Consider the following 67,814-nt stretch of genomic DNA (forward strand, 5'->3'; position numbering starts at 1 on the left):
GACGTCCTCGCGGCCTTTGCTCTTGACCCCTGGCATGTCCCCTGGAAGCCCCCACAAGGACCACAGGGCATTTCCGTCCCCAGAGGAAGCGCAGGCCAGACGCCACCACCTCTCTTCTGTCTGCTCACCTGAGCAGGTGAGCAGGGCCGCGTGGCCTCTGTCGGCCTGTGTGGACAAGGCCAGAGAAGGAGGTGGCCACACAGGGAGGTGCAGGGCCTCGGGGCCCAGGAGGGGGCTGCTCTCGGACCCTCAGGACACCGCAGCCGGCTCCAATGCCCACCTGGGGGTCCCCCCGCCCCACCGTGGGCCCCTCCTGGCCTTAGCCCTGCTCAGCCCCTCCCGGCCTCCCCAGGGCCCTGCACTCGTGCTGCTTCCCTAGCAAGACGGGGCGTCCCAAAACCACCCCCGCTCCTATTGTCCTGCGCACAGTGGGAGCACCCCTCCAAGGGTGCCAGGGACGCTGCGGTTCCATGGGGGGCTCGGCACCCGGGCCCTCCCTCTGAGCCCCGACAGCTCACTCCTCGGTAGAGACTCGCTTACAAGAACCGTATCAGGAACACAACAGGCTCTAGAAATACCCCAGGCAGGCAGGATTTGCCAGTAACATCTGTAAGTTCTGTCCGGCGGAAGTTATAAATACTAAATAATGTTCATTCAGAGCCATTTGTCATTTGGGGACAGGCACGTCCTTTGTGGGGACAAGGGATGTTTTTCCAGATTCTGTAATTTATTGCTCTTTGCAGTTAAATCCAGCTACAGGCAACAAAAGAAAAGTAAAAAAAGCAGAGTCTCTCCTGGAGCCACTGCGAGCTGGAGGCCTGGGAAGATCAGGCTGAGCCAGGACCACCTCTGTCCCGGCCACCAGGCCCGTGGGAGGCCTCTGCCTTCGTCCCCAACCTGCCCCTGACTCAGGCAGCAGGACCACCGTGTGCCCCTGCGACCTCAGTCCTCCTCCATGTCCCCACACAGCCGAGGCCAGTCGTGGGTCTGCTCCTAGGAGGGCCCAGCTCCTGCCTTGGCCCAGCCCCCAGCCACCCGGCCTGGGCATCCCTGTCTGGGTGACCATGGCAGCATCCCTGCCTCCCGATTCCACTCCAACATCAGCCCGCGTCCCTCCCTGCCAACACCCTGCAGCCCTCCAGGCTCTGCCCACTGCTATCCCTTGATGGCCCCCACGGGCCCAGCCGGCTCCACGGGGCCCGTCCTGGGTCTTTGTGGCCCTCAGCACCCCTCCCAGAGCTGGGCCCCTGCTCACAGCTCCTCAGTCTTTTGTGTCACTGCTAGTTCGTGACTGTCACTGAGTCCAGACTCCAGGAGGATGGGTCCCACGTGGGCCATGTTTGTCACCAAAGCCCAGGGCCTCACAGGGCCTGGCATACAGCAGGTGCCCAATAGAGCACCAGAGCACCACTGGGAGTCAAGACCATGCCCTCCCACTGGGGGCATCTTCATAGACAGCTGCAAAAGGCAAGTCCCAGCCATGGGTGGTTGGGGGTGGCCAGGAACCCTCAGGGTGGGCTGGCCTGAGGGCTGGTGGGTGACCGGTTGTCCCCACTTATCACAGAGAAGAAAGGTGAAAGGTCACAGCTCCTCTAAGAGCAGTGAAAGCAATAAAGGAATCCCCATCCCCACCCCGCTGGGGAGTCTTAACCCGGCCACACCCAGACCTGCCCCACCCTGGCTGCCAGGCCTTCCTGTCTCCCACCACGTCCTGCCCAGCTGCCTCCCCCAACGCTGGCCCTGCTCGGAGGAGGGCCTTGGCCTTGGAGAAGGGTCCCCCCACCCCTGGCTCCCGTCCCTCCCAAGGGCCCTCCATCATGGACCAGAGCGGAGAGCCCGGCTCAGGGACGCAGTGGGCGCCCTGAGCAGATGATCTGGGTGCGGATTCTCGTCCTGCCCTGCAGCGGTGGTTCTGTGACCTCAGGCAGGGCCCTGACCCTCTCTGAGCCTCAGTTCCCGTGTTCAAAAAGTGGAAAGTGAGAGGTCAGCTCCCCCAGGGCAGTAGCAGGGCCACGGTCGACGAAGCCCCCACCCCTGGGCACAGCAAGACCCGGGAAGAAGCTACAGCCAGGGCCTATGCACGGCAGTGGCCACTCGGGATGGGGTCCCTGCCATCCCCGCTAAACACCTCACACCCACCCAGCCTGGGGAACGACCCTGAGAGTGGCCCCTGGCCGTGCCCTGGAGACCCAGGCCCGCTGGCAGGCCGAGCCTCAGAGGGGATGGTTAGGAACTGCCGGTGGTCAGGAAGGGGCAGCAGGTCCCAGAGCCTGGGCAGGGAGCTGGGGGTTAATGGCCTCGGGGACATCTGCCACGCAGGGAGCTTTCCGGAAAAAAGAGAAACAGCCATAAACTGAAGTGCAGTTCTGCTGGGGGTGGGGTTCAGGCTACCCCAGGGGCAGGAGTCAGCGCTGGGCTGCTGGGCTCAGGCAGGGGTTTCCAGAGGGGACACTGAGCCTGGACACCTGCTCTCTGCTCCGGCAGAGGTGGGGCCCCTCACCCCTCTTGGGGGGTCCTTTCCTAATTCTCCCAGCAGAAGTCTGCATGGCCGCATGTGCCCAGCCCGGTGGTGGTCCCGGAATCCTCTGGGGGCCTGAGGGGCCCCCAGAGCGCAGGCACCTCTCTAAGGACAGACTCGGAAGCTCTTTGCATCGTGGGCTCAGGGCTGCCCGGCCTCAAAGCCTGAGGCTCTGCTAGTTTCCTGGAGTTTCTGGAATATTAAGAAATGAAAGATGTAAACATGGGGTTAGCGTGAAGCACAGCACAAATCCACCCTTGGTCGGACATTTGTCCGGCCCTGCATGGCCTGTGCGGGGGCACACAGGTGACAGGGACACAGCCCTGCACCCGGAGTGCCACCCCAGGGCAGGCGGGCTCCGAAGAGGGAGCAGACGACCCAGCAGCCCGCCTGCCACAGTGGCCAGGGCTGCGATGGTGCCCAGGGCTGTGTGGGAGGCCCCCAAAGGCGAATCCGACGTGGGAGGGGACAGCCCCAGGGTCAGACTTCTTCCCAGCTCAAGGGAGCGTCATATCTGCTGTCCGCCTTAGGGCGAAGCCACCCAGATTCAAGGGAGCAAGCAAGGAACCCCTTTGGGTGGGAGGAGGGGCAAAGGATGCAGGCACAGCTGCCCTGGGGCCGCAGTGGCCCAAGGATCCTGGGCGCCATCGCATGCATGTGCCAGGCATGCATGGGACTAAGGCCTGGCCGGGCCTACCTCGGGGGCGGATGCGAAGCTCTCTGCTTCACACGCACAACCCAGCGGCTCTGAGCATGGACCTGCAACTCGAAGCTGCCCCTCCCCAGAGAACACCCTTGGCCAAGGGGTCAGGACCCCTGGCCCAGGAATGCCTAAGGGACTCTGCCCCACCCAGGGGCTGCCACAGCCAATGACTGGCAGACAGGACAGGAGGGACCCCCTTGTCGGTGGGCGAGGCCGCCTGAGGGGCGAGTCTCGTGCTCTGGAGCTGCCCTGGGACCCCCTCCCGGCCCAGCCCCTCCTGCGTCCCACCCGCTGTTTCCCTGCGAACGCCTCCCAGTGCATCCCCGGCACAGAGATCTCCATCTCAGCCTCTGCTCCCCGAGGGTTGCCTGGAGCTGGAACGAAGCCGGTGGCACTTTGATACGCAGCCCTGGGACACTCACACACCCCGGCAGGGCCTCTCCACCCCCCACTGGAGTTGCCCGCCCAGGCGAGAGGACTTTGCCCTGCTAATGGCACCAAAGCCCACAGCCCAGACAGCCACAGGGGCCTGGATCCTTTCAAACAAAGGGCACGAACCTCACAACCGTCGCTCTCCTGAGCTGCCCCTGGTGAGACGGCCAACAGCGATGGCATCCCCGAGCACCCAGAGCGCGGCCCAGAGACCTGCCCAGAGACCTGCCCACTCCTGGCCGGCGGGACGGGGCCGGGAAGGGAGAGGCTGAGAGACGCAGGAGCGGCCCCGCTATCCACACGCAGCTCGCTGGGCCCTATCACGTGGTTTCTGCCATCAGAAACAAATGCCCTTGTCATTTGTCCACCTGCAAAAATGGAACATGACTTCACATGTGCCAGTGGCCACGTTAAGGAAAAAGAAAGAGACTGTCTTAGTAATCTATATTAACCAAGTGCATCCAAAATGTCACCATTTCACACGTTACCGGCATAAAAAGTGACAAGTGAGGTCCTTCAAGTCCCTCTGTTTGGACAGGGTCTTCACGGTCCCGTGTGTGTCGCACACGGGCCCCACAGCCCAGCGGGCAGCGGCGAGTGTGACTCAGGGCCCCTGAGCTGGAGGGGACCCAGCTCCACGGGGCTCCTACTCCTCATGCTCACGCCCGGCCCAGGACAGAGTGGGCCGCAGTGGGACGACTGTGCGCGTTGGCTGAGGAGATGAGGCCACGTGGACACAAGTGCTGTGACCTCAGCTCGTGGGGGGCCGTGGCTGCACGGTGAGGCGGGGGCAGAGCGCTGGGTGCGAAGGGAAGAGCTGCCCTGTGCCCCCCAGGCAGAGAGGGGGAGGGGAGAGCCTGGGGCCCAGCCCTCCGCCCCTTCCCTGAAACTCAAAGGCAGGAGGTAGGACGGGGCCTTGCTCTCCATCCCAAACCCCGGCCAGCCAGGCCCTAAAGATGCAGGGCTGAGCCAGCATTTGGAGAAGTTGGGGCCCCCCAGAGATCCCGGGCCCACAGGCAGCCCCCCGATTCAGAGACGGATGGGGTGGGGTTTCCACGCAGCCTTCCAGCGACCCCCAGAACGTTCCGCCCCCGTGTCTGCTGCCGGGCAGAGGTGTCTGCGGATGCCCCGGCAAGGAGGGGGCCGTGGGCCCGCGGCCGGCGGGAGGACTCACGTTTTCCAAGGAGAATGCTGGAGAGGAGGGCCTGGCCCTCCCCTGGGCCTGCTGCTCTCCGCAGCAGCCAGCAGTGAACGCAGGGGCAGGGAAAAGGAGGCCGGGTCCCTGGAGGCCCCGGCCGGGAGCCAGCCGGCCAGCTCAAGGTGCCCCCGGCTCCCCACTTCCTGTGAAGCCGGTGACCCCATAGAGTGGACCTCGAGGGCTCCTCGGCCTGTTCTAGCCACTCGGACCCCACCCCAGCCCCACTGAGCTGAGCAAGGGGGTGGGGCGGGCGAGCGTGGAGGTGATAGCTGAACACTCGCGAGAATACGCGAGCCGGGTGCAGGTGCCCAGCGCTCTGGGGGGGGCTCTTCTCCAACCGGGCGACCCCCCAGGGGCACAGCCAGGCTGGTGCTGGCCTCCGGGGCCTCCAACCGGGGTGAGAGCTCGACATGGAGCACACACCTATGGCTACCACGGTCCTCGAGAAGAGCGGGTGCAGGCGGTCGGGGGGGGGGGACCCCCGACGCCCACGCTGGTTCACGTCGCAGCTCTGCACAGCCTGGCTGTGTGGCCTTGAGCAGGTCGCCAAACTCTGTGCTTCCATTCGGGTAAAACGGCGCTGGGGTGTGCTGGGGCCCCGTTTACAACGAATGAGAAGGGAGGAGTTGGCCCGGCTTCCCGCAGCCCTGCGTGCTACTGCCGAGAGCCGGAGCCCCCGGGCTGCCAGCCGGGGCTGGTGGCAGAGCCTGGGCGGGGCGCTCCGTGTGGGGAGTCGAACCGGGGAGGCTGGGGCTGGGACCGGCTTTCGCCATCATCGTCCTGCTCAGAACGAGAACGTGCTCGTGTTACTCGGGTGGTTAACAGTCCATTTATGAACACAGAGCAGCAACCCTGGCACCGGCCGCAGCCCGGACCCCTGGCACGTGCAGTGTGCAGCATACAGTGCTCCTGTGAGAATCTGACACGCCCTGATCTGACGGGCGGGGCTCGGCCGGTGGTGCAGGTGACGGGGAGCAGCTGCAAATGCAGGTGAAGCTTCGCCTGCTCACCACCTACGGCCTGCCGTGCGGCCCAGCTCCCAGCAGGCCGTGGACCGGTACCTGTCTGCAGATTTAGCCTCTCTGGGCCTCAGGGTGCTCACCTGTAAAATGGGTTTGGCAAGAGTGCTGGCCCTGAGGGGCAGCTAAGACGGCTCAGAGAGACCTCTTGGGACGTGGCCCTCGGGAATAGACTGGGGGGCCGCGTTGGCCTCCCGAAGGCTGCGGCTTCTCCTCCAGTGAAGCTGGAGCCACGGGGGACCGGGGGAACGAGGGCCCAGGGCTCCCTCCCACAGGACCCCTCGCTGCAGTGCTGGAACGGGCTGCAAGGAGGCAGGGCTCAGACAAGCTCCTCGTGCAGGAGGCAGGTGACAGCCCCCCTGGATTCAAGGGGATCCCCCTTACCGACCCCAAGAAATTCATCAGGGTGCTCAGCACGCAGTGGGTGCTCTTTGAGGCAAAAACACAGTGTTGGGGACCTGCCAGACAGCCGCAAGTGTGGCGACAGGACACCTGGGTGCAGCCCCACACGCACAAGTCCCTGCCCCTCAGGCGGGGTCCACAGAAGGAGGAATCGGCGGCTGCCACCTGGGCTGCAAGAGAGGGTGACGGGGCTGAGGAAGGGCCACCTCTCAAGGCCTGCCCCTCCCCACCCTGGCCAGGCCTGGTGTGTTTCCATGGAATCCTGGCAACACCCCTCGCCCAGAGGGGGCAGGTCCTCATGGCCCCCCATTCCCCCACCCCTGGGCCGGTCTCTGACCGGAGTGCCAAGGGTCGCCCCGTCCCAGCTCCTCCTGCCAGGCTCTTCCCAGCTCTCCGAGGCCCTACCCACAGCCGCGTCCCAAAGGCCCGTCCTGGTGTGGGGCGCCGGCCTGACCCCGGCCCTCTGCACCTCGGTCCCCCTCAACCTGCGGGAATGCGTCGACCTCCATCTGCCTCCCTGCCCCGGCAGGGTCTTGGGCACAGCCGCCTCCCAGCCCCCAGCCCAAGACACCCGGTGAGGACCTCCGGGAAGAGCCGGTGCAGAGGCGGGCCGGGCCACAGGGACAGGATGTGCACTCAGGTGCCCAGCACCCCCGGAGCGCCCACCTTCCGAGGGACAGCGGCTCGGCCCCCGCTCTCTGGCGCCAGCTGTGGCTCTGAGGCGGGCAGCTGGCGAGGCGCCCGGCAGCTCACTGGCACTCGGACCAGCAGCCCCCCAGCATCCATCACCCCCAAGGGCTGGGCAGCGTCTCCCAGCCTGCGCCCCCGAGCCCTCCGGAGCCCGCAGCCACTGGAGGGGACCCTGCCACCCCCGCCACCGCCAACCGGACCCCGTGGGCCTCCCTGCCACCCACCTGGAGCCCGAGACCACGTAGGGAGGAGGACGGTCTCTCTCCCGTCCTCTTCCCAAAGAAGAGCTCGTCTCCTGCCTTTGATCTTCCGTAAGTGCCGCGGCTTCTGCTCCGTGTTGGCCATGACATTGACAATTGTTTATTAGTTCTAAAATAGCTGAAATTCATGTCAAACATTCCGCATGTTAGAAAAATGTTTATGAAGTGTTATCACCGTTTATGTAACTGTGCGTGTTTGGGAAAGCAACATGGGCTGTCACGGACCACACAGGCCTAGGCCTGGGCAGCACCCCCAGCGAGGGAGGGTGTCCCGGAGCCAGGCCAGCCTAGATGGCCAACCCCAGCCCCACAGTCTTCCTCTCACCACCTCGGCTACCTGAGACCCGCTGGAGCCCAGGTTACAGGGAGGCAAGTCCCCCACCTCCCATCTAAACCAAAAGGCCACAGGGAGGGGTCCCCATCTTCCCTGCAGGGGGCACCATGGAAGCTTCAGAGGGGACCCTGCCCTGGGGTGTCCCCAGGCCCCAGTCTTGGGGTAAAAATGCTGCCTTGGTTGTCTCGTCTCCCGGGATTGGAAATGTACACGAATGACCCCTCTGGTGGTTTTTATTTGCAGGTGCGCCCGGCCCCCCCAGCTCCAGAGGGGGTGTTTCCCCGTGGACTCACTGCTGCCAGGCTCACCCACCAGGTCCCAGGCACAGCCCTCGGGGCCACAAGTCAGGCTGGTCTCTGCCCTCCCAGGTTTCACTTTTCCGCAGGACAGAAAGGTATCAACGGCCTCTCGCTGTCATTTGAAAGGCGCCTTCCGCACAAAGGCCAAGGGTGCACAGGGACCCAGGCTCACTGCTCGCGGGTTCCAGGACCAGGCAGGAGAGAGGTGCAGAGGGGACGGCAGGTGCCAAGGCCCCAGGCAGAGGACAGCACTGATGGCCAGAGTGGCAGGAGGAAAAGGGCCTGGGGCCAAAAGGCTTCGGGGGCCGGCAGATGGGGACGAGGTGTGACGTGAGGCCTCTCCAGGCTGCCGGGGCCCCGGGGCCAGCACAGACGACTTGGCCTGAGGGTTGGGGTCTCTGCACCAATGCCGGGCTTCAGTCACTGGCGGGTTCAGACCCTGCCACTTCCCGCTCTGCCACCCGGGACTGCTGGCTTCAACAATCTGAGCCTCTGTTTTCTTTTTCTTTTTATTTTTTTGAGACAGAGTCTCACTCTGTTGCCCAGGCTAGAGTGCCATGGCGTCAGCCTAGCTCACAGCAACCTCAAACTCCTGGGCTCAAGCAATCCTGCTGCCTCAGCCTCCTGAGTAGCTGGGACTACAGGCATGCGCCACCATGCCCGGCTAATTTTTTCTATATACTTTAGTTGGCCAATTAATTTGTTTCTATTTTTAGGTAGAGACGGGGTCTCGCTCTTGCTCAGGCTGCTTTCGAACTCCTGACCTTGAGTGATCCGCCCGCCTCGGCCTCCCAGAGTGCTAGGATTGCAGGCGTGGGCCACCGCGCCCGGCCTGTTCTCTGATCTCTAGATTGGGGCCGATACCCACAACCATGGCTGCGACGGAAGGGATGACAACACCAAGTGCCGAAGGAAGGGATGCGGAGCAGCAGCGCAGGGCAGCGGCCTGCGGGAGGCGGACGGGCGGTTTCTCTCGGAGCTGGACAGACGCTCGGCCCCCGGCCTGACCACCCGCCCCCGGGTGTCTGCCCAGCAATGGAAGCCACGTCCCGCAGAGCCCGCACGCGGACACCCACGGCAGCTGCGCTCCTGGTCGCCAGAAAGGGGAGCAAGGTGAACGCGCATCGGCAGGCGAATGGACAGGAAGCCGGGCTGCGTCCGCGCAGGGAAACCGCCCCGCCGGGACAGGATCCGGCCCCTGACGCACGACCGCAGGGGTGGTCTCGGCCACCGTGTTCTGACGGGAAGCCGGGCCCGCGGGGCTCCGTTCCGTGTGGCTCCGTCCTTGTGGAATCTTAGAAGAGAATCACTCTCCAGGGCCAGAGAGCGGAGCACTGAGTGTGTCTGGGGCCCAGGGGGCGAAGCGCCGGGACAGGCGCGGGAGCCCGTGTTGGCGGGAACGCCCTGCGTGGAGACCTGGGGCCGAGGGGGCGAAGCGCCGGGACAGGCGCGGGAGCCCGTGTTGGCGGGAACGCCCTGCGTGGAGACCTGGGGCCGAGGGGGCGAAACGCCGGGACAGGCGCGGGAGCCCGTGTTGGCGGGAACGCCCTGCGTGGAGACCTGGGGCCCAGGGGGCGAAGCGCCGGGACAGGCGCGGGAGCCCGTGTTGGCGGGAACGCCCTGCGTGGAGACCTGGGGCCCAGGGGGCGAAGCGCCGGGACAGGCGCGGGAGCCCGTGTTGGCGGGAACGCCCTGCGTGGAGACCTGGGGCCGAGGGGGCGAAACGCCGGGACAGGCGAGGGAGCCCGTGTTGGCGGGAACGCCCTGCGTGGAGACCTGGGGCCGAGGGGGCGAAGCGCCGGGACAGGCGCGGGAGCCCGTGTTGGCGGGAACGTCCTGCGTGGAGACCTGGGGCCCAGGGGGCGAAGCGCCGGGACAGGCGCAGGAGCCCGTGTTGGCGGGAACGCCCTGCGTGGAGACCTGGGGCCGAGGGGGCGAAGCGCCGGGACAGGCGCGGGAGCCCGTGTTGGCGGGAACGTCCTGCGTGGAGACCTGGGGCCGAGGGGGCGAAGCGCCGGGACAGGCGCGGGAGCCCGTGTTGGCGGGAACGCCCTGCGTGGAGACCTGGGGCCCAGGGGGCGAAGCGCCGGGACAGGCGCGGGAGCCCGTGTTGGCGGGAACGCCCTGCGTGGAGACCTGGGGCCGAGGGGGCGAAACGCCGGGACAGGCGCGGGAGCCCGTGTTGGCGGGAACGCCCTGCGTGGAGACCTGGGGCCGAGGGGGCGAAGCGCCGGGACAGGCGCGGGAGCCCGTGTTGGCGGGAACGCCCTGCGTGGAGACCTGGGGCCGAGGGGGCAAAGCGCCGGGACAGGCGCGGGAGCCCGTGTTGGCGGGAACGCCCTGCGTGGAGACCTGGGGCCGAGGGGGCAAACGCCGGGACAGGCGCGGGAGCCCGTGTTGGCGGGAACGCCCTGCGTGGAGACCTGGGGCCGAGGGGGCGAAGCGCCGGGACAGGCGCGGGAGCGCGTGTTGGCGGGAACGCCCTGCGTGGAGACCTGGGGCCCAGGGGGCGAAGCGCCGGGACAGGCGCGGGAGCCCGTGTTGGCGGGAACGCCCTGCGTGGAGACCTGGGGCCGAGGGGGCGAAACGCCGGGACAGGCGCGCGGGAGCCCGTGTTGGCGGGAACGCCCTGCGTGGAGACCTGGGGCCGAGGGGGCGAAGCGCCGGGACAGGCGCGCGGGAGCCCGTGTTGGCGGGAACGCCCTGCGTGGAGACCTGGGGCCCAGGGGGCGAAGCGCCGGGACAGGCGCGGGAGCCCATGTTGGCGGGAACGCCCTGCGTGGAGACCTGGGGCCGAGGGGGCGAAGCGCCGGGACAGGCGCAGGAGCCCGTGTTGGCGGGAACGTCCTGCGTGGAGACCTGGGGCCGAGGGGGCAAACGCCGGGACAGGCGCGGGAGCCCGTGTTGGCGGGAACGCCCTGCGTGGAGACCTGGGGCCGAGGGGGCGAAACGCCGGGACAGGCGCGCGGGAGCCCGTGTTGGCGGGAACGCCCTGCGTGGAGACCTGGGGCCGAGGGGGCGAAGCGCCGGGACAGGCGCGGGAGCCCGTGTTGGCGGGAACGCCCTGCGTGGAGACCTGGGGCCGAGGGGGCAAAGCGCCGGGACAGGCGCGGGAGCCCGTGTTGGCGGGAACGCCCTGCGTGGAGACCTGGGGCCCAGGGGGCGAAGCGCCGGGACAGGCGCGGGAGCCCGTGTTGGCGGGAACGCCCTGCGTGGAGACCTGGGGCCCAGGGGGCGAAGCGCCGGGACAGGCGCGGGAGCCCGTGTTGGCGGGAACGCCCTGCGTGGAGACCTGGGGCCGAGGGGGCGAAACGCCGGGACAGGCGCGCGGGAGCCCGTGTTGGCGGGAACGCCCTGCGTGGAGACCTGGGGCCGAGGGGGCGAAGCGCCGGGACAGGCGCGGGAGCCCGTGTTGGCGGGAACGCCCTGCGTGGAGACCTGGGGCCGAGGGGGCGAAACGCCGGGACAGGCGCGCGGGAGCCCGTGTTGGCGGGAACGCCCTGCGTGGAGACCTGGGGCCGAGGGGGCGAAGCGCCGGGACAGGCGCGGGAGCCCGTGTTGGCGGGAACGCCCTGCGTGGAGACCTGGGGCCGAGGGGGCGAAGCGCCGGGACAGGCGCGGGAGCCCGTGTTGGCGGGAACGCCCTGCGTGGAGACCTGGGGCCGAGGGGGCGAAGCGCCGGGACAGGCGCGGGAGCCCGTGTTGGCGGGAACGCCCTGCGTGGAGACCTGGGGCCCAGGGGGCGAAGCGCCGGGACAGGCGCGGGAGCCCGTGTTGGCGGGAACGCCCTGCGTGGAGACCTGTGCCCAGGGGGCGAAGCGCCGGGACAGGCGCGGGAGCCCGTGTTGGCGGGAACGTCCTGCGTGGAGACCTGGGGCCGAGGGGGCGAAGCGCCGGGACAGGCGCGGGAGCCCGTGTTGGCGGGAACGTCCTGCGTGGAGACCTGGGGCCGAGGGGGCGAAGCGCCGGGACAGGCGCGGGAGCCCGTGTTGGCGGGAACGCCCTGCGTGGAGACCTGGGGCCGCCGGCCGCCTGCGTTCGTCAGAACTCATCGAACGGGACGCTCAGGGTGTCACGTGTGCTGTGACGTGGATCGTTCAGCCCAGTCCCTACCGCCAGGTAAATGTCAAAAAGGTTATTACCGACAGGGCGCGGTGGCTCACGCCTGCGACCCTAGCACTCTGGGAGGCCGAGGCGGGAGGATCACTCAAGGTCAGGGGCTCCAGACCAGCCTGAGCAAGAGCGAGACCCCGTAATCGAGACCCTGTCTCTACTATAAATAGAAAGAAATTAATTGGTGCAGGCCTGTAGTCCCAGCTACTCGGGAGGCCGAGGCAGGAGGATTGCCTGAGTCCAGGAGTTTGAGGTTGCTGTGAGCTAGGCTGACGCCACGGCACTCACTCTAGCCAGGGCAACGGAGTGAGACTCTGTCTCAACAAATAAATAAACAAATAAGTAAATAAATAAATAGAGGCTATTACTGTCCAACAGGAACGCCTATGGCGGGAGAAAATATGCCTTACACCCTGAGCAAAATACCCAACAGGATCAACAGCAGCTGTTTGAACTGATACTTGGGCCTGAAAATTCACAGCAGCCGTATTCACGACAACCCGAACTTGGGGTCGTTTTGGTGCCGTCCCACAGTGCCTGTGACATCAGCAGACAGTGAAAGACTCTGACACGCGCTGAATGAGGACCAGCCTGGGACGCCATGCCGTGAAAGGCCACACAAAGGCCACGTGTTGTATGATAGCAGCTACATGAAACGTCTGGATACGGAGACAAAAGCAGACCAGGGGGTCGCCAGGGCTGAGGGAGGGGAGGGAGGAGGGGCGGTCCCTGGGCATGGGGTCTCCCTGTGGGGTGCTGAGGACGTTCTGGAACTAGATAGGGGCGGTGGCTGGACAGCACGGTGCATGCCGCTGGATTGGGGAGCCCACCTCCATAAGAGAACTCACAACCTGAGCGAAGTTTTGGCAGACCCCAGCCCCAGTGTGCCCGTGTCCCCGGGCTGCACGCAGGGCGGCCCCGCCCCGGCCGGAGAGCTGCAGGGGCGCACCCCCTGCACCCCACGCAGACCCTGTGCTGGCCGAGCCCGGCGACCTCCAGCCAGAGGAGAAAAGCGATTCGCCCAGAAAACCCTGTCCAGCAGAGCCGTCAGCCGCTGCCTGGGGCAGCTGCCAGGGGGAAGACCCTCGAGTTCCTGGGCGGGGAGCCTCAGCGCCGCGGGCGGTCACGCGGCCTCGGCCACCCCGGGCGCCCGCAGTGCCTGCCCCTGCAGGCCGCCCAAGCTGACGGTGAGATAACATGCAAGCCTGCGGTGAAGTGAATGCCTAACCTGCATCGCCACCGGCAAGGAGCACGGGCGGCCGCAGAGTCTCCTTCTGCAGAGAGCGCGGGCGAAACCGAGTCCTCCCGCGGCCCTGTCCACACTCGCCGTCTCGTGCCCTGATCCAGGCGGGCCGGGCTCCTTCCCACTGTGCCCCCCACCCTGCGCAGGGCACCCTGCTCCGGCCCTCCCTCCCGCGCCCTGCGACTGTTTGGACAACCCCAACACCGTCCTGTGTCTCCGCTTCCCAAACCCTCCGGGGAGGAAGCTTCTCGCTGAGCCCAGGGTTCACGGAGAGGCTGCGCATCCTCGACGCCCCTCCCCCGCCGCGTCCCCTCCCCCGCCGCGTCCCCTGGGGGCTGAGACTGCCGACAGACGACAGGCTCGGTGGGCTCCCTTCCCACGTCCTCGTTATTTAACTTTTTTCAGGCCATAAAATTCTGACTTTTAATATTTTCAACTCTCGTTTCTCATAAAACAACAATATTAGTATTTCTGTAAAGACACGCAGACCATTAATGCATCTTTATGATGTGTGTGGGATCCGCGGCGCATGGGCCTGCGCTGCCGCGCCAGCTCCCGGCCACCAGGCCTCGGTTACGACATCTCGGTCTGACGTGCTGTCCCGTGTGCTGCGGGCCGGGCGGCAGACAGCCCAGTTAGTCCCGGGATCGCTCCCGTCACCAACACCTCCTCGCCCCGCCCGCCGCCCCCACGGCATCGCGGATGGAGTTACCCTGACCCACAGCCCCCATTACCCGCTCCCTAAACCCGCAGCTCCGGGAAGCCGAAGCCATTCTGTGCCGGCGCGCCGAGCTGGGAGCACGGTCACACAGAGCTGGGAGCACGGTCACACAGAGCTGGGAGCACGGTCACACAGAGCTGAGAGCACGGCCACCTTGGAGCTGGGAGCACTGCCACACACAGCTGGGAGCACGGTCACACAGAGCTGGGAGCACGGCCACCTTGGAGCTGGGAGCACTGCCACACACAGCTGGGAGCACAGTCACACAGAGCTGGGAGCACAGCCACCTTGGAGCTGGGAGCACTGCCACACACAGCTGGGAGCACGGCCACCTTGGAGCTGGGAGCACGGCCACCTTGGAGCTGGGAGCACGGTCACCTCGGAGCTGGGAGCACTGCCACACACAGCTGGGAGCACGGCCACCACAGAGCTGGGAGCATGGTCACACACAGCTGGGAGCACTGCCACACACAGCTGGGAGCACTGCCACACACAGCTGGGAGCACGGCCACCACAGAGCTGGGAGCACTGCCACACACAGCTGGGAGCACTGCCACACACAGCTGGGAGCATGGCCACCATGGCTCCAGCCAGGGGCCAAGTGAGCAGAAAAACAAGTCTTCTGTTTCCCGGAGCCAGGCGAGGAGCCCCAGAACTGCTGGCGGGCTCGAGGTGACAGTCGCTGCCCGATGACCAAGGTGCTGTGCGTCCAGGGGTGACACAGCCTCTGCCACCCTGCGCCACTCAGCCCCCCTGCCTCCCCTGCCCCACGGGGGCCGACACTGAGCCCGAAATGGCAACGGATCCCAGCGCCTCGGGAGAGCTGAGCGGCCGCCACGTTCAGCCCGCTTCCTGCAGGAGGCAGGTGCCAGGAGTCCCCGTGTCCCAGGCAGGAAGCTGAGGCCAGCCTGGCGGGCAGAGCAGCCCACGGCACCCCATGATGCACCCCAGCCCTTCCCTCTGCCCCGCTGTCGGGCCCCACCCCACAGGTGCCAGCGCGGGAGCCCGGCCCTCCCAGGCAGTCCCTGGTGCTGCCCACAAGGCTGGCGACCCCCCCCCCCCACAGCCCCTGATTTTCATTTTTTTTTTGTTTTTAATTTTTTCCCCAGCATATTATGGAGGTACAAATGTTAAGGCTATGTATATTGCCCTTGCTCCCCTGATTTCAGTTATTTTTAACAACGGTGTCGGCGCTCACGGTTCAACAGGGAAGTGGCTCTGCCAGCCGGTGGGGAGAGTGCCCTCCCCACCCCCCGCCGCCCCGCAGCTCCCACCAACCAGGGGCCCTTTGGGCTCCAGGGCCCTTTCGGCTTGGCCTTCGAACCTCCAGGCTTCTCGAGTTTTCTGGCGAAGATACGACCTCTTGGGCAGCACAGCCAGAGATGAGGCGGCTCTTTCACACACCCCACAGCCCTGCTGCGCCCGCCAGCCCTTCCTCCCAAATGTTCCAGAACAACACGCAGCGTGTATGCGGTTGTGACTGTAAACGCTCTTTGGGGCGAGCTCAGAGCTCAGAGCTTGCAACGTGCTCAAAGCTTCTCCCTTTTTCGCACAACTTTGGTTTTTTTTGTTTTTTGTGTGTGTTTTTTTTTTGAGACAGAGTCTTACTCTGTTGCCCAGGCTAGAGTGAGTGCCGTGGAGTCAGCCTGGCTCACAGCAACCTCAGACTCCTGGGCTCAGGCAATCCTGCCTCAGCCTCCAGAGTAGCTGGGACTACAGGCATGCGCCACCATGCCCGGCTAATTTTTTCTACATATTTTTAGTTGGTCAATTGTTTCTATTTTTAGTGGAGACGGGGTCTCGCTCTTGCTCAGGCTGGTTTCAAACTCCTGACCTTGAGCAATCCGCCCGCCTCGGCCTCCCAGAGTGCTGGGATGTCAGGCGTGAGCCACGGCGCCCCGCCCTCGCACAACTTTTTGAACGTCCTTGAGTTAATGGTTGTCTTTTTGTTATTATTCTATCTTCTCATCGGTAAATAGTCCCAAATTGCTTGCAACTGTCCAGTTCATTCTTCTCAGTTCATTCGAGTCCTTCCTGGAGACCTCCCCAGGGCCACCTGCCGGCCCCCATGTGTGGCACCATCTCTGGCGTCCTGGAGGGACCCGCCGGAGCGCAGCCCTGGCTCTCTTGGCCGGTGCCTCCCCTGCTGGTGCACGCACTCCACCGCCCACCTGCACAGGCCACGCACCTGAGACTGGACTCCATGCTGGCGCCTGGCGGGCACCTGCTGGCGGCGTCCTCGAGGCCGAGGTCGTTGGTCTTGAGAGCATGAAGACTGCGGCAGGCTGAGCCTCTGGCCTGGGATCATCTTCTTTCTTTCTGGAAGATTCCCGGACCACCTCCTGACTCCAGGTGTGTCATGAGATGCTCAGATGTGGGGCTTTGTCTATGTCACCACTCTGGGCCCTCAGCGCACTTTCCCTGTGGACACATGTGCCCTTCAGTTTGGAGAACTTTTCTTATATTATTTCTTTCTTTCCTTTTTTTTTTTTTTTTTTTTTGAGACAGGGTTCTTCCTCACTCTGTTCCCCAGGCTGGAGCTCAGTAGTGCAATCACAGCTCCCTGCAGCCTCAAACTCCTGGGCTCCGGTGATCCTCCTGCCTTGGCCTCCCAAAGCACTTGGATTACAGGTGTGAGCCACCGTGCCCAGCCGGGGACATTTTCTTATATTATTTTCCCGTAGCAGAAAAAACCCACTGGCATTGGAATCCCTCGGGGTCCTCCCTTCTCTCCATTCATTTAAGAAACGTGCATGTCGCACCCACCACCTGCCGGGTGCGGGATCCCCCTACACACGTGTCCGCAGCCCCACCGTTCCCAGCAGCCAACGGGTGGGAACGACCAAGTGCCCGTCGCCGACGCGTGGGTAAAAAGCAACGTGGTCCATCCAGGAGAGAGGGGCTGGTGCCACCGCTGAGCCGTGACGGAGCTGGGGGACATCGCGCTCAGAGAAAGCGGCCAGACACCAACGGCCACACCGCCAACTCTGTTTTTCCGGAGCATCAAGAACAGGAAGATGCAAAGAGACAGCAAGCAGTGGTGGCCAGGCAAAGGGCAGTGACTGCAGCTAATAAATGGCACGGGGTTTTCTCCGGGGCGATGAGAATGTTCTGGAATCCAGTCGCAGGGACAGCTGCACAGACCCGTGAATGTGCACGGTGCCACTGACTGCTGAGACGGGGAGAGCGCGGAGGCGGGTGGCTGCTCAGAGAAAGATCCGGCAAGAAATGGGCTCCCCAGAAACAGAGGTCACCCTGGGGAGGGGACAGGAGGTGACAATAAAAGGAGACTTTGGCCTTATCTGCAATGTTTACAGCTTTGCGAGGGGGTTACCCTTGTCGTTCTTGTGTTATCAAAAAGTAATTTTTAGAATGGAGTGCCTAGTGTGCAGGCCACTCAGAGGGAAGACGGGCCGCACTTCATCTTCCCCCGCCAGGTGGGCCCCAGTCCCCTCCGCCGGCCCAGCGGCCTTCCCGGAAGCCGGGCCCTGTGGCAACAGCATCTGCCTCCAGGACGCCCCTAGCCCGACCACCAGGAGCCTGTCTGCAGGGACAATGGCTCGGAGGGGGCCCGGACACCCCAGAGGGCAGCCCGCTCCCTGCAGGCCCCTTCTGCAGGGCCATATTAATAGGTGACCCATTTATCTGGGGCCGGGGCCTGCCGGCCTGGCCTGGAGCTGAGCCCCCACCGGCCCTTATCTGCCACCAGCCGCACAAACACCAGCAGAAGGCCTGGCTCTTAAAGGCGGTTTACAGCCAGGCGCCTGGCGGCTTTGAACCTTATCTCCCTCCAGCTCGGATGAAAGCCCAGAGCTGCCTCACCCTTCAGGGGCAATTTGCCCCCCTGGCCCAGAAAGCAGGCGCTCGGGGCCAGCCATGGGAGCCCTCTCGGTCCCCTCCCTGGGCTCTGCAGCCTCAGCCCCTCAGTAGGGGGTAGCAGCCACTTTGTGCTGGGCGCTGCCCTGAGGCTCGGCAGTGCCGGTGAGGGCCACCGGGGAAACTGAGGCCCACTCGTCCTCTAGCTGGGGGGCCACTGAGACCCAGACCCTGAGGCCCGGCCATATCCACCCCATCGAGCACCGAGGTTCTGCTGTGTCTCGCCCTGCCGCTGCCGGGGAGCCGGGTCACCCACCCATCATGCCCCCAGCACCTGGCGCAGCGGGAGGACCGGGCGAGGGAAGGCCCATGCGGGACCCTGTTTCATCTTCACATCCACATGCAAGGAGGGCCGCAGAGGCGTAAACTGAGGCTCAGGGAGCCCAGGACAGAGCCTGGTGGACAGTCTGCAGTGGCTCTTGGATGGCTGCACGGACGAGTGAAGAGTGACCCCCAGCCACGCTCACCTCCTGCACCGCCATCCTGGGCCCTTCTCCTCCTGCACCGGCCGTCCCGGGCCCTTCTCCTCCTGCACCCGCCGTCCGGGCACAGCACCAGGAGGCCTGACAATGCTTGCCGAGCCTTCAGCAAAGGAAGTCACTGGCCTGAGGGTGCCACCACACCCTGGGGGACCCAGCCCCAGGCACAGCCTGCCCTGGCGTCCACCCACCCAGGCCTCCAGCCCTGGTAAGTGTGGCTCTTGCTGGCCCCTCTGCCATGGCACGTGGACACCCCCAGGCATCTTGAGGGCCCCAGAGCTCTGCCGTGCACCCCCTGCCGCGTGGGACTGTTTGCGGCTGTTGCCAGCATGCTGGGTGTCCCTGTTGGACCCAAAAGTTGCCCTGCCTTCTTGGGCAGGTCTTGGCGATGGCTGGTGAGAGGACTGGGGAAATTGAGGCCTGAGCCAGTGTTACACAGTGGGTCGGAGCCAGCTGAGCCCAGGACCCAGGGCTAACGACACCCAGCCCGGTGCACAGGGGGAGACAAGGCTCCCCATGTGGCGGGGGGGTGGGAAGGAGCCACATCAGCACTCTCCCCCACCCCCTACCCCCCACCCCTGCCTTCTCTGACCTTCAGCCCCACCCCACGGGTTCTCCCTGCTCCACCCCTTTCCCTGCCCTCGCCAAACCTCACCTCCCCTGCCTGGTCTTCCTTGACCATCACCTGCCCGGCACCCCACCCAAGGCAGCCTCAGACTGTTACTGACGGCTCCTGACCCCGCGCTGGCACCAGCCCTGTGCCCTGGCACCAGGGCAACCGGCTCTCCTGTCTATGGCCCCCAGCCCTAAGTATAAGTTACTGAGGAAGGGACCTTGGGAGTGCTCTCTCGGCCGGCACACAGTGGGCGCTCAGCAGATAGGGTCTGCACCCTGCATCCCCAGATCTGCACACAGTGGGTGCTCAGCAGATAGGGTCTGCACCCTGCATCCCCAGCTCTGCACACAGTGGGTGCTCAGCAGATAGGGTCTGCACCCTGCATCCCCAGCTCTGCACACATTGGGCACTCAGCAGATAGGGTCTGCACCCTGCATCCCCAGATCTGCACACAGTGGGTGCTCAGCAGATAGGGTCTGCACCCTGCATCCCCAGCTCTGCACATAGTGGGTGCTCAGCAGATAGGGTCTGCACCCTGCATCCCCAGCTCTGCACACAGTGGGTGCTCAGCAGATAGGGTCTGCACCCTGCATCCCCAGCTCTGCACACAGTGGGTGCTCAGCAGATAGGGTCTGCACCCTGCATCCCCAGCTCTGCACACGGTGGGCTCTCAGCAGATAGGGTCTGCACCCTGCATCCCCAGCTCTGCACACAGTGGGCTCTCAGCAGATAGGGTCTGCACCCTGCATGCCCAGCTCTGCACACGGTGGGCTCTCAGCAGATAGGGTCTGCACCCTGCATTCCCAGCTCTGCACACGGTGGGCTCTCAGCAGATAGGGTCTGCACCCTGCATGCCCAGCTCTGCACACGGTGGGCTCTCAGCAGATAGGGTCTGCACCCTGCATGCCCAGCTCTGCACACGGTGGGCTCTCAGCAGATAGGGTCTGCACCCTGCATGCCCAGCTCTGCACACGGTGGGCTCTCAGCAGATAGGGTCTGCACCCTGCATCCCCAGCTCTGCACACAGTGGGCGCTCAGCAGATAGGGTCTGCACCCTGCATGCCCAGCTCTGCACACGGTGGGCTCTCAGCAGATAGGGTCTGCACCCTGCATCCCCAGATCTGCACACAGTGGGCGCTCAGCAGATAGGGTCTGCACCCTGCATCCCCAGCTCTGCACACGGTGGGCTCTCAGCAGATAGGGTCTGCACCCTGCATGCCCAGCTCTGCACACAGTGGGCTCTCAGCAGATAGGGTCTGCACCCTGCATCCCCAGCTCTGCACACAGTGGGCGCTCAGCAGATAGGGTCTGCACCCTGCATCCCCAGCTCTGCACACGGTGGGCTCTCAGCAGATAGGGTCTGCACCCTTCATCCCCAGCTCTGCACACGGTGGGCACTCAGCAGATAGGGTCTGCACCCTGCATCCCCAGCTCTGCACACAGTGGGCTCTCAGCAGATAGGGTCTGCACCCTGCATTCCCAGCTCTGCACACTGCATTCCCAGCTCTGCACACAGTGGGCTCTCGGCAGATAGGGTCTGCACCCTGCATCCCCACTTCTGCACACAGTGGGCGCTCAGCAGATAGGGTCTGCACCCTGCATCCCCAGCTCTGCACACAGTGGGTGCTCAGCAGATAGGGTCTGCACCCTGCATCCCCAGCTCTGCACACGGTGGGCTCTCAGCAGATAGGGTCTGCACCCTGCATCCCCAGCTCTGCACACGGTGGGCTCTCAGCAGATAGGGTCTGCACCCTGCATCCCCAGCTCTGCACACGGTGGGCTCTCAGCAGATAGGGTCTGCACCCTGCATCCCCAGCTCTGCACACAGTGGGCTCTCAGCAGATAGGGTCTGCACACTGCATTCCCAGCTCTGCACACAGTGGGCTCTCGGCAGATAGGGTCTGCACCCTGCATCCCCAGCTCTGCACACAGTGGGTGCTCAGCAGATAGGGTCTGCACCCTGCATCCCCACTTCTGCACACAGTGGGCGCTCAGCAGATAGGGTCTGCACCCTGCATCCCCAGATCTGCACACAGTGGGTGCTCAGCAGATAGGGTCTGCACCCTGCATCCCCACTTCTGCACACAGTGGGCGCTCAGCAGATAGGGTCTGCACCCTGCATCACCAGCTCTGCGCACAGTGGGTGCCCAGGAAACAGCCACCCAATGAACACAGCTGAGGAGGACTAGGGCTGCGGCATTTTCCATCTGCCTGCACCCACTGGTCCTACAGCAGAGAGGGGAGGTCCCCAATCCCACCCTGCCAGATCTCATGAGCCCAGCAAGGCCACGCGGCCTGCAATCCACCATGTGACCACTCTGAGCTAAGTTTTCACCTTTCCAGCCAGTGAGCCTGGCCCTAGAGGAAGGGGCAGGTGCAGCCCTGCACCCGCTGTGCCCACACAGGGGAGCCGCCTGATCCTGGCGGGGCAGGGGCTCTAGGGCTTCCCGGTTGCACCTCCCTCCTCCCACCCAGAGAAACCTCTCCTGGCAGTGCCAGGGCCCGGTTGGGCCCAGCTCGTGGGCGGCGCCTTCTCCCTGTGACCCCGGGCAGATGGGTGAGGGTCTCCCTGGGCCTCTTTCCCGAGGGCCCTGACCCCATCCCTGAGGCGCAGCCCTCATGACCTCATCACCTCCTGACGTCATCCCCTCGGGGGAGGTTTCAACATGGGAACGGGGGAGGGGGCACCCACATTCAGTCCATAGTGAAAATAAGCACACGTGTGCACACACATACGCACACACGGCAGTGCAGACACCCCTCACCAAGGGCCCGGCCAAGGGGGGCACGCAGGCCATGCACAGGCCTCGACCAAGCGCCTGGGGTGGCTGCAGCCCACCCCTGAGAGCTGAGCCCTGGCAGTCATGGTGAGCCAGAGATGACCCAGCCCTCACCTCAGCCCAGGGCCAGGCCACCAGCAGGGAGCAGGAAGTCCGTCCTCTGACCTCACCTGGGCTGCTGGCCGGGATCCTGGGTCCTCCTCCTCTGGGCCCTGCTGTGCCCGGTCCACTCGGGTGCCCGCGGCGGGGATAGTGGCCCCGTAGAGCCAGGAGCACCTGTGCAGAGTCGAGACAGGCTGAGGCGAGGACGGCGGCAGTGAGGCAGGGAGGGGAGAGGGGGCCTGGGGCAGAGATTGCGGCGTGGGTTGGGGAGGACCGGGGAGCGTGGAGTGGTCACGCGTGGTGTTGCTGTCCAGATGACAAATGTGTAAAACTACAGTGCCCAACTATTCCAGCCACCCTGGGCCGGGCCAGCCCCAGCTCACTGTCACCCGGGCCCTACCTGGCTGGGGACACCCATCCTGCCCCGAGCCCCAGAGCTGCCCACTCACCTGGACCCCGCAGACCCAGGCAGACAGGGCAGACCTGGGCCCAGCCCCTGCCCGCCCCAGCACAAGCAGAAGGCCTGCTTCCCCCCTGGGGGGGCCGGGCGGGGCCACTTCCAGCAGCTGTTCCCAGAAGTCCCCTGCGCTCTGGCAGGGGCAGCCCTTATTCTTATTGCCCCAACCGACAGGCAAGGAGACCGAGGCCACCAAGGGGAACTTGCCCTGCCCAAGGTCACCCTCAAGCAGGGTGTGAGCAGAGAAGGGGCTGCTCTGGGCCAGAGAGCTCCTCCTCCCTGCCCCCGGGGCAAGACCAGCAAGACCACCCCGACCCCCGACTGCCCCTCTGCCCTCCCCGACCCAGGCCCCCGTGTCCAGGGCCCCAGAGCAGCTTGTCCTTGTTTGGCGCTTGGCTCCCGCCCGCAGCAGCCCGCCACAAGGTAATCGCGGGAAACAATCCCATCTCTATGTGGCTGCTGACGGACCGGTCGGGCCACTCTCGTGAGATGGCAGAACCCGCTGGGCCGCTCCGGGCAGTCTCTGCCTCCTTTCCGCTCCTGGCTGGGAGAATCGAAAACCTGTCAAGCGGGTTTGGCCAAAATCATGTCTTGTTGCCTGTGCAAGTTCACACACTGCTCGCCTCTGTCTGGGAGAGCGCTGGGGGCTCCGTGCTGAGGTCGGCCGGCGCGGCGGGCCAGGGGCTGAGTGAGTACCCGGGATGCGGGGCCGGGCAGCTGGGGCAGCTGGGGGTGTGGGGGGTACCCACCGTGGAGGCTGGAGGCCCGGCCAGGCCCCCTGCGAGGGGAGGCGGGGCAGGCGGGCGGCACACCCTCCCCCGTGGGGCGCATTCAGGTGCCTGGTCCTGGGGACCACACGTGTAGAAGGGCTCGGTGGGCTTCCTGGGCTGGGGGCCAGGAAGGTGTGGTTGGCTCAGGGACCCAGGGCACCAGGAATGGGCTGATGGCCACACACTCAGCCTGGACCTGCCCCGGCCCTGGCCCCAGCCCTGGCCTCGGCCCTTGGGAGGTGGCAGCAGGTACAGCCGGGAAGTGAGGGGTGGCACATGGGTGGGCACACGCTGCAGCTCGGTGCCTGTGGGAGGTGGTGACAAAGAAGGGCCCTGCTCACCGCCCCCCCCCAGCCAGGCTCAGGGAGGCAGCCCGAGGGTGGCAGCAGCGGCAGGAGGCCGGGAGGGCGGGAGCGGCCCATCCTTGAGGAGTCAGGTTGCAGGGCTGCTGTTACCTGAGCTGCAAAGTGACACCTGCCTTGCTCCTCCATGCCTGTGTGCAGGAACACGGTGGGGGGAGGCACACATGCATGGGGTACATGAGTGTAAGTGTGCACAGGCACACGCATGTGCAGCTGTCCCTGGGCACAGCCAGTGAGGAACAGCTGACGCCGTGCCCTGGGCGCCTGTTTGCCGGAATGTGCACAGATGTGTGTTTCTCCATGTTGGGATATTGTCCCTGTCTGCGTGTGTGGATGTGGGTGTCACATGTGTCCTCACGTCTGTTGTGGGTCTGTGTGTCTGGCAGATGTCAGAAACTGCCCTGGCAGACAGCTCTGTGGACCTGGCTCACCACCCCTGAGCTGGCCCAAGGTCACCAGGAGGCCTGTCTGTGCCTGGCTGCATCCCTTGCACGATTGTGATCGTGGACAGGTGACATCTCTGAGTCTCGGCTCCTTCAGCTACAAAACAGAGGTTTCCAGGCCACGCCAGGGGAGCCTATGGGCCGTGCATTGCGCTGGTGAGCCACTGCCCACCCAGCTCCTCTCAGGTGCCCGGCACGGGGGGGCTGGAGGCAGCTCCACCCCCAGGCTGGCCCCAGGCACCTGTCACAGGGTCTGACATTGGAGCACCCACCAGGTGCCAAGAGTCCTGACAGCCAGGTGGCACAGCCTCCTTCCCGCCTCCAGGAGCCTGGGTCACTGCTCACCACCCATCTGTTATAAGGTTAGGGAAACTGAGGCATGGCCAGACAAGTAACCTGACCAACGTCTCCAGGGGAGAGGCTTTGCCGCTCACTGCAGAGGGTGGGAGGAGGCTCAGCGGCCAGCCAGACCCAGGGTGACACCCTGCTTCCCCCTGCCCGCCTGTGGCCTGACTCGGTGCTCAGATCTGCAGCATGGGAGGACCAGCACCCCTCAGAGGCCCCGTGGGCTCTGACCACGCACGTCTGCAGCGCCGGCAGGCGGGAGGTGCACCACAAACGCTGATGCCACAGCAGTTCGGGGGCTCTGATGGCACCAGCCCCTCTCAGGCTGCAGGAGGCAGGTGGGGGAGGGGCCCCTTGGGGACTGGGTGTTGCGGTGGAGACGGCAAGTCAGGCAGCCGCTCTGAGCTTGGCTTCCACGGCAACACCAGGAGGGTTTCAGCGCCCCTGCAAGCGGGAACAGCCCCGGCCTGGTGCTCGGCACACCCTGGGCACCAGGGCGACAGCAGCCACTGCCACGGCCACTGCTGTGGTGGTCGTCGCTTTTACAGATTGATGGACAGTTGGACGGGTGGACAGAATCAGGGCCCAGCCCAGCACGCCGCCCCGAGGGGCCTGCTGCGGGGCAGGTGGCCTGGGGTGGGGACAGCCAGCCCGAGCAGACGTCCTGGGAGCCCTGAGCCCGGGCAGGCTCCTCGGGGCCAGCGCCCTGGGAAGGGCAGGGAGCTGGGGCCGTGGTCCCCTCCCCTGCGTGTGGGGCCAGACGGTGCCTCCCCTGGGCACAGCCACCAGGACCCCATGGACTGAAGTGAGTCCACAGGGGGCGCCTGCCCCGGCATGTGAGCGCCGTCACTGCTGGGAGCCAGACCTCGCCCTGGCGTGGGAAGGGCCTGCGTCCTCCTGCGGGGGGTCTCTGCAGCAACGGGACGTGGATTTGTCCGGGAGCAAGGGGCTCCCACAGCTCACGCTGCTGGCCCCCTGGGGGTGTGTGCGCGGGGCACAGATGGTGCGGGGTCTCCCTCTGCTATCGCCTGAGCACTTGCCGCCCCGGAGCTCCAGGCCGAGTGTGTGTTGCTGACACGTGTTACCTGTAGGAGCCTCACAGCAACCTGATATAGGTGCGGGGTGTGTTGTTGCTCCCCCAGAGGAGAAAGCAGAGGCTCAGGGAGGTAAAGCAACCTGCGCAAGTTTGCACAGAGCATGAAGATGGGACCAGGAGCCACACGCAGGGTTGTCAACTCAGAGCCCGTTGCTTGAGCCCTGGGCTGACTCTCTGGCCAGCACCTTCACGAACGGGACTCCTGCCCCACCCTAGCCACCCCAGGGGCACAGAGAACCCACCCTAGTGGACTTAAGAATAGCAAACCTCCGCCCCCCAAGTGGCCACACTGGGGAGCCCTGGGAGGCAGGTGGGGAGCCCTAGGGTGGCAGGTGGGGCCCTAGGGTGGCAGGTGGGGCCCTAGGGTGGCAGGTGGGGGCCCTGAGGTGGCAGGTGGGGTCCTGGGGTGGGAGGTGTGGGCCTAGGGTGATAGGTGGGGGCCCTGAGGTGGCAGGTGGGGCCCTGGGGTGGGAGGTGGGGGCCTAGGGTGATAGGTGGGGTCCCTGGGAGGCAGATTGGGGCCTGGAGAACCAAGTGGGGGCCCTGAGGGGCAGGTGGGGCCCTGGGGTGGCAGGTGGGGGCCTGAGGTGACAGGTGGGGGCCCTGAGGGGGCAGGTGGGGACCCTGGAAGGCAGATTGGGGCCTCAAGGGGCAGGTTGGGGCCCCAACAGGCAGGTGGAGACCCTGGGGAGCAGGTAGGGGTCCTGAGGGGCAGGTGGGGCCCTGGGGTGGCAGGTAGAATCCCTGGGAGGCAAGTTGGGGCCTTGAGGGCCAGGTGGGGTCCACAGCATGTGCCCATCCACCCAGCGAGGACACCAGGTGGAAGGTGTCCTCCAGCCTTCAGGCCCCCTGCAGACGGCTCTCCTGGGCCCTGCCCGTCTGGGGGCAGACAGGTGTCAATGTGCAGCATGTCCCCTGCCCTGGTCTTAAGGAGCATCTGGGTGGGCCCAGGTGCTGGAACCAGTGACGCCCTCACAGCGCCAGGCAGCTTTGGGGGCAAGACCCCCACCTCCAGGTTGTGTCCTCAGTGGCAAAACAGGGCAGAGGTCGAGGCCTGGCAGGCTGAGGGAGCATCTGAGAAGGGACAGCCGTGAGACCCTTCTACCTGCCCCTCCCCTGCCCAGATGCACAGGCCAGTGGGGCAGAGCCAGGTGGGCAGACGCTGACCGAGCTGCCCTGCCCTCCCCTGCTCCTCCTGGGGGCTGGGCACCAGCTGGGGCCTTCCAGCCTGGGCACCCTGGGGGAGCGGGGGTCCCTGGACCTGTCTGGGGCCCTGGAGAACAGAGCTCAGATCTCTGCCCACCTACCCGCCCCAGCCCCGTGAAGCCCCCAAGGCTCCCGGGAGACTCAGGCCACCCTCTCCTGTGCACGGCATCCCCAACGTCTCTCCCATCACAGCCCCACTGCAGCCCCCAGGCCGGGGGAACTTCAGAGTTGCCTGCACCCCCAGCACCCCAGCCACCCTTGGCAGGCGCGACACATGCAGACCAGGCCAACGGGGGAGAGCTGGCCTCCCAGCCCTGGCTTGAGGCTGTGGGTGTTTTTCACAGCCCAGTCCGTTTGGCCCAAGCCACCAGCTCTTCCCGAAGGCACCAGGACGGGCAGACCGCGCCCCTCCAACTCCCAACCCTTCCCCAGAACCCCCCCCCCCGACCCTCCTGGGGATCAGGCTGCCCCAGAGGGACAGGAGCCCAGGAGACTGGTTCCGGCCACTGCCTTGGCCACATTGGTTTCCACCACCTGCCCGCCCAGGGACGTCACACCAACCCCACAGCGCTGTCACCCACGTGCAAGTGGCCTTGCCCAGTCCCATCCCCGCCCTGGGCCCCCCCAGGAAAGGAGGGGCTCCCAGCAGGGTGCACCCCTTCCCTCTCAGATCCCGACTCCCACACGCCCTGCCTCGGGGCCTGCCGCACCTGCTGCCCAGAGAGCAGGTCTGGGGTGGGGGCCTTGCGAGGAGCAGCGGGCGAGGCCTGCAGGGGGGTCTGGGGCAGAGGGAGCCACACCATGGTGGCTTCGCCGGGCACGAGACCCGCCTCTCGTGCAGACCAGAGCCTGTGCAGGCCACTCTGGCCCACGGGCACCGCGGGCTCCCTTGGGCGGCTCCTTTACGGGCGTCGGCCCAGCCCACGCAGCGGGCGCCGGGCGGGAAGAGCTGCCCGTCTGGCGGGTCTGGGTGGAATTTCAGGAGCTGCGGCTCGGCCCCTTCCTGGCCCTCCTCGGCCCGACCTGCCACAGCCTGGGCCCACAGAGGACCCCGCTCAGGGTCTCACCTCCCGGGGCCCTCAGCAGGGTGAGGCCAGCACAGCCGGCACGCCAGGGCCACTGGGGGAACCCACCCCAGCCCCCACTTCCCCGGGCAGGTGGCGTGATCTCTTTGAGCCTCAGTTTCCCCATCTGGGGAGTGGGAACCTCAGGGTTTCGTCAAGATTAGATGCTCCATCCTGAAACTGACAGTGTACGCAGAGCTCGGGAAGTGGGGCCGGAATCATCACTGATCCCGGCCGGGTGACCCGCACCCTGGCTCGAGCCCCCCTCCCCTCGGCCTCTAGAATCCAGCGTCGTGGTGGCGAGGGCACCCTCCCCAAGAGCCCTCACCCACCCGACACAGAGCCACCCACCATCACCCCCACTCCCTCGGCAAGCTCTGGGGCCATCTGGGAGCCCAGGTGGGTCTGAGATACAAGTTTGGGGAGCCCCACCCTCTGCCATGGCCCAGCCAGCACTGCCCAGCCGGCCCCCGTGGACACTGCAGTCGCCCCAGGACACAGGCCCTCCCTCTGCCCCTGCCCCACAGCCCCGCTGCCCCTGCCAGGCACGGCTTTGCCCTGTGCTGGACACCTGGCCACAGTGTGAGGGCCTCCCAGCCACCATCCTCACCCCAGGCACCAAGGCTTCTCCTGGGACCAGGGCCTGCCTCCCTGGGTGGGGGTGCCCCTCCCAGCCTCACACCAAAGGCACCCCGACTTCCAGGAGCCCAGAGTGGTGGTGTCTCCTGCACCTGTTGTCCTCACGCATCTGGCTCCTGTCATTTGGCCTTACACTGCACTGGGCGCTGGGCTCTGGGCTGCATGGCACCTGTCCTGCCGGTGGGTATGCGTGCAGCCGTGGGGTCTGGGGGTTCTGGTTTGGGACCATCCTGCGCAGCGCTGCTGCTGAACAGCCTTTGAAAATGCAAAGGAGGTGGGCAGGTGTCTCACACCCAGTGGCCCCAGCACTGTGGGAGGCTGAGATGGGAGGATTGCTTGAGGCCAGGAGTTTGAGACCAGCCTGGGCAAAATAATAAGACCCTGTTGCTACAAAAATTTTTTTTAAAAATTAGCCAAGCATGGCAGTGCGGCACTTGTATTCCCAGCTGCTCAGGAGGCTGAGGCAGGATCGCTTGAGCCCAGGAGTTCAAGGTTGCAGTGAGCCGTGATCACACCACTGCACTCCAGCCTGGGCGACAGAGCCAGAACTTGTCTCAAAAAAGAAAGAAAACATGCAAATGGGATTGTGTCCCCATCCCTGTGTGACCTGCTGGGGCCTGGCAACCGTGAGGCTTTGGGCGTGGTTTGAGCAGACGTGTGCATCTGAATGGAGGGATGGCCGGGCTGCAGCTGTGGAAGTGCTCCCTGGGTGCCGGGGAGGCCAGGGAGGGCCCGGCACAGTGGTCTGTGTGGCACCAGGGTGCAGTGTTCATGGGCATGCATCACACACACACACACACACAGACTGTCCCAGGCAGGACAGAAGGCAGCCTGACCCCGTGGGAGCCACTCCAGCACGGAGGTCAGCCGCGGAGGCCAACGGGCTCACAGAGGCCCAGCTGGGAGCCAATCTTAGTGGGGGGAGGGGCCCCACGGCCCCACAAGCCCAGTCCTCCCAGCCTCCTGCCCGGGCTCTCCCCAGGTCATGGGGAGCTGGGACGGGCCCCAGGGTCCCCAGGCCCAGCCTACAAGGACCCTGCGTCCCCTTAATTCTGGCCTCAGGCTGTGTGGACCAGGTGTCCACAGCTGACCGAGCCCTCCCGGGACCTGTGCACAGGGAAGGCTGGCAGCGGGGGCCCTCTCAACACGGGGTGATTTCCTTGGGCAGACCAAGGCTGCATGTCTGCATGTCCATGTCTGTGTATGTGTCTCTGTGTGCATGTGTGATTGTGCATGTCTGCATGCGTGTTATATGTGTGCATGTGTGTTATATATGTGCATGCATGTCTGTGAATGTGTATTGTATATATCCAAGTGTGGCGGTGTGTGCGTGTGTGATGGTGTGCATGTGTGTTGTGCGTGTACCTGCTGTCTCTGTGCATGTGCACGTGCATGACCTTGGTGAGTAGAATCCCGAAACCTCACACCGCACCATCTCCACCTGCCTGTGAGGTTCCGGGTCCCGCAGCCCAACCTCGGGCAGCCCCCGCAGCACGGAGTGGGTTCTGCCCACACAGGCCACACAGCTCCTGCGCTGGGCTCTGCAGCCCTCGGTTCCTTCCTAAGCCAGCCTCTCCCACGCCCTCCCTTACAGGCCGGAAACAGAGGGCAGCGGGGTCCCCACACCCCAGCAGCGGGGCCATGGAGAGCTTCACGGAGTCGCTGAACAGGCTGAAGGAGACCCACGAGAAGGAGGTCCTGGGTGAGTGGCTGGGGCCAGGCGCCAGCTGGGGGAGTCCACAGCCCCCAGCTCCACTGGTGGCCCCGAGGGCCTGGGCAGGCCAGGGCCCTCCCGCATGCCATGTCCAACTGTCACCACATCCGGGGCCCCCATCCTTCTGGCCCAGGAAGGGGTGTCCTGAGCCGAGGCCCAGAGCTGCACGCTGCCCCCTGCCGCACGCTGCCCTCCACTGGAGGGTCGGCAGACCACGGCTCGGGGTGTGGCCCCAAGGGAGGGCACTCTCCAAGCTTGCCACCCACCCTGCATGGCGCCTGCCATGCCCAGCGGGTCCCTGCGGTGTCTTCCCAGAGGCTTGGCCTGAGCCAGGCAGGAAAGAGACGGCAGCCCTGGCTTGGGGACCCCTCACCCAGGGCAGGGCCCCGGCGCCTCCCAGCAGAGGGTGCCGCTTCCAGGAAGAGGAGCACACGGCTCCTGGGACCCGTCCAGAACACAGGCACAGAGCTGAAATTCTCTCTCCCAGACCTGCCCCAGGCCTCACACTCCCGTCCAGTTCCCCCACAGGGACAGGGCTGCAGCCCCCTCCAACCGCCCACTCCAGGGCCAGGGCCAGCGCCTCCCTGGGCCCTTTCCAAAGAGCACCCACGCCCACCCAGGGCCCAAAAGTCCTGTGGCTGCTTCCTGAGCCACCGAGAAAGGTGGGGCTGCTTGGGCGAGACCCCACGCCTCCCCAGCCCCAGGCTAGCCCGGCCGAGCCGATTTTCAAAGATGTAGCAATGAGAGGTCTGAGGGGTCTGCCCCACAGCCCTCCATTTCGACACCAGCTGCACCCCCAGCCCCTCTCAGCATCTCTGCTCTTCCCATGTGGCTGGTTAGGGTTAGGGTAGTGCCAAGGCCCCCACCAACCTCCCGGCAGATGCCAGAACCAGAGACCCCAGGGGAGGGAGAGACACTGGCCACAGGCCACAGGGTCTCAGGCAGCCCCAGAGACTGGCGGAGGCCGAAGCCAGAGCATGCAGCAGCAAGAGGGGCTCTGGTGGGGGTCACCTGGACAGGTGGGCGGGATCTGGAGAGCCCCCGCATGGCAGCCGGGGCAGGGGATGCTGCCGGCAGAGGGGGCCATGGGGGGCCTGACCTCCTGCCCTCTGCTCGCTCCACCAGGCCTGCAGAACAAGCTTCTGGAACTGAACTCGGAGAGGTGCCGGTGAGTCGGGCCAGGCCGGGCCCAGGGAGAAACAGAGGCCCCTCCCCAGGGGCCACGACTGCTCAGGGCATCCCCCGAGCCCCAGGGCACCAGCACTGCCACCGTCCGCTGGCGTGGGAGGGGACACTGGGCCTTGGCGCAGGGCTGGGGGACGGTCACTCGTGCAAGGCCACAGCGAGCAGGTGTGGAGCCGGGATGGGACCCGGGCGCGCTGGTCTTGAGGGGTGTCCAGTCCTGCACTCGGGCACCTCCGCCCAGGGCCGCAGTCAGAGTGTCGGCAACAGCACCCGCCACGAGGCCTTCAGACGTGGCCACACCCGATCACACGGCGGCCTGTGGCCGGCTCCCGTGTTCCCGTGTCACAGACCGGGCTGTGGCTAAAGAGGCACAGGGACAAGACAGAAGTCACAAAGTGGCACACGCATGACTCATGTTAGGGGCCACCTGTTTCCCGGGCAAGGCCCCACCGTGGGGTGCACAGACAGGACCCGGCCCCAAACCCAGCCTAGGGGGTGCGGGACCTCAGGCTGGGCCTGGGGCTGCACAGTGGGGACAGCGTGCGGCTTCCCAGCCGGAGTGGCCCCCAGCTCGCATGTGCCGCCACAGGGACGCGCAGAGGCTCGAGGAGCTCTTCGCCAAGAACCACCAGCTGCGCGAGCAGCAGAAGGCGCTGAAGGAAAACCTGCGGGTGCTGGAGAACAGGTGGGCGCGGCCGCCGGGCTCCTGGTGGGGAGACGGCAGGGTTCCTTGGAACGAGTTTGGGAAACTCTGGGGTCCACTGCAAGACTTTGCAGAGCCTTAAGTAAATTGCACTTATAAGATTTCTCCTGGCCAGGCGCGGTGGCTCACGCCTGTAACCCTAGAACTCTGGGAGGCTGAGGCAGGTGGATTGCTCGAGGTCAGGAGTGCAAAACCAGCCTGAGCAAGAGTGAGACCCCGTCTCTACCATAAATAGAAAGAAATCAATTGGCCAACTGATATATATAGAAAAAATTATCCAGGCATGGTGGGGCATGCCTGTAGTCCCAGCTACTTGGGAGGCTGAGGCAGGAGGATTGCTTGAGCCCAGGAGTTTGAGGTTGCTGTGAGCTAAGCTGACGCCACGGCACTCTAGCCTAGCCTGGACAATAAAGCGAGATTCTGTCTCAAAAAAAAAAAAAAGATTTCTCCCAAACTCAGTTGAACATGGGGCACTTGGTCCACAGGGCAGGGAATAGGCCTGGGGTTCCACAGAACACCATTTGGGAAAGGCAGGGGCACCCCCTGGCACTGGCCTCAGTTGCGACCTCAGCGACCTCTCACCTCCGCGTCCCCACAGGCTGCGGGCTGGCCTGTGCGACAGATGCATGGTCACCCAGGACCTGGCCAGGAGGAAGCAGCACGAGTTCGAAAGCTCCCACCTGCAGAGCCTGCAGCACATCTTCATCCTCAGTGAGCTGCCGCAGACCCTCGGGGTCCCTCGGGGGGAGCGGGGTTCAGCCCACGTGGGGTCACGGGGAAGGAGGGCAGGCAATCCAGCCCCATGCCACCAGGGGACACCCCAGACCCCGATTTGCAGACAAATGGAACAAAGCCACTGCCGGCCCCGTGTGTCCCCACCGTCAGTCATCTGGCTGGTGTCCTGCCGTGACGAGGAAGGGCCCACAGAGGCCCGGGGTCGCACTGGTCCCACCGGTGATGGAGGACCAGCTCCCTGCCCCTTGGGGGAAACCGCAGAGACATGCATGGGGGCTCCCGGCACTTTCTACCACCTGGAGGCTGGCGCTGCTTACTCAATGACGCCCAGCCCTCCACTCATGTGACAAGTATTTATGGGGTACCTGCTGTATGCCAGGCCCCGGGCCGAGTGCTGGGGACACCGCTGGGAACAAGAGCAGGAGGGACCCCTTGGAGGACCCCCTCCCCCCGCCCCTGCTGTCCTCCCCACCTGCTGCCATCACCCTTGCCTTCTGCAGCCGGCGAGATGAACGGGCTGAAGGAGGAGAATGAGGCCTTGAAGGAGGAGGTGAAGCGGCTTCGGGGCCTGGAGTAAGTGGGAAGGGGGCCAGGCCCGGCACCCCGAGTCCCCGGTGCCCCCCACACAGGCACTTGGCACATGTCCACAGTAACGGTGGAGCCTCAGGCAGCGTCAGAGAGCGGGTCTCCCCGGGGCAGCTGGGTCTCCCTGCAGAGGGTGCCCTGCCCCCCTCAGAGACAGGCCTCTGCCTCCCCCCAGAGACAGGCCCAAGCCCCTGGCCAGGGAGCACACCTCGGACCCCCCCTCACCCTTGCGCCTCCCCTCCCCCGGCGCCTGGAAGGCCATCACCGAGAAGCCGCCAGGAGGCCCCAAGGAGGCTGAGGAAGACCAGCTGGGCGCAGGTCCGTGGGGTGAAGGTGCTGCAGGGAGGCGGGAGGCTGGGCCCCCCCAGGGACGTGGAGCACCTGGCCAGGGGCAGAGCACCCCAAGCGCCTCCCCGGCTCTCACATGGCTGCTCCTTCCACAGAGAAGCCAGCAGGGCCCAGGACTTCTCCAGGGGCCAAAATCTCCCCGGCTGCCAACCTGCCCGAGCCTCGGCCCCCAGACCTGGTAAGGGCGAGGGAGCCGGCGCCACCACACTCAGCCAGGCCAGCCCCCCACAGCAGGCTGGCAGCTGCGTCCCTGTCCTTCGTGCCGGGCGGGGACCCCTGCTCTCCCTTGACGTGGGTGGAGGTGAGGCCAGGGGGAGGTGCCCTGCCAGGCTCACGCAGAGAGCAGGGCCAGAGCGGGAGCAGCCCTGGGCCAGGGGCAGATGGCAGCTGCTGCCCCGCCCCCCAGCTGCCCCCGTCTCGTGCAGAGCCCCCAGCGCATCTCCAACCAGCTGCACGGGACCATCGCCGTGCTGCGGCCTGGGTCCCGGGCCTGCCCGGCCGAGCGTGGCTCCACCAATGGGACGCCCCCGCCGCCGCCCGCCAGAAGCAGCCCCCCCAGCCCGCCGTATGAGCACAGCCTCCCCCTGGACAGGTAAGGGCCCTGCCCACCACGGCCACCAGGAGCACCCTCAGCTGAGCTCCCATCCCAGACTACTCCGGTCCTGGGCAGGGGCCAGCAGCCCAGGAAATCCCTCTGCTCACCCCTCCAGGAGCCCTGCTCGCCCTGGCGTGGCTTTTTCTGGGTGCCCTGCCAGTAGTGGCATTCCCACGTGCAGGCTGAGTGGCCAGGCCAGGCACGGGGCAGGGGACGGGCTCCAGCCTTTGGAAGTGCTGCCAGAGGGGCCTGCAAGGCGTCCGTCTCCTGTCTGGGAACATGGGCGTCGAGGTGGGTGGAGGTGGCCTGGGCACCCCAGCGGGGGAGCAGGCTCCCCAATGTTCCTGGGAGCAGGATGGAGAACACCCTGCCGGGAAGAGGCAGAGGCCTCTGTGGCCAGGCCCCTCCTCGGAGCCCAGACCCCAGCCCACCCCTGGCCAGGGTGACAAGCGCCCACACAGCCTGGCCTCCGGGGCTGGGGACCAGGTCACTGCCTGCGTGCGACCTTGGCACTCGCTTCCTCTCTCTGGGCTGCAGTTTCCCCACCTGTGAAATGGGCACCTGTCAGGGCCACGCGGCCGGTCACCACTAGCCGCGGGCCACAGTCATTGGGCTTCTCCTCCTCACAGCTTCCTGCGGGCCTCCCGGCCACCCGCCGTGCCCCGTGAGTCCCTGAAGCGCTCCCCCCAGGCCGAGCGCCTCTGCCTCCTGAGCCACCACCTCTCCCTGCACCTTCGGAGCCCCCTCGGCCGTCCCCCGGCCCCCGCTGCAGCCCCGGGCAGCCCCCGGCTCCAGGGCCTGAAGGCCAGAGAGGCAGAGGCCTGGGAGGAGCCCTCGGGCCTGCTGGGCCTGCCCAGCGCCCTGGTGGGCACGCAGGACCCGCGGCTGGAGGGGGCGCTGCACCTGCTCCTGGCCCGGCAGCTGCGGGCGCGGGCGCAGGCGGGCAGTGCCAGGCCGGGCGGCCCACCCTCGCCTGGGGACACTCAGCCCTCCCCACCCGTCGGCTCAGACTCCGAGGGACCCGAGAGCGAGGCGGCTGGGGCGGCTCCAGCCTCAGCCGTCCTGCCTGGGGGGCATCACCTGCAGCCCCCAGGCCCAGGCGGCCCCAGCAGGAAGGAGGCCACAGCCGCACAGGACTACGCCCCCGACAAGCCCCTGGACCTCTCAGACCGGGGCCGAGGCCGGGACGCCCCCAAGACAGCTGGCCGGCCGGGGCCCCTCAGCCCCACGACTGCGCACACCCCCAGCCCCACGCCGCCCGTCCCGTGCGAACCCTTGACTCACAGCCCCCAGGCACTCAGCAATGGCACCCGAGCACCGGAGCTGGAGGAGCCCCCGGCCCCCACAGTAAGGAGCCCCGTCCGGTCCTCGCGTCCCCTCTGCGTCCCCACCCCGCCTCGGCAGCTCTCTTCCCCCCACCCCAGCAAGTCAGCCCCCAAGGAGAAAGCACACTGCCTAGTTCACACTAGCAAGGGAAAGGCTGCCCGGGCTGCAGCCCACACGGGGCCAGGCAGGCGGAGTCTGGGGCTGCGCTGGGGGATGGGAAGTCCCCTCGAACAAGCTCAAGCCACTGACCTGCCTCCCCTAGGACCCCTCACGCCCACCCGCAGGGGCCCAGCCCAGCCTGCCCTCTCCAGGCGGGACAGAGGATGAGGCCAGAGGAAGGCCTGACCCTGAGAGCCGTCCAGGTAAAGTGAGCAGCCGGGAGGTGGCGCCATAGCGGGGAGGGGGGTGTGGGGTCAGTATCCGCATTTAGGGGGTCTTAAGGCTCCACTCCGCCCCTTGGCCTGACTGGCCAGATACCCAGTCTCGGGCCAGGGTCCTCCCACCTGCAGGCACCAAGGAACTGGGCCCCAGGCAGGCTCCTCTCGCCACACTCAGTGACCAGCAGAGCAGCTGAGCACTGGGGTCTGGCAGGCAGGTGGTGAGCTCCCCGTTGCCAGTGACCAAGCCAGGGAAGGGCACCCCAGCTGGTGGGGTCCACACACAGGGATGTGGAGACACCAGGCCTGGGCTCAAACCCCAGTCTGCCCCTCACCAGCGAGTGCCCAAGGCAGGTTGCTTGGCCCGTCCATGCATCAGTTTCCCCATCTGCAGAGTTGTCTCTACCCGTCCCCGTCTGGCAGGCTCGGGAGCCTCCGGGGCTACCCGCCTGGTCTGACCCTACGCCCTGTGCCCTTCAGAGCCCAGCCAGGCCAGAGCGCAGAGGCCAGAGCCAGACGCACTGGACCAGTCAGACTCCTCAGACAGTGAGGTGGGTCCCTGGCTGCACGCTGGGGGCGGGGGTCCTGGGGTGGCGGTGCCCGGCAGGGGATTGGTGCGTTCCTTCGCTGACTACACCCCCTGCCCCCCAGGGGGAGCTGAGCTCCGAGGCCAGCGCCAATCTGAGCGTGCCAGGGGAGGGGCCCGGGTGTGTCTGCGCCCAGGAGCACGGGCAGGGTCTGCCGCAGAAGAGGAAGCGGGACGCAGACCTGGGGGGCCAAGGTATGCCGCAGGGGCCGGGTGGGCTCCACAGCACCAGCCTCCCCCACGCCACCTCCCCTCCTGGCCCCCACACTGAGTGCCTGGGGGCTGTGAGTCAGGGCTTCGCAAGGGGCGGACGGCGTGGGGCTGGGGGTGTGGGCAGTGGTGGGGCTGAGGGGCCCCGGCTGGCCAGCCGTCTTGGGGGCGTCCTGGCCGCGGCCCCGGTCTGAGAGGTCCTGGCCACCCAGGGAAGGATCCTCAGGACGGTGGAAGCAAGACAGGAAGCCCTCTCGCATCTCCTGCACAGACCAGAGAGGGGCAGGCCTGGGGGTCCTGACCGTGCGGCTCCCCCTGTGCTGCCTGGGGCCAGGTCCTCGCTGGTACCAGGGCTCACATGACATGCCAGTGGGGCAAGGGATGGGAGGTCCCCAGCGGAGAGCCGAGGACAGTCACCATCACCATCCGGGGAGGGAGGGGTGTCCTGGTCCACAAGCCGCCCCCACCGAGAGGGCATGGGGTCCCCGGACCCTCCTGTGCACCTTCCGACAGGAGCAGCGGCAGAGGTGAGGGGCGTGTTTGCTCCCGCTGGGGCTCTGGGGGGCTGCTCAGACGTCCGCCTCGGGCAGTGCCCGTGGGCTCGGCGCCCTCCAATCAGGTGGCAGGAGCACGGCCCCGGTCCGAGGGTGTCCGCACAGCCGCCCACTTCCTGCTCTGGGCACAACGGCACCCCCATTCCCGGCTGGGCCTCCAGGAGCCCTCGGGAGCCCTTGAACGCTAAGCTAATAATTGCGCAGCCCTGTGTTTATCTAAGCAGGGCCCGCAACGTGCAGGCTGGGCTGTGCCACTACAATGTGCCATTGTTGCCAGGAAGGTGACCGTGGCCCGAGTCCGCCCCGAGCAGCGGTTGAGAGGCCAGGACACCTGTCCCATTTTGAGGCACCTCCTGCCGTGGGTGTGTGGACATGGTCCTGGGTGGGGCGCAGCCCGCGGGGGTTTGAGCTGCCACTCCTGCCCTCCACCTGAGCCAGGCCAGCCCCCGTCCTCCCACCTGGGCCAGGGAAGGGGGCAGCTGGGAGGGGGGCTCACTCCCAAGACTGCAGTCTGGCAGTCGGTGAGGACGGGGCCTTTGCCCCACGTGTGCCCGCCCTACCCCGCCCAGGGAAGGCACCACGCGGCTTAGCGCAGGGCCAGCCCCCTCCAGTCTCATGCCAGGGACAGTGGGAAGTGGCATGCCTTTGGGCCTCACAGCCCTGCCCAGCGGTAGGACTGTCACTGTGTCACTGTGGGGGAAGTTGGGGTCCAGAGAGGTGAGGAAACTTGCACAAGGTCACAGGGCTGGTACCTGGAGTCAGGATCAGACCTGACCTGTTCAACCCGGAACTTGAGCTCATTCCGCGCCAGAGATGGACCTGGGCCCAGCATGGTGGCAGGTCCCACCCAGGACCATCTCAGGGACCAGGCGCCCCTCCCTGTGGCTCCCACCCTAGCCCCAGCGCCCGGGAGTGGCCCACTGAGGCTCCGAGCGCATGTCCCACAAGCTCAGGTATCCGGTAGGTCCCAGGCGCTCTGCACAGCAGCCAGGGAGGTGCCCCGCCAGAGCCCGTCTGCAGGTTACACACCTGGGGAGAAGGGCCTCCCTGCCACCAAATCCTCATCCTCAAGCGGGGCCACCCCTGGGCATTTGTTTCTGTTAGGAACAACGTCACCAATGCGGGCTCTAGAGTGCCCAGACACTGCCCGGGAGGCCCCGGGTGAGAGTCGAGTCGCTCAGGGGACAGGCAGGGTCTCGGGGGCCACTGCCGTGCCTCCTGCCTGACCGCAATCCACATCCCACAGCCTCCAAGAAGCCATCCCGAGGGAGAAGGAGAGAGAGGGAACCCCTGACTGCATCTGAGGAGCCGGGGAGCCCCAGGGACGCCCAGGGACGCAGCCCGTCCCCCCACAGCAGCAGCTGGGAGGAGACCTAGCCACCGACCAGGTCGCCAGCCTTGCCCAGAGGTGGCTCTCCACCTGACTGACCTCGGCCCGGACAGGCCACACACCGTGGGGCTGCGTCCCAGCCGCATCCGGAGGGGCTGGGAGGGCTGAGATGGGGCCTCGGGCGGGTGCTGCGTTCCCTGCGTTCCCTCCGTCTCCACTGTCTCGGAAACGCCCTGCTGGCCCCGCAGCACCCTCAGCTCAGCACCTGCTCCCTGGGGACAGCGCGGACGGGAGGCAGGGATCCCTCAGGCTCCCGCCCCGCCCTCTGAAGGCAGGAAGGACCACACCGGCCTGCACCCTGCAGCCGGGGCCACCCTGCCCGCCGGGGGCCAAGCCACGGTCTCGGGCGCCCCCTCGTGGACTCTGGCAAACGGGACAGAGGGAGATGGCGGGTGGTGGCGCCCTTGCAGAGAGGGTCCCTAGGGACCGGGAAAATAAACACGTGAAGAAGGACGTGTGCATCTGGCAGGGCCGGGGTCAGAGGCCCCAAGAGCTGCTTGATGGCGCCAGGGACCCAGAGGTTACTACCTTGCAAGAGGGCAGAGCAAAACCAGCTCCTCTGCCCACTGAAGCGTGTTAAAGGGACCAGGGCACCCTCCAGAAAGGGCTTGGGGACAGTGACAGGGTGCAGGCACCTGCTGGGTCACCACTGACACACTCCTGAGCACCTGGCCCCGAGCGTGCCACCGACCCCTCCATGCCGGGCACGGCCACAAGGCAGCTTGCCCAGGACCCCAGCAGCACTCAGGGTGCCTGCTCCCTGGGCCACTGCTGCCTGGCGAGGACGTGTTCCCAGGCCTCCAAGCTCTGGCTGGGAGCGTAAGAAGCAGATTCCTGGGCCCATCCCACCCTCCCAGCCAGGAACTTACAAGGCCCTGTGTTGTGGGGCGCTCCCAGGAGTAATTCCCAGGCACACGGCGTCTGAGAACTGCCCCTTCCAGGGCAGAGACAGCAGGGCCTCAGCTGGGTGTCACCTCAGCTCTGCCCCACGGGCAAAGTAGCAGCAGCTCTGGGTCACAGCCTGGGGGAGGAGGGCAAAGATGGGGAAGAGAAATTTGGGTTTTGAGGGACAAACGGGAGTGTACCAAGTAGGCAAGGGGAAAATGTGTTCTGGGAAGTTTGCTAAAATCAGAACGCTAGGAAAGTGGGCGAAAGATTAGGCGGAAAAGAGAAGTAGGGGCTATAGAGGGATGTCCAAAAGGGAAGCTCAGGGTGCCAGGCTGAGGGACAACTAGGACGTCAACCTGAGGGCCAGGCCTGCAGTCCAGGGTCATTCCTTACCATGCCCCCAGAGGCACCCAGACAAGGCTCTGACCCTGACACCTGGTAAGAGGCCAGGTGGGAGCCAGAGAAAACTCAGGAGCACACCTGGGAGTGAAGCTGGGGCAGGGTGACCACGGCACCGAGGTGGTGGGAGTTTCGAACCCCGTTGCCTGCAGGGAAGGCAGGACTCGGGCCAATGACTAGGCTGGGTGAGGCCTGCGCCAGACTGGGGGTGCAGGCCTGACCAACGGGCACCGCTTTCCCACCTGCTGCCTGCAGCCAGTCCGCCTGCTGGCCAGAGAGGACAGAGGGACTGAATTCCCGAGAGGGGTGTGTGTGTGTGTGTGTGTGTGTGTGTGTGAAATCTCCAAGTTGTTAAAAGTTGCTCTGATATTTCCAAAATCAAATGAAACAAAGCCATGTGCCCCCCCCCCCCACATTGGCCCGCTGTGGCCAGGCTGGCTGGCGGCCACCCCCCAACATCCTAAGTGGGAGAGAAGCCTCTCGCTGCAAGAGCCTAGCAAGGAGCCTGCCAGATGGAGGGAGAAAGAAGCCCACACTCCTCCTCCGGTGCCCCTCGAGCACCCCCAAAGCCGAGCGTCATGCGCGCTGGCGAGAGGGAACCAGCCCCAGTCCTGCAGGCAGGTGAGCACAGATGCAGTCCACCAACGGCTGACTCTCCCCCACCTCTGCGCATGCCCCGGGCTCAGCCCTTGACAGCGCTGTCCTCACTCAGGCCTCCCTCAAGGAGCCCCCAGGTGCAAGGTCAGCACCCCCATCTTGCAGAGGGATCTACAGCCCCCAGCACTACCCGCCAAGTCAGCAGAGATGGTGCCGGTGACGCCCACGGAGGGGCCCTCGACGGGCAGCTCTCCTCCAGTCTCTCGGGAGCCCACTCCTGGGAGCGGCTGGCGGGACACAGGCAATCCCCACCTCACCCTTGGGCCCGCCCGAGTTCTCCCCGACTGCCCACCTTGCCCCAGGCCTGGCAGAGGCCACGAAGGGCAGAGGAGAGCGGGCGGGGCTGGGCGCTGGGTGAGCCCAGGCGAGGCGGGGAAGGGGCCTGGAGGTCAGGACCCCAGTGAGGTGGAGGGGCCCACTGCATATTATAGCTTGCCACAATATTCTGTCTCCCGCCACCAGCCAGCTCACCCACTTCCTTGCTGCTGGTCGTGCCGGACGCCCCCCAGGCGCCCCCAGGGCCAGGGCCTGCCCGCCCCCCCACCCCCACCCCACCAGGGCCTGCCCGCCCCCCCACCGGGCCCTGCACGGGAGAGGCGGGAGGGTAGTGGCTGCTTCCTGAAGGCGGAACGGGTCCCAGCCTGACGGCACCCTGGGGCCACGGTCACACAAGTAAACGCGGCCCAGGCTGGACAGGACAGGCAGGTGGACGCCGGGCCCCGCGCCCCCAGGCACGGCTGGGCCCTCCAGGCGCCGGGCAGGGCGGAAACCCAGGCCTGGGCACGCGCGGGCTCAAGGTCACTTTGCAGCCAGGGAGGCGCAGCACCGCCCGGGCCCCACCCCAGGCCGGCGCCTTCCGCCGCAGACCCCCGTGTCTCCGTCAGGGGGCGGCCAGGTGGCTCGGCGGCTCCTCCAGCCCGCCCCGCGCACGAGGCGCCGCCCAGACACCTGCACCGGGAAGCGCGCTGGGGCCTCGCCCACGCCGCCCGGGGCCGGAGCCCTAAATGCGCCTCGATGGAGGCTGCCGCGAACACCGCCGCCGAGCATGGGGAACAGGGGGCCCGCCTCGAACCCGGCCGCGGGGACTCGAACCCGCGGGGCGACGCGAGGCTCGCGGCTCCCTGGGGGAGAGCCCCAGCGGCTTCTAGGACCCAGGGGAGCGGCCGAGCACCGCGCCGCTCTGGCCAATGGGCGTGCGCGACAGCGATATATTTACATGTAGGCACGCAGCGACCAATGGGCGGTGGGCGTGAGGCCCGGGGCGGGCCGGGGCGGGCAGGCGGCGACCAATGGGCGGCGGGCGCGCGGCCGGGGCGGGCGCGCGCGCGGGCGGCGGGCGCAGTCGGAGATGGCCGCGGCCGCGGCGGGTGGAGCTCCGGGCCTGGCCCCCGGCCCCGCCAAGCCCCCGCCGCCCGCCGCCCCGGCCGCCCGGGCCCCGCCGCAGGCGCTGCGGAGGCGCGGGGACTCGCGGCGCCGCCAGGCCGCGCTCTTCTTCCTCAACAACATCTCCCTGGACGGGCGGCCCTCCAGCCTGGGCCCGGGAGGAGAGAAGCCCCCGCCGCCGCCCGCCGAGGCCCGCGAGCCGCCCGCGCCGCCGCCGCCCGAGCCGCCCGCCAGGGCCCCCGCGCCCCCGGGCCTGCTCAGCCCCACGCAGGCGCCCGCCGGCCTCGGCCTGGACGGGCAGCGCCAGAGGTGAGAGGGCCGGGGAGGGTCAGCCGGGGGCGCGGGGTCGGGCGGGGCCGCGGTTACCTGGGCTGCCTCAGTACAGAACCGGGAGTCAGGTGGCCTGGGGCTTTGCCAGCGCTGGACATGGGCTCAGGTGACCTGAGCCCCCATCAGCCCAGGACACGGGGGTCAGGGTGACCTGAGCCCCCATCAGCCCAGGACACGGGGGTCAGGGTGACCTGAGCCCCCATCAGCCCAGGACACGGGGGTCAGGGTGGCCTGGGCACCCATCAGCCCAGGACACGGGGGTCAGGGTGACCTGGGCCCCCATCAGCCCAGGACACGGGGGTCAGGGTGGCCTGGGCACCCATCAGCCCAGGACACGGGGGTCAGGGTGGCCTGGGCACCCATCAGCCCAGGACACGGGGGTCAGGGTGACCTGGGCCCCCATCAGCCCAGGACACGGGGGTCAGGGTGACCTGGGCCCCCATCAGCCCAGGACACGGGGGTCAGGGTGACCTGAGCCCCCATCAGCCCAGGACACGGGGGTCAGGGTGACCTGGGCCCCCATCAGCCCAGGACACGGGGGTCAGGGTGGCCTGGGCCCCTATCAGCCCAGGACACGGGGGTCAGGGTGGCCTGGGCACCCATCAGCCCAGGACACGGGGGTCAGGATGGCCTGGGCACCCATCAGCCCAGGACACGGGAGTCAGGGTGACCTGGAGGCCTTGTCAGCCCTGGACATGGAGTTGGGGCGATCTGGGACTCTGTCACAGGTTTTCTCAGGCCCTGTCGTCTCCAGACGTAGGGCTTGTGCTCCCTTAACCTGTCAACCCTGGATATGGGTCAGGGTCTTGTCCACCTGTCAGTCCCCTGGACGTGGGTTTTAGGGTCCATCTGCCCTTTTCGGTACCCCTGGACCCAGAGCCCTGTGGGCTCTAGACACACCCTCTCCCCAGTGCACTCCTCCCATTGCCCGGGACACAAGCACTCCCAGACATCCCTTGTGTCCCCTTGCGCTGAGTGGACCACTCCCTCCATGTCCACCTCCTCAGGACCCGGCATGTGGACCAGGGGTCCTTCCCGCACAGTGGCTGACATCTGTTCTCAGAGTCCTGCACTGCCAGACCTTCCACCCCTGGGCTGCTGGTCCCTGGTGCCCGTACCCTCCTGTCACCTCCCTGCTGACCCTCTGAGCTCAGTGTCCCTGGGCCTGTCACCTCCCAGGGCAGCAGTTACTCCACTGTCCTGAGTCCATTTCTAGGAACCCAGCCCTGAGCTGTCCTCCAGTCTGTGCCCCTGCCTGATGTCCTTCTCCCGGAGAGCACTGGCCCCAGCTGACCTTGGCTCCCTCCTCCCAGGCCCTGGGGACTAACTTCCTCCCCACCCAACAGCCCTCACCCCGAGGAGTGACAGCAGGCCTGGGCCTAAGAGCAGGCCTGGCTGCTTGTCATGGTCCCCTCCGGTGAGCCACCGGCTGTGGGTCAGTGTGTCTTCCGGGCAGCTCTTCCCTGAGGCCCTGTGCGCAGGAAGGGGTCAGGCCGGCATGGGTGGGCTGAGGCCCCGAGATGGCCACCGCCATTCTTGGGTTTCCAGAGGTGGCTCTTCTTACCTGGAGGTCACACGGGCTCCACTGGCCCTAGTGGCTCAGCACCCCAGCCCTCGGGCAGTCAAGGTGATGGGTTCCTGCAAGGTCTTGTGGCAGGGAAGGTTGAGTCCAGGGTAAGCACTCTGTCGTCACAGGCGCTGACGTCACACCCAGGTCTCTCTGAGCAGCCTGACGATGGGCTTTGCCTCCTGCGTCACCCCATACCCTGGGTGGAAGCGTCTCCGTCGTGGCCAGGCTGAGAGGTGCCCACCGCAGACAAGCCTAGCCTCTGCTCAGGGCGTGGTGAGAGGGGCTGGCTGGGGATCAGTGTGCCCCAATGGGGCAGCTGGGCACCATGCACTCGGCACGCCCAGCTCCTCGCAGGACGCAGGAGAGAGGGAACCGCGAGGCACGTTCCTGGCTGAGCAGCAGGGCTGTCGTGTGGGGCTCTGGAGGGAAAGTGGTGCACCTGCAGCCGGGCCAAGTGTCACACCTGTGGCTGGCATTTCTCTAACGCTCCTGCTGCTTGACACAGAACCACGCTTTCTTCCTGAGCCCTGCGTGTCAGTGCTGGGAACCGGGTGTGGTGCTGGGCACACGAGTGTCACTTTAGGTCCTCCTTCAGCAAAGAGTTTGTGTGCTCCTGTGTGCACCAGGCCCCGCGAGCAAAGATAAGCACTGGACCCATGGGGCCCCAGGGAGGAGGAGTTCAGGGAGCAGTGACACTGCAGGAAAGCCCTGTGACGCGGGACGCCCTCCTTAGTGATGGAGCTTGAGCCCTGCGTACTGTCCGTGTGTGGCACACGGCCTGCCCTGCATGGTTCCGAAGAGGGTGTGCAGTGGCCCAGCTCCCCTGGGCTAGGATGGGGTGCGATGTGGGCCGGAGTGCCCTTTGGTGTTCCTGCTGCACCCACCACGGTCCCTATCCCTCTACTCCGTGCTTGCCTGGGCCTGCACAGGGAGCCACCTCATGCCCTGCCCCTCCTTGGCCTTCAAGTGCCTGTCCAGATGTCCTTCCCGACCCCACAGCTGGGCCTGTCCTGGGGGGATCCCTCCTGGGTCTGCTGCTGAGCTCATGGTGCTAACCTTATGCCTAGGAGTCCCGGCCCTCCCCTGACAGATGGCAGCCCCAGGATGAAGACTGTCCCTTTCTGTGCTCGCTGGGCCTAGTGGTGAGCGAGGGAGGCATGGCTGGCCTTGCAAAGGAGGCTGCTGGCTGCTGACTCTAGAGTCTAGGGTCAGCTGGTTTTCAGGAGATGGAGAGAATTCCTGAGTCCTGGAGGTGGCCCCTAAGGTGTGTGTCATGAGAGTGGCGGGTGACTCGGGCTCTGGGAACGGACTAGGTTGGAAGCCCAGCTCCCCCATTCAGTGGCCCTTTGACGTCGCCCCTGAGCCTCCGTCTGCGCTGTGAAACGGGGTTCACACTGAGCACTACACCTGGGGTCAGGTGCGTGGCGAGGGCTCGGCGAGGTGCGTGGCCGTGTCAGGGCAAGGCGAGCGGGGCCGCTTGTTACAAGGCTGCGCAGGGAGCGCTCGCGTCTGTCCACAGTGGAGAGTTGGCATTTCGCACGGAGCCTGGGTCTGGCGTGGCGTTTGTACTAAGCCAGTGAGGGAATCACTGGAATCTGGTGTTCCTCACAGAACTGCCAACACGGTGTGTTTTCACGTTGACGTCGTGATCCCTTCACGCGCGAGAGCAAGCTGCATCTCCGGCCTCCCACGCCGGCCGGGAGCGGCGTCCCGGTGCTCTACCTGCAGCCGCCGCGTGCTGCACCTCCCCCGGCGTCACGCTGCCCTCGTCTCCCCAAAGGCCCTGTGTGGCTCTGCTGGGGCTGCCGTGACACGGTGCCACACACCTGGCGGCCCTCACCCTCAGCAGCTTACTCGCCCGGCGGTGGAGGCCAGAAGTCCGGCACCACGCCACGGTGGGCCGCGCTCCCTCCGGAGGCTGGGGTGTTCTTCCCTGTGCCTGTGCCTTGCGGGGTGTCCTCCTCACAGAAGGACACCGGTAGTGTCAGGGCCACCCTGTGACCTCGTCACAGTGTGGTCTTATCTGCCAAGATCCTGTTTCCAAGTAAGGTCCTGTTCACAGGTACGGGCCGTTAGGACTTCAGCGTGTCCTTTGGGGGGTGCAGTTCACCCACCACAGCCAGCGAGGGGAGGCCGTGTCCTCACACGCAGACAGCGTCCTGGGAACAAGCAGACCCGCAGGGCACCCGGTGAGGCGAGAGGCGCCGCTGTGCCGTCTGGGCGCAGAAGCCTCCCAAGGACGGGCCTGGGGTCGCGGCTGCACGGTCATCTCTCCAGCCCACACATGGCAGCAGCTCCTCCTCTGGGCCCTGGGCTTCCGATGGTGACGCGGTCTGCAGGCCTCAGAGAGGTGGCCCTTCCCCGGCCTTTCCTCGGCATTTCTTCAGTTACAAAGTAAACAGAGTTTATCAAACACTAGAAACAATATTTAACAGATAGCGACCTCTCTCCCATCTGATGCTCTGGGGCAAGACGGTGGCAGCAGCAGGCGTCGGCTGCGTGTTTTGCGCAGGGGCAGTTCTGAAAGGGGTGGGGTTGGGGGTCGGCTGAAATCCCTCTCGCAGTCTCCCAGCCCCAGACCCTTGTTCCCAAAGGTCAAACGCAGGCAGCTTCAGTCGCCACCCTGTGCAGGGAAGCCACCGGTAGACGCCATTGGTGTCACTTTGGCATGGCAGACAGGAGGGGCCTTCCCGGGCCTCGGGGACTTGCGCTTGCCCCGGCGTCCAGGAGGAGGGGTGTGTGTCTCTGAGGTAGCAGAAAGCCCCAACTTGGCTCCTTTTGGTTTTCCCTCCTGTCCTGGCACGCTTCAAATGGAGGTGTCGGCACACACGTGAAGAGGTGAAGTAGGTGAAACTTGAGCGCGCAGTGTGCCGCGTTTACCGGGCACACCCCGCGCAGCCACCCACCCGCTTGGGTCCCAGAGCAGCTTCCCAGCCCCCCTCGTGCCCCTCCTCTCCGCTCCCCACACCGCCACCGACTTGTGCCACCGCACAGTGTGTCCCCTGCGTCTGGCTGCTCTCACCCTGTGGCCTGCCCCCGTGTCCAGCCTCCTGCTGGCCGCACACACGCCGCTCCACGGACACAGCTGCACATGTCCGTGTCTGCCTGACACACGGATGCCAGACTCCGTGGAGTCCGGGTGGGCACGCGATCCACCTCCGGAGTCCAGCCTGCCCTCCACAGCGGCCAACGCCGACCTGGCCCCGATCGGTCCCTGCTCGCTAGTGTCCACCTCGTCCCCGGTGGCCGCCCTGCTGGGGGACGTCTGACGCCACGACGGTCCTGCGCCTGGGAGGGGTGCCGCCTCCTCCCTCACACCAGCTCCGTGGAGCGGGGAGAGGATGGGGGCTGCCGGCGTCCTCCTGACCTGGTCACCTGGCCCTGGCCCCCGTGCTCCGGCGCCTTCTCCAGCACTGCTGGGCTCTCTGGACTCAAAGCCAAAAAGCGTGACCTGGCATGGGGCCAGGTTCCGGAACCGGCACCTGAGGAGGCATCGCCCGAGTGGCCTTTATTCAAGCTGCCACTGGCCGGGCAGGTGGCGGCTGGGGACCGCCAGGGCCCTGACCCTCCACCTGGGCTCAGTCCCCGCTCCCCCCCTTACCAGCCGCCTCATGCCAGGCAAGTTGCTGAGTGGCTGTGTGCCTCAGTTTCCCCACCTATAAACTGAGGGTAAGAGTGAGTACTGCCTACCTCCCAGCATCGTGAGGGCTGCATTTCAAATAAAATGCTCACAAAGAAGGAAAGAGGGAAGAAAACCACACAGAAAAAGATCTGCAGAGCCCACTGGGAACAGATTTTAAAAGCTTGGCGAGAAGAAACGTGTCGTCCCCACAGAAACCAGGAAATAACTACGAGGCGCACGGGGACAGCAGAGGTCAGCAGGGAGCCCACGGGGCCACCGGGGAGCCTGAGTGCCGTGGTGCTGCCAGACTGGCCGCCAGGGGCCCCGCAAATGGCACCACCTGGGTAATTACTGGGAAATGAGCCTCCAGCAAGGCATTGGGCCGGCCCAGGACGCCTCTGGGGACAGTCCCAGCTCAGCTGGCTGCATTCCCAGGGCAGGCCCTGCACACCCAGCTCTGCGGACACGTCCCTCAGCCTGCCGCTGAGCCCGGACCCCACGCCCTCGGCCCCCCGCCCCTGCCAGCCCCGGCCCCACCACTAGCAGGGAAGGCGGACGCACAGCCCTGGGGAGACACTCCTGGCCGCTCCCAGATTTTCTGTTTCCAGTTTGTTTTCAATGAGCTCCTGTTGCCTTTGTCATTCAAAAGACTAAATTTCTCGTAAGGTCTAAACTTTGAGAGTAGAGATCACACTTGGTGTCCACATAGCCATTGTTTCCCCCATCAGTGCCGTGTTCGTAAGCGACTGAGGTGCTCAACGCTGTGATAAACATGTGAGTGTTCTGAGCACGTTTAAGCAACCGTGTCGCCGGGTCAAGTGTATGAAATGCATTTTCGACTTCATATTTTCAACTCACAATGGGTTTACCAGGCCGTGGCCATCTGTAAATACTGAGAGCGTGGATCTCGGCATCTGGGCACCAGCCTAGACGCCACCGTGGGCAGTGAAGTGCTGGCTGGAGGTGGCTAACGCGTGACAGTGGCTGTCCGCACCACAGCCCAGCTCCTTGAGACCAACACGGGCTCTCGGTGGGAGGCTCCTGGCCAGGGCACGCTGTGGGGAGCTGGACTCCAGGCCAGCTCCGCTAGGGAGGTGGCCTCATGTGCAAACCAGGGGTGCTGCTGGGGGCAAGGCCCAGGAGATGCTGCTAGGAGGGTGCAGGCCCGGCGCCCGGCAGGGTGTGAAAAGTGGCCCCTCATCAGTGAACCTTCCCCAGGAACCTGGGTGTGATAAAATGGCCGCTGTCGACAGACTGGGCTCACAGCACACCACTGCCCCGTGCCGAGCAGGGGTCCGTGTTGCTTTGGCTGATAAACCACCCTGTGTCCCCGCGGGCAGCCCCGGCATGACCCTGCTGTGCTGGTGAGGCTCGGGGAGCCCCAGGAGCTGCCCTGGGTCACACAGCCCAGACACAGAGACGGTGTTACGAAGGCCACGTCTCTGAATTCCATGTTGGCATCTCTTCCAGAACTTCCCGGTCCACTCTACCTGCCTGGAACTTTCTCTCCCAAGTTCCAACAAGGGTCTTTGCCTCTCTTGCTCACCTCATCCCTCCCCTCCCTTTGTCTTGGGCTTATCTGCGGCTGCCACCAGGGCCCCAGGGAGCTTCCTTGACCATGAAGTGTACCCTGCAGTGCCCTCTGCCCCATCAGGCGGTGGGAAGTTTGAGCAATGTAGGGCCCAGAACACACCACGGGGCATGTCCAGCACTCAGCACGTGCTTCCTGGAAGTGAGTCACCTCAGCTACCGTAGTTATCACCATCATCATCACTGTCGCTGCCATCGTCACTGTCATTGTGATTTGGGTGGTTTTCCTAAACCTGCAATGTAGCCTGAACTGGTATTCGGCCTTATCTCATAAGCTGCATTTTGGGGACGCCGTGGGTGCCCAAACGTGTACATTCGTGGCTCCTGGCACACGGAAAAGAACAAAGCTTTAGAGTCCCAGACAGACCTGAGTCCAAGTCCCCGCTTTGCCTTCGTAGCCCAGCGGCCTTGAGAACTGCTGAACCACTTTGAGTCTCTCCGCCGGGAGTGGCGGGCCTCGGGCTGGTCCCAAGGGCGTCTTCAGGAAGTCAGCTGTGCAGTCGGTCAGGCAGCAAATCTCCAACTCAACTTGCTGCTGTGAAAAGTGCCTGGGAGGTTCCTGAGGTCCAGACAGGAGCGTCAGGCTCCAGGGACACAGCTGTGGGCAGTCCCTTGAGGGCCCTTGCTCTGAAAGGGGAGGCAGACAGCAAGGGACAGTGAGGCAAGGACGCCTCCTTGCATGAGTGACCAGTGCCTTGAGCAGGCCACATGGTCACAGGATACCAAGGGTCCGGGCGGCCTTCCTGATGGGGCAGCACATGGGCGGAAACCTGCAGCCCAGAAGCAGGCAGCGTCCGGAAGGGCTGGAGAAGGATGTGCCAGACCAAGGAACAGCCTCTGAGAAGGGCCTGAGGCGGGAGGTGCGTGGCTCACAGAGGGACGGAGGGCAGCGGGCCAGTGGCCTGTCGGCAAGGGGCTTGCGCCGTGCACACCTCCCCCGTCTGGGCTGCAGCGTGCCCGGGGCCTGCATTGGAGAGGGACGGGCGCCCCAGCCGTGGGCGAGGCCGGGTGCTGATGAGCCCACTGAACCCAGCAGGGTGTTCCTTGGGGCCAGGTGCCCCTCAGCAGGCAGGGAAGGTTGGCATGGCACGTCCTGAGGAGTCTGCCCTGCAGAGATTCTGGTCCCAGAGAGGAGGACGGTGCCTCCAAAACAGGCAGGAGGCTCCAGGTGGGAAGGCCACCGCCTCCTCACGCCTCAGTCTTTAGTGCAGTCTCTGGAAGCCTCTTAGCCATAGCGCGTGGCCGGAGAGCAGCCAGCAGCACTGGGTCCACACCTGTCCTAAGGCGTCGGTGTCGTCCCTACAGGAGGCGAGTCACCTCCCAGCGCTGCTCCCTCGAGTTTCTGGAAGATGCGGTGGGATGCGCCTCAGTACAGAGGTATGTGCCCGCCCGCCCAGGCTCCAAGGCCCTGCGTGGGCCACCACCGACCCTTGCGGGGCGGAGAACGGGTCCTGGGTGGGAAAGAGTGACCTGTTTTCTTACCATGCAGAACCAAACACACCTCCGGGTCCCCAAGACACAAAGGCCTGAAGAAGACGCACTTCATCAAGAACATGCGGCAGTACGACACCAGGAACAGCAGGTGCCGGGGGCAGCCCCGGGCTGGGTCCCTGAGCCCGTCGGGGTGGGGCTGGGATCCTGCCCTGGTCGGCCACGTCAGCTGCCCCCAGCTCACAGGCCCCCACCTGGCCGGTGCCCCAGGCCCCTCTAGCAACAGACCCTCCCCCATCACGCCTTCCTCCGTGTAACCGAGCTCCGCCGGTCCCTGGCGTGTGCATGGCGGGCCCGCCCTCCTGGATCCCAGGAGGTGAGGAACCACCTGTGGACTAGTAGGAGCTCTAGTAGGAGCACTAGTAGGAGCTCTAGTAGGAGCACTGTCGCAAAGGAAAACTGGAAACACAGAGACGGGTTTAGCTGTGAGATGTGTCCAGGGAGCAGGGCTTGGTTTTATTTGGGAGAACGAAGGGGAGGTCGAACCAGAAACCAAAGTGGGTCCCAGAACGGCAGCTGGCACCCAGGCCCACCCTGCTCCTGCCCCCTCCACAGGATCGTGCTCATCTGTGCCAAGCGATCGCTGTGTGCGGCCTTCTCGGTCCTGCCCTACGGAGAGGGCCTGCGGATCAGGTGAGCAGTCCCAGGGCGCCCCAGACCCCACTGCCTCCCACAGGAACACGCCTAGCCCGGCGTGTCGGCTTCCGCCAGAGCTCCTCGGGAACTCGGAATGGCCACTTGGGTCCTTGCTGTCCCGCAGGGGCCGTGGCTTCTGTTCGGGCCACGCATACACAGCTTGCCCAGGATGTCCATCCCCTTGTGGACGCAGCCACGCATCATTACAACCAGCCCGGGCACTTGTGCGTGATTCGGGAAGAAGGAAATGGCTGTTGGGTGGTGACAGCACTATGTGTGACCCTGGCATAAAAATAGTGACAGAGGCCAGGCACAGTGGCTCCTGCCTGTAATCCTAGCACTCTGGGAGGCCGAGGCGGGTGGATTGCTCAAGGTCAGGAGTTCGAAACTAGCCTGAGCAAGAGCGAGACCCCGTCTCTACTATAAATAGAAAGAAATTAATTGGCCAACTAATATATATAGAAAAAATTAGGCGGGCATGGTGGTGCATGCCTTTAGTCCCAGCTACTGGGGAGGCTGAGGCAGGAGGATCGCTTGAGCCCAGGAGTGTGAGGTTGCTGTGAGCTAGGCTGACACCACAGCACTCACTCTAGCCTGGGCAACAAAGTGAGACTCCGTCTCAAAAAAAAAAAAAAATAGTGACAGAGAACCCTGACCTGTGAGGGCCACAGCCAGGTCCCAGGGTCTGAGCCGAGCCGCTGAGGTGTGTGACCGCAGGGTGAAGGGTCACCCACTCCTGGTACGCAAGCTTGGGCAAAGTGGAGGGAGGTGCTGCCACCGCCCAGGGCGTTTTGGCAGGTGGCGTCTGTCACCATGGAGGGGCTCAAGGACACCCCTGACAACAAAGGTGCTCCGTGGTGTGCGTCTTCCGGTCACGTCCATTCTGCTCTTCCCGCGAGGGGTCGTGTGGATACCGCTGTGGCAAGTGCTCTGCACAGGCAGGCTGAGCGGCGGCGGCACCCTGGGGCTGAGCGGCTGCCCGCCAGCAGCAGGGCTGAGCCCCCTCCCCGTGCATCACAGCGACCTGAGGCTGGACGTCCAGAAGCAGCGGCACCCGTCTGGCGGCACTTCCGTTTCCCCCGAGATGGTCTTTGAGTTGGAAGGCGTTGAGCTGGGAGCGGATGGCAAGGCAAGTGTCCGCGGCCGCTGGCGCCCACAGGCACCCGTGGAGTTGAGCGGGAAGGCTGCAAAGCATGGGCATGGGTGGTCGGGCCCAGTGGCCCCGTGAGCGCAGCCCTCACGCCTGGGGCCGCTCCCCTCACGGCCGTACCGAGAACGGCCGCGTGTGAGCTGCACGTGGCCACAGCTGGCAGCTCGGGCACCTCACCCCGTCTGTGCAGGGCTCTGAGGTCGGGTCTGCAGAGCAGCGAGAACGCCTGGTGCTGCAGAGCCCAGACAAAGCGTGGTAAAGGTGGTGTTCTGGAATGTTCTTGTTACGTGAGTGTCAATCTCAAGGGCTGCCTCAGTGGCCTTGCCTGAGTTGTGCGTGTTCATTTCCCACGCAGGGCCCAGTGCGTTCGTGTCTGCGCCTTGCGCAGTGGGCGGCTGGGCAGATGGGGCTCACTCTGAGCTCCAGTCTTGGGAAACAGGACTGAGCCCCAGCACACTTGCCTCTGCAGGTCGTGTCTTACGCAAAGTTCCTGTACCCGACCAACGCCCTGGTTGCACACAAGAGTGACGGCCACGGACCACCGCCCCCCCCTCGGCCCAGCGTCTCCCGGGCTCTGCCGGGCTCCAGACACAAACCTGTCCCCGCCAAGTCGGCGCCAGCAGGCACAGAGCTAGGTAGCCGCGTGCCTTGACCTCAGCACAGGGACGGCTGCGTGGCAGGCAGACAGACCCTGGGGCAGACAGAACCGGGGCCCCAGGCTGTGGAGAGGAGCCATCCAGAGGTGGCTCCAGGGAGGCCCCTGCCCCTCAGGACTCCCTTTCTTCACCCCAAGCCCTGGGCCCTTGGGAGGGAGGGGGCCGTGGCTGGGGGCCCCCCTCCCGGACCCCAGGAAACCCCCTTGTCCGCCCACCATCCCTCAGGGTGGACAGAAGCTCCACTAGAGGCACCGTTGGGTCAGGGGCTGCCTCTGCTTACAGGGAGCGATGTGGGGGACGCCCCGGAGTACAACCCCGACCTCCTGGACGACCCGCAGTGGCCCTGCGGCAAGCACAAGCGGGTCCTTATCTTCGCGTCGTACATGGTGAGCACCCTGCGCCAGGGCCTGTGCACTCGCAGGCTGTGGGCACTTGTCCCCAGCACCCAGGAGCCCAGACATCAGCAGCCACAGGCCATAGCAGGGCAGGCTAGTGGTGCCGGCCACGCCCTGGAGTCAGCCCTGGCCCTCCAGCCCTCAGTGCTTGGAGCCAGGTTCCCTCACTGGGGTCACACAGCTCTGGTGCCATTTTCTACTCACAGAGGCTCAGGTGCCTCTGAAGTTGCTCCAAATTCACATTTGCAAACCCAGGTCACGTGAAACCCACCCAGGTGGTGGGACCGCAGGTGGGCCCCGGGGCGGGCAAGAGGCCGGCCTAGCCTGCCGCGTCTTTATTGCAGACCACGGTGATAGAATACGTGAAGCCCTCAGACCTCAAGAAGGACATGAACGAGACCTTCAGAGAGAAGTTCCCGCACATCAAACTGACGCTGAGCAAGATCAGGAGGTGAGGACAGCGGGGCTGCCCTGAGCCCGCGCTCCCAGCCCTTCACCCCTTCCCCCCTCCTGGAGGCCTTGTCAGCCCCTCTCCAGCCCTTCCTCACCTGCAGCCGCCCCTGCACCCCACCCACCTCACCTCCCCACTCACCTCCCCACCCGCCTGGCCTCACCTCTGCAGACCCTCGGAGCAGCCCAGGATCTTTTTAAAGTCCTAGTCCAGCACGTCCCTCTGGTGCTCAGGCCCTCCTAGCCTGTGCCACTTTGTTCAGAGTGGACGCCACAGCTCTTCGTGTGGCCCAGAAATCCCCGTGCTACATGCCAGGGACATTCCAGGGCCACCCCAGCTGTCCCTCTGCTTTCATAACACACATGCCATGGTCGCTGCCACAATCCCCACATGGGCCCCGCTGTGAGGACGTGGCAGAGCTGCCCTGAGCCTGGGGCCCGCCCTGCGCCCAGCCCAGTGCCTGGGGACCTGCCTTTCCTCCTGTGGCGCCACCATTCCCCTGCCTCCCTTCTGTCTCTTCCTAAAACCGCCCCTTGCCAGAGGTCCCTCCCACCTTACTACCTACCCCACCACTGCCAAGTAGGGTCTGTCCTCTGTGGCCCCAACCGTGAGGACAGTGCGGGCCACCCACACCACACCAGTGCGAGCAGGTGGAGGCTGAGACCCCGCCTGCCCCATGCCCATGCAGCCGTGTGCCCCGGCGCGGGCCGTTCCCTGGAGGACGTGGCACCTTTTCTAGTGGCCCAAAGGCACCTTGCCCAAGCCTGGGAGGGTCCCTGCTGCTCTGCCCCAGCCAGAGCCTTGCCCCTCGAGGACTTGGCTCCTGTCTCCACCCGCAGTTTAAAGCGGGAGATGCGGAACCTCTCCGAGGAGTGCAGCCTGGAGCCCGTGACCGTGTCAATGGCCTACGTGTACTTCGAGAAGCTGGTCCTGCAGGGCAAGCTGCACAAGCAGAACCGCAAGCTGTGCGCCGGGGCCTGCGTGCTGCTGGCCGCCAAGATCAGCAGCGACCTCCGCAGGAATGAAGTGAAGCAGCTCATCGACGTGAGTACAGGCTCTGCTCCGGCCGGGCTGCCACGGGCACCTCTCAGCCCAGCCTCAAGGGCCTCGAGGGGCAAGGCACAGGCCAGAGGGGGCCATCTACTCGTCTCATTAACATCTGTCCAGGGCTACTGCCCGCTGTCAGGCCGGCCGGGCATCCACGCCCAGAACCCACTGACTTAGCGGGAAACTCGGAAGAGGGAAGGGACCCCTCCTGTTTTAACCTTTCTCTCTTCACTGCAGAAGTTAGAAGAAAGATTTCGATTCAACAGGCGAGACCTGATTGGGTTTGAGTTCACAGTGCTCGTGGCTTTGGAACTTGCCCTGTACCTTCCCGAGAACCAAGTGTTACCTCATTACCGACGCCTCACCCAGCAGTCCTAGCCCAGGCCCAGTGGGGGCGTTCCCATGCGCGAGGGCGCATCTGCTGGCCCGAGGTGACCCGGGCACTGAAGCCCCCAAGTGTCACCAGCCTTTTCTGCACCCGCCCAGCAGGGACACGCCTGCCCTCCGGCTGGTACAGCTCTTGTTTCTTTGCACTGTTTCCTTGGAAAGGGTCACTGCTTTCATTCCAAAGTGCAACACGCCTCTGAGAGTCTCTCTCAGAATATTCCTGGAGTTTTACATGAACTAAATGTGCAGTTTTGTCACTGTTCCTTTTTTTCCATGTGCCCAAGACCAGTCTGGCACCAGGGCCTCCAGTTTACATCCCGACTTTGCAGGACTTGTGTCCCCCGGGCCTTCTGCCAAACCTTCGCAGCCCCCGGGCTAGCACCAGGGGGAGGTCTGGGTTTCTGGACCTCACTGAACGCGCTGAAATTGCTGTTTAACTTAAGCGTTCATCGTGGGTATTCTGATTGTTCAAAGAAAGAGATGCAGCACCACAGACTCCCCAACAGCCACCACGCTGCTGGCCCTGCCCCCTCAAGCAAAGCCACTGCAGAGCTTTCTCCACCTGCCTTGCCCATGTCGGCAGGTAGAGCTTTTGGTGTCAGACTTGTTCTGATCTCATTTTGGACTCTCGGACCTCTGCTGAAGCATCACGTCACTGTGAAATCCTGATGCCCTGTGTGGTACACCGGGAGGGCTCAGCCGACCCTCACCTGTGCCAGGGAAACCCATTACCTGTGACACTCTGGGCCTTCAGGACAACTGCTGATTGCTGGCTCTAGACTCTTGATTTTCCTAAGCAATATTGTGTCGGAGAAAAATAACGTATTTATTATAATTTAGGATTTGGTTTTGAGGGCCTTCTTTTTTTTAAGGTTAACAAAAACTGGTTAAATGAGGTCTGAAGCTGACTTGAAAAAACACTTGACCCTCCACTGGTCAGTGTCAGGACCTCTCTCCCTAGGCAGGAAGTGGATGCTGCTCTACCAGCTCAGCCAGGGCAGCCCACTGAGCCAAGCAGAGGTCGCTGTCACTGCGGTGCAGGTCTGTGCCCACAGCTCTGTAGGACCCCTCTTCAGCTCCCCCAGGTTTGTCTCAAGTCCTTGCACAGTGAGTTTTGCACGGTCCAGTTCTCCAGCTAGCTCCCCTGCCAGAAACTCTGAATAACCAAGGACTTTTGAGTTTTCCTTCATAGCTCAGCTGGTCTCAAAAATGGCCACCAAGCCATCTTTCCTGTTATCTTACCAACCTGCCTGTCACGGGCCAGGGAGGGGGGCTCTGGGGTGACCCCCACCTCTACCCCATCAATACCTTACACTGTTTATGTGGACTGGTGCTTCTGTGGAAAGGATGACAGTTCTGCTCCTCGCAGAACTCAGGCCACCAGCAGCTCCACCAGATAGCTCCCAATAGAGGTACCAGACAGCTGCCTACCCACCCAGCCCTCTCTTCCCATTGCTGTAGCCACTCGCTGGGACCCTGAGAACTAGTATCTTACAAGGGACCGGTGCCTGAGAAGACTGCAGGATGGGTACAGGCTCTCTTCTAATAAGCACCCTGTCCTCAGGCCAAGGATCCCCTTAAACCCAAGGTGCACCCAGGAGGAAAGGACGTGACTGGGCAGCTGCTATGCCAGGTAGAATGCTGGGCCTAAGCCCCAGGCAACTTTCCTCTGAAAAGCAACCTCTCCTGCCACCAAGATACCACCTGGAGGGCACCTGCATGGCATGAACACCATAAGGGACTGACTCCTAAAATACTCATTCAGGTTTACAACCTATAAGGGACACATCTCCATGGGACTTTCTATACAGACAATAACAAGAAAGGGGCCAATAAGCACAGTAATTTAAGTTTGTAGATTTATGTAGCGAGGTTAAGTCGTTTTACCAACCAGTCTATTTGAAGCCCTCCCCTTCAGTTATGTCCTTTTTAAAGCTGCCACTGGATGGTATTCAAGAATTACTGCAACAAAGCCAAGAGTTAAACCAAACAAAGCATGAGCCTGTCACCCTCTAGAACAATGGCAGGTATCTGAGCTGTGTCAAAGGTGTTCAGCTGGGCTACGACCAAATGAAACCAAACCTGGTGCCACTTCCTCAGCACCTGGTGGCAGTCATGGATGTAAATGTGTGAAGTGAACATCTGACCTCAGAATGTTTGTCATGGATGTTTTTAAATGGATAATGTATTTGTGTTTTAAAGTAAACCCTGGTTTTGCAACATACTTTATAACTTGTCTCCTTTTATCGCACTGGACTCTATCCCATCCTTACCAACCACTCACAGCAAGTGTCAGCCCTGTTCCCAACACAGGCCAAACAAGCACGTCTACAGGCACAGAATGAACTGGCACAAGTGGGTTTTCACTATTTATTTATGGTATATTTTCCACATCTGTGATTCTCTCAGTCAGAAATTCCTAGAATGAGAAAAGGACGTTAAAACCATGTCTCTGGAAAAGTCCCACTCTGCCCAAACGTAAGACGCCCCTGCTCTTACTTTGAAACAATGCCGTCGGCCTTGGCCAATCGGAGAATGGAATCATCTGACTCACCCTTTGAAAGAAAAAAGCACACTGAATATTCTTGCAGCTGCCTGGAACGGCAGGTCAGCAGCACTGCCCACCCCATGCTCCCCCGCACTGGAATGGTGGGCACTCTCTCCCAGTCACGGCCTCAAGCCTCACTGTACAGGGAACGGGGCTCCTAGCTCGGTTTCTTCCTGGGTCCCCGAGCACCCCTTTCCTGCCCCCAGGAAGGAGACAGACGCTACAGTCCACAGGGCTCAGATCTACTCTGCCAACAAATCTACACAGGCTCGAGGAAAGGTAGGAAGGCACCGTTACACGCTCAAATGCCCAGGCCCAAGTCCACAATGTTCCCAGGTGCAGAGCCACGTGATAAACAAAGCCCAGGGACGCTCACCATCCTGCGAATGGCCCCACAGATGGCATAGGTTTTAAATTGGCCGTTGAATCTGCCTGTAACCTTGTCGACCTATAAACAAAAGGATTCACAAAACCACTCTGTAAGTAACTTTAAATCTGACCTGGAGTTTGGAAAACACCAACCTTGAAAAGCCAGCCCATACCTGCACCTTCCCCCCTCCCCAGTGGTCACTCCCCAGGGGCACAACCTTCCTGTCACTGGCACCCATGCACCTTCCCGCGGCCTGGGCTCCCGCCTCACCTCAGCCACGTTCATCTGGATGGACGCGTGGTCCTTGGCACCGATGATGCGGTTGCTGGCGGAGCTGTGGAGGGAGGGGGCACCGTGAGCGGATGGGGAGTGGGCCTGGGGGCGTAGGGGAGGCGAGGGGACGGGGCGGTGGGGCAGGGAGAAGGAACCTGGGGCGGTGGGGGCAGGGAGAGGGGACTGGGGGGAGCGGGTGGCAGAGCGCGACGGGCGGGTGGGGCGCTCACCATTTCCGCGGCACGTACAGGTCCACGAACTCGCCGGCGTCGTTCTGCATGTCAAGGCCGCGCCTAAGGAATGACCACGCGGCGCGTGAGGGCGGCAGGGCCCGCGCCCCTGCTCCCCGCGCGAGCCCACCCGGCCCCCGCGCCGCCCCGCCCGGCCCCGGCCAGCCCCGAGCCGGAGCCCGCGCCGCGCGGCCCACCTGCTGCCACCACGACGTGCGCGAGCAGAGAAAGGAAGCGGCCTGGCTTCCCGGCAGCGATATCGGCGGGAGGGGCGTGGCCGATCCGAGTGCTTCCGGGTCACACCGCCGCGGCGAGTCTGCGCGGTACGTCCCCGCCCGGCGCCGTCCTGACGCGCTTTCCGTTTCCGCTTCCGTGTCAGCTTCGGCCGGCGGAGTCCCGGGTCAGAGGCCGCGGAGCCGGCGAGCAGTGCGGGCCCGTTCCGTACCTGGGACGCGCCCGGCGGCACCGGCTCCCGGAGGGCGCGAGTAGGCAGCGGGGGCCGCTGTCCTGTCGCCTGCTGCCGCAATGTCCCCGGCCCTAGGGGCGAGCGCGTGGGCACCGGCCCCGCTGGAAAAGCCCCTGAGCGCTCTCGGCCCGGTCTTTCACCGTCGGACCCCAGGGTGAGCAGGCAGCCCTTCCGAAGAGCACGTTGCTCACGTTCTTCACAGGGGCCGCTTACTCCTGGGAAATCCGCGACGTGACGCGAAGGTGGGCCCGCGAGGCGTGTTCGCTGGCGGCGAGAACAGTGGGGACAATCCCGTGGGTCTTGAGGGAGACCTTGGTAGCAGCCTGAACCTCGTCGCCGGCCGGAAGCACCGAGCTAGGGGCGTGCAGCAGGGCCTGCGTCGTGGTCCTCTCTCTGGACAGGGGGCATGGCCCTGGGCTGTGGAAGCCAAACCCTCGGAATCCAAGGCCTGAGCAGGGGAGGGGCTTCGCCTAGTGGCAGAACTGAGGCCAAACCCCATGGCCCTTGCCCTGCCCCATCTCACCCCCTCCCCAGTGACCCTTCTCCCCTGTCATCCCACCCAATTCCCCCTACTCTGTCCCTCCACAGAGCAGGATCGACTGAGAAGTGTTGATGCCAGGCTAGGATCCATTAATGGAAAAAACAGAAAATTCCCAGACTGTGGAGCTAACATCGCGGACTGTCCCCCACCACACGTTTATGAGAGTGTGCAGAGTCCCTCAGCTAAAACGTCCACTGGGGACTTCATCTCCCACGTGAGTCAACGCCCAGGAGCACAGGCCCAGGACCATATACACCCCGCTCCTGCCATAGGGGCTGCCCAGGGCTAAGCCACAGGAGCCTCCAGGACACAACTGGTGCCTGCCCTGCCCCTCTGCCTGGCCAACCCTGCTCAGTCTCAGCTCCACATCACCTCGCTGACCCAAATCTGTGTCAGGCTACACTCCCAAAGATTGTCTGAAAATAATTTTTTTCACACGCCAATCCTCTCGTTAGACATTCCTTTGTGGAACTGGTTACCAGAGGTAATTTCCCCAGTGGCCTGGGAGCTTCCTGGGACTGGAGCTGGAGTTCCTCATGTGGCACTGCACACAGTAGGCATACGAGGCACAGTATTGAGGCCAGGTGTGGTGGCTCATGCCTGTAATCCTAGCACTCTGGAAGGCCAAGGCGGGAGGATCCCTCAAGGTCAGGAGTTAAACCAGCCTGAGCAAGAGTGAGATCCCATCTCTACTAAAAGTAGAAAGAAATTAATGAGACAACTAAAAAATATATACAAAAAATTAGCTGGGCATGCTGACGCATGTCTGTAGTCCTAGCTACTCAGGAGGCTGAGGCAGAAGGATTGCTTGAGCACAGGAGTTGTTTGTTTGTTTGTTTGTTTTTGAGACAGAGTCTCGCTTTGTTGCCCAGGCCAGAGTGAGTCTGGTGTCAGCCTAGCTCACAGCAACCTCCAACTCCTGGGCTCCAGCAATCCTGTTGCCTCAGCCTCCTGAGTAGCTGGGACTACAGGCATTCGCCACCATGCCCAGCTAATTTTTTCTATATATTTTTAGTTGGCCAATTAATTTCTATTTATAATAGAGATGGGGTCTCACTGTGGAAGCCAAACTCAGACTGGTTTCGAACTCCTGACCTTGAGCAATCCACCGGCCTAGGCCTCCCAGAGCACAGGAGTTTGAGGTTGCTGTGAGCTAGGCTGATGCCACGGCACTCTAGCCCAGGAAACAAAGTGAGACTGTTTCCAAAAAAAAAAAAAAAAGCCACAGTATTGAGTGAATGCACCAAGGGACCCTCATCCTAGCCAGACAGCATCCCAAGTCATGGCAAACTTAGTTAAGGCTGGGAGAGTTTAATATCTGGACCTGGTTAGGGCTGAGACTGCAAGTTCTATCATGACTGGAAACCAGGCCTTCATTCATGTGGGCAGTGTGTCTGCTATTGCTTCCACTGGACTCCAGCAACCAGGCATCAAAAGTGAGCACACTGAGGCCAGTGTCCTTCAGGAAGGTCATTCAGTATTCATGCAGGCCCTGAGATGTGTGCCCTTTCCAGAGTCCCCAGCATGCGTACAGAGATGACTTGTCTATGTGGTTAGAGATGTGCACAGCTGGCCTGCCTGCCTGTGTGTGGGGGTTGGCCCAGTGAGACCTGAGGCATCAAGAGAGTCTCCGTAGATAAAAGGCCAGAGCTAGAGGCACATGGAGGACCAGAGTATCAGAAAGGAGAGAGCAGCAGACAGCTCTGCAGAGCTCACCAAGGCTGGAGAAAGAACCATCCTAAAAGATTACCCAGTGCTCACACAAAACTGGAAACAATACCTGTTCCCATCAATGAGACTGGAAAACACAATTTATAAGGCAGTGAGTGGAGTATTCAGAAAGGTACTACCTCAGTAATGGGGAATAATTATCCCCACCCCAAATGCTGTCCTGGTCCCACCTAACAAACCATAAGAGCAAAAACTGAAAGTATCAAACTATTTTCAAGTAACTTAACTGCATACCAGAAAAAGCCTCAAGAATATAGGCATATAATAATATCAAGCACTCAACAAGGTAAAATTCACATTGGCATCTGATCAAAGATTACTAGGCATACAAAGAAGCAGGAAAATAGGACTCACAATGAGAGGAAAGGCAATCAATGGAAATTGATCCAGAACTGACTCAGATGTTAGAATTAGACGAGGTTACAACAGCTTTTACATAATATAAAATATTCCATACATTTAAACAAAAGTGGAAGTTATTTTTTTAAAAAAAAGTTGGAGGACTAATACTGCTTGATTTAAAGATTTTTTATAAAGCTCCTATAATCAAGACAGTTGGTATAAAACAGATAAATAGATCAATAGAATGAAATAGAGAGTTCAGAAATAGACTCAAGGTCAGGCACGGTGGCTCAGACCTGCAATCCCAGCACTCTGGGAGCCGGAGGAGAGAGGATTGCTTGAGCTCAGGAGTTCAGGACCAGCCTGAGCAAGAGTGAGACCCCATCTCTACTATAAATAGAAAGAAATTAATTGGCCAACTAATATAAATACAGAAAAAATTAGCTGGGCATGGTGGCGCATGCCTGTAGTCCCAGCTACTCGGGAGGCTGAGGCAGGAGGATCACTTGAGCCCAGGAGTCTGAGGTTGCTGTGAGCTAGGCTGACGCCACAGCACTCACTCTAACCTGGGCAACAAAGCAAGACTGTCTCAAAAAAAAAATTAAAATAGAAAAAAAAATTGACCAGGTGTGGTGGCGCATGCCTGTAGTCCCAGCTACTCGGGAGGCTGAGGCCAGAGGATCACTTGAGCCCAGGAGTTTGAGGTTGCTGTGAGCTAGGCTGATGCCACAGCACTGACTCTAGCCTGGGCAACAGAGTGAGACTGTCTCGAAAAGAAAAGAAATAGACTCACTCATGCATTGAGAACTGATGTGTTACAGATGAGCAAAGACCGTGCAGTAGAAAAAGGATTGTCTTTTCAACAAATTGTGCTGGAAAGCATGGCTACTCATAGACAAAAGAAAAAATTTAACTCAGTCCACACCTCATACGAAAATGGGCTTAAAATGGACCATAAATATAAATGTAAAACTATAAACTTCCAGAAGAAAGTAGAAAATGTTTGTGATCTTGGGCTAGGTGAAGATGTCTTCACACCTGAAGCATGATTTTCTGAAAAAACAAGTAGAATTTTATCAAAATTTTTAACTTAAGTTCTTCCAAAGACACTGTTAGAATGAACATACCAACCACAGACTGGCAGGAAATATTTGCAAAGCCTATATCTGATAAAGAACCTGTATCCAGAATATGTAAAGAGGTCTCAAACTCAGCGATAAAAAATAAACAACCCAATAACAAAGTGAGCAAAAAATTTGGCCAGATTCGCCAAAGAAGATAACGCAGAAGACAAGCGAGTATGCTCAACGTCATTAGTCACGAGGGAAACTCGACTTACACCACGGTGAGAACTGCTGCCACGGTGAGTGCCTGAAACACAGAGACCGGCCTGCCATGCAGGGCTGGCTTCACAGGCTTGTGACTGTGCAGTGACACAGAGCCCCTGCACGGAGGGCCCTGCACCTGGTTTCATGCCCTACTGTTTTCCTCCTGAAATCCTTAATAATTTTCCAACAAAGAGCCTGGTGTTTTCAGTTTGCCCCGGACCCAGCAAATTATGCAGCCAGTTTTGACTCCACACGTTAGCCAGGATGGCAGAAACTGGAGCTCTCATACACGGCTGGTAGGAATGTAAAATGGAACAACTGCTTTGGGAAACGGTTGGGCAGCTTCTTAAAAAGTTAAGCGTTTACCTGCCAAATGACCCAGCAATCCCACTCTTAGGTACAAACCCAGGAGAAATGAAAATATATGTTCACGCAAAAACTTGTACTGAAATGTTCACAGCTGCGCTACTTGAAATAGCCAAAAATTGAGACGATGTGTATGTCCGTGTCCAGGTAGATGAATAAATAAATCACAGTACATCCTGCAATGGAAAACTACTGAGTGACGGGATGGGAACTACTGATGGACCCAGCAACGTGGTGACTCTCAGAACGATCATGTGGGGAGAAAGAGGCCAGACTCCTGGCAAAGAATAAGTATTATATGACTTCATTTATATGCAACTCTAGAAAATGCAGACTAATTGATTTTGACAGAAATCGTATCAGTGGTTCCCTGGCGTGGGGAGGGGTGGGCAGGTGGGATCGCAGCGAGACACACTGGGGACTTGGGAGTGATAGAATGTGTGTTATCCTGATGGTGGTGACAGCTTCACAGTTTCTGGCAAAAGTCAGAAGTTATCAAATTGTGTCCTTTAAATTAGTGGATTTTATTGTGCATCAATTATACCTCAATATTTTTTAGAAGACTACAGTGCTATTTGACAAGACTATAGCGTGCACACGCGCACGCACGTGCACACACACACACGGTATTGCAATCTGCTGTCCCCTGGCGCAGGGTCTTCAAGGCCAAGTTCCTCAAAGGAAAACTGACCCTCACTTCCGGGGCGCATGAAATCTGAATGAGCCCTTCTTTTAGAAAACCTGCTGCACAAAATGCCAGACCCCAAAACGGCTAGGGGAGTGCTCCCCCCACCCCCCGCCAGGGGGAAGCCATGGCAGGTCTCCCCATCAGCAGGGCCTCCAGGGATCTGCAGGGGGCTGGCACTGCTTGTAGGGCAGGAGCCTTGAGGAAGATGTCCGCAGCCCCACTGCACTGTCCCCAACAGCCACTAGGGTGTGCACGAGAGCCGCGCTGGAGCAGGGCGGGCTCACCTGCCAGCTGCCTGCTGGCTTCCCTGCTGTGGAAGGGGCTGAGCCTGTCCCTCAGTGCCTTACACACGCCCCATGCAGGAAGTTGCTTACTGAGCCTCCTGTGGGGCCTCTGCGATGGGCCAGGGCCAGAGGACAGGTGTGAAGGAGGGTTTGGGGGCAGGAGGGCCCGGGACTCCAAGACAGTCAGGCTGAGCCCTTTTTGCAGGATCCCTGGGCAGTTCCCGGGGCTCAGAGTAGCAGCTGCCTCCTCAGGGCGATCCCAGTCAGGGTCTCTGAGTGCCCCCCACCCAGCGCACCCTGCTTCTGCGCACCCTCTGCTCCCAAGTGCCCCGTATAACTTTCACGGCCAGCGTAACATTGGCATCATGGGCTGGGGTTCCACCTTCTCTCTGCCTCTTTAGCGGTGTGACCCAGCACAGATTACATAACTTCCTTTTCCTCCAGCTGTGAAGTGGGGCAGTTTTCACAGGGCCCCAATTTCAACAGCTTAACGCATGTCCAGTGTTCAGAACAAATGTGGCACTCAGCACGCCAGCACTCACCATCGCCGCCATCGCACCACCACTGTCACATCACCATCACATCACCACCATCATCACCATCACATCACCACCATCATCACCATCACGTCACCACCATCATCACCATCACGTCACCACCATCATCACCATCACGTCACCACCATCATCACCATCACGTCACCACCATCATCACCATCACGTCACCACCATCATCACCATCACGTCACCACCATCATCACCATCACGTCACCACCATCATCACCATCACGTCACCACCATCATCACCATCACGTCACCACCATCATCACCATCACGTCACCACCATCATCACCATCACGTCACCACCATCATCACCATCACGTCACCACCATCATCACCATCACGTCACCACCATCATCACCATCACGTCACCACCATCATCACCATCACGTCACCACCATCACATCACCACCATCATCACCACCATCATCACCATCACATCACCACCATCATCACCATCACATCACCACCATCATCACTACCATCATCACCACCATCATCACCACCATCATCACCACCATCATCACCATCACATCACCACCATCACATCACCACCATCATCACCATCACATCACCACCATCATCACCATCACATCACCACCATCATCACCATCACATCACCACCATCATCACCATCACATCACCATCACATCACCACCATCATCACCATCATCACCATCACGTCACCACCATCATCACCATCACATCACCACCATCACCATCACATCACCACCATCATCACCACCATCATCACCATCACATCACCACCATCATCACCATCACATCACCACCATCATCACCATCACATCACCACCATCATCACCATCACATCACCATCACATCACCACCATCATCACCATCACATCACCACCATCATCACTACCATCACATCACCACCATCATCCATGTTATTACTCCCAAGATCATAGGCTAGATCTGAAGCCTGGGCAGGTGACTCGGAAGCTTACTGTAACCACTGCAGTCTCATACAGGTGTCTGGGCAGGTGTCTGTGTGCAGCAGCCCCTGTCCCATTCCCCAGCACCATCCTGCAGGCCCACCTCACAGACAGGTAGACTGAGGGTCTCAGACATGTGACGGTGCAGTCTGCAAGAGGAGCCTCCCCACTCCTCCCCAGAGAGTGTCTCTGGGCCAATCGGGGCCCAGGCCAGCCTGAAATGCATTGTGTGTAGAGGGGAACAGGGCCAGAACAAGGAAATCCTCCTTCCAGGCCAGCGCGGGGTGTTGGGGTAAGTGGCAGGTCAGGGCCAAGAGACGGGCCTTCCCCCTGGTGGGCTGACCGTGAGCTGCAGCCACCAGCCCTCCCACCTGCCAGCATGGAAGCCTGCCCTGGAGTGGAGGCTGACCGACTGTCTGCCCTGCAGGGGGGCCGATGACGGGGGCTTCCACCTGAGCTGGGTCCTGGTGCTGCTGCCTCCCAGCTGTGGTTCTGGGCGATCCTGGCCTTGGAGAGACAGAGGCAGTGACAGCCCCCAGGGGAGGCTCGAGGCAGGTCACGTGGTGCAGTCCCAGCGCAAGGGCCAGGCCCAGCAGACCGGAGCGCCAGGGACGCTGGGAGTGCTGGGCTGGCACTCCTTTCCATTTTCGTCCATTCAATTTTATTTTAATTTGTTTATTTTATTTTATTATTTTGTTTCTTAAGTTTATTTTATTGTATTCGATTTTTTTTCATCGAGATACAGCCTACCCGTGAGAAACAGCACAGACCCCAAGTGTTCCGCCCCTGGGCCCGTGAGCACAAGCGGGCAGGGTGCCGACCACACTGGCACAGGTCGGTGTCCATCCGGGCCAGCGCCCCTCCCCCATCCCGCTCCCGGGGGCTCCCCCGCCGCCTCCCCGGCTGCAGTGAAGATGGGGCACCAGCACTGGGACCAGGTCCCTTAGAGGGTCCCCCTGGAGTGCTGGCTGGCCCCGAAGGGAGACACCCGGAAGGTGGAAACACCCGAGAGTGTCCCACCTTCCGTCCCCACCCCCTTCTCTGGAGTCCGAGCCAATGACAGGAAAGGAGGTGCTTCCGTCATCGTCATCGCAGGACTGTGAGGGCTCCCCACGCTGGCCACGTGCCAAGTGGTTTCGGCCAAACTGGAGCATCAGGGTCAGGGAGGGCAAGCCTCAGGGGGCAGGACGCAGGGCCCCTCCGTTCCAGGACAGGCCCACTGTGGGCAGAGGCCGGGCTCTGTCCCCACCTGGGACCAGTTGACCCGAGTCCTGACTTGGCCCCAAACTGGCCTCTGGCCCCAGGCACAGGCTGAGCCCTGGTCCTGGCTCCAGGCTGACCTCTGACCCCAGGCCACAGCATGTGGAGGCAGGGCAGCGCAGAGATGAAGGTGACCACCTGGGAACCGGACAGGCCTGTTGCTGGCGCCGCCTCCCCACCCCCAGCCTGCTCCTCTCTGGAGGTGAGCACTCCCTGACCCTGGGGCAGGGGTGAGGGGTCCACAGGACAGGGGCTGCAAGGAGCCCCGTGACGGGACGTGCTGTGCACATGTGTCCTGCTACTCTTACTTCTGCAGCCATTCCTCCAAGGGAAGGGCTCTCGCTGTCCGCCTGTCCGTCCAGGAGGTGGCCTCAGGCTGGCTCTCCAGGGCTCAAAATCCTGCCCTTGCAGAAATGTGCAGAATGCCTGAGTCAGCGAGCAGACGCTGGCGCTGGGAAGAGACGCCGCCTGCGTGCGGACGCAGGGCTCCGAGGAGCCAGGTCCCCGAGGAGCCAGGTCCCCTGTGCCGGCTGGCGGGGCGGCAGTGCCACCATCCGCAGGCCCGGCCATCCTGCCTGAGACTGTGGCCTGAGGGAGCTGCCTCCTGGGGGGTCACTCAGGGTCCTGACCCCCACCCAGCACTGGCAGAAGCCCCACGGAGACCCCATGGCAACCCTGCGAGAAAGTGCAGTTGTTCACCCATCCACAGAATGGGAAACTGAGGCCAGGGAGAGGAAGTTGCCA

The 67,814-nt window shown here is 63.4% G+C and overlaps 3 protein-coding genes across 4 annotated transcripts; 2 read left to right on the forward strand and 1 right to left on the reverse strand.

Moving 5' to 3' along the window:
* Positions 1-29,808: 29,808 nt before the first annotated feature.
* On the forward strand, positions 29,809-38,585 carry RBBP8NL (RBBP8 N-terminal like). Its single transcript, XM_075993344.1, has 13 exons — positions 29,809-29,869; positions 31,007-31,049; positions 31,656-31,751; positions 32,368-32,480; positions 33,005-33,077; positions 33,265-33,422; positions 33,533-33,615; positions 33,863-34,029; positions 34,662-35,379; positions 35,621-35,720; positions 36,216-36,286; positions 36,387-36,516; positions 38,332-38,585. Exons 1-13 carry the CDS (start codon positions 29,809-29,811, stop codon positions 38,460-38,462), a joined length of 1,944 nt encoding a protein of 647 aa, XP_075849459.1. The 3' UTR covers positions 38,463-38,585.
* A 3,177-nt stretch (positions 38,586-41,762) lies between these two features.
* On the forward strand, positions 41,763-57,374 carry CABLES2 (Cdk5 and Abl enzyme substrate 2). 2 transcript variants are annotated; one of them, XM_020282066.2, is made up of 10 exons: positions 41,763-42,111; positions 50,220-50,291; positions 50,404-50,496; positions 50,961-51,038; positions 52,062-52,170; positions 52,661-52,826; positions 53,130-53,233; positions 53,587-53,693; positions 54,533-54,737; positions 54,978-57,374. In XM_020282066.2, exons 1-10 carry the CDS (start codon positions 41,768-41,770, stop codon positions 55,116-55,118), a joined length of 1,419 nt encoding a protein of 472 aa, XP_020137655.2. In that variant the 5' UTR covers positions 41,763-41,767; the 3' UTR covers positions 55,119-57,374. The 2 variants fall into 2 exon arrangements, with proteins under 2 accessions (XP_020137655.2, XP_075866931.1); XM_076010816.1 differs by lacking the exon at positions 54,978-57,374 and having other exon boundaries at positions 54,533-54,971.
* A 109-nt stretch (positions 57,375-57,483) lies between these two features.
* RPS21 (ribosomal protein S21) lies at positions 57,484-58,901 on the reverse strand. Its single transcript, XM_012772910.3, has 6 exons — positions 58,746-58,901; positions 58,549-58,611; positions 58,316-58,379; positions 58,052-58,123; positions 57,627-57,682; positions 57,484-57,546 (listed from the first exon to the last, which is right to left on the reverse strand). The coding sequence occupies exons 2-6, from the start codon at positions 58,596-58,598 to the stop codon at positions 57,537-57,539; spliced, it is 252 nt and encodes an 83-aa protein (XP_012628364.1). The 5' UTR covers positions 58,599-58,611; positions 58,746-58,901; the 3' UTR covers positions 57,484-57,536.
* Between the last annotated feature and the right edge of the window lie 8,913 nt (positions 58,902-67,814).

This window comes from Microcebus murinus, chromosome 16 (genome assembly GCF_040939455.1).
Source record: "Microcebus murinus isolate Inina chromosome 16, M.murinus_Inina_mat1.0, whole genome shotgun sequence".
Lineage (NCBI taxonomy): Eukaryota > Metazoa > Chordata > Mammalia > Primates > Cheirogaleidae > Microcebus > Microcebus murinus.

Excerpts from the sequence above, each read along its gene's own strand:
- RBBP8NL (XM_075993344.1), top strand. The coding sequence starts at position 29,809 with ATGGAGAGCTTCACGGAGTCGCTGAACAGGCTGAAGGAGACCCACGAG. Across the intron at positions 33,423-33,532 it reads CGCAGGTCCGTGGGGTGAAG|AGAAGCCAGCAGGGCCCAGG; the intron begins GTGCTGCAGGGA and ends CTCCTTCCACAG. Across the intron at positions 35,380-35,620 it reads AGGAGCCCCCGGCCCCCACA|GACCCCTCACGCCCACCCGC; the intron begins GTAAGGAGCCCC and ends TGCCTCCCCTAG.
- CABLES2 (XM_076010816.1), top strand. The coding sequence starts at position 41,768 with ATGGCCGCGGCCGCGGCGGGTGGAGCTCCGGGCCTGGCCCCCGGCCCC. Across the intron at positions 52,171-52,660 it reads AGCTGGGAGCGGATGGCAAG|GTCGTGTCTTACGCAAAGTT; the intron begins GCAAGTGTCCGC and ends TTGCCTCTGCAG. Across the intron at positions 52,827-53,129 it reads GCCAGCAGGCACAGAGCTAG|GGAGCGATGTGGGGGACGCC; the intron begins GTAGCCGCGTGC and ends CTCTGCTTACAG.
- RPS21 (XM_012772910.3), bottom strand. The coding sequence starts at position 58,598 with ATGCAGAACGACGCCGGCGAGTTCGTGGACCTGTACGTGCCGCGGAAA. Across the intron at positions 58,124-58,315 it reads TCCAGATGAACGTGGCTGAG|GTCGACAAGGTTACAGGCAG; the intron begins GTGAGGCGGGAG and ends TTTTGTTTATAG. Across the intron at positions 57,683-58,051 it reads GTGGGGCCATTCGCAGGATG|GGTGAGTCAGATGATTCCAT; the intron begins GTGAGCGTCCCT and ends TTTCTTTCAAAG.